Source organism: Phaenicophaeus curvirostris, unplaced genomic scaffold, assembly GCF_032191515.1.
Source record: "Phaenicophaeus curvirostris isolate KB17595 unplaced genomic scaffold, BPBGC_Pcur_1.0 scaffold_48, whole genome shotgun sequence".
Classification (NCBI taxonomy): domain Eukaryota; kingdom Metazoa; phylum Chordata; class Aves; order Cuculiformes; family Cuculidae; genus Phaenicophaeus; species Phaenicophaeus curvirostris.
Genome location: NW_027206671.1, coordinates 1,353,035 through 1,424,755, shown reverse-complemented (window position 1 = coordinate 1,424,755; position 71,721 = coordinate 1,353,035). Strand labels below are relative to the sequence as shown.

General features: G+C 47.2%; 1 protein-coding gene across 1 annotated transcript; it reads right to left on the bottom strand.

Moving 5' to 3' along the window:
• Nucleotides 1–36,190: 36,190 nt before the first annotated feature.
• On the bottom strand, nt 36,191–47,938 carry LOC138733937 (perilipin-4-like). The gene is made up of 10 exons (XM_069881457.1): nt 47,443–47,938; nt 45,172–45,537; nt 43,968–44,027; nt 43,264–43,731; nt 42,183–42,350; nt 40,791–40,994; nt 39,109–39,396; nt 37,584–37,700; nt 37,244–37,471; nt 36,191–36,285 (listed from the first exon to the last, which is right to left on the bottom strand). The coding sequence occupies exons 1-10, from the start codon at nt 47,936–47,938 to the stop codon at nt 36,191–36,193; spliced, it is 2,490 nt and encodes an 829-aa protein (XP_069737558.1).
• Nucleotides 47,939–71,721: the final 23,783 nt, after the last annotated feature.

Here is a 71,721-nt window from a genome sequence, read left to right as displayed (position 1 = left end):
ATGATGTCTGTCTTTTGTGACATCATTTTCATTTAAAATGTCTGTGTCCTCTGTGTCGTCTGTGTCTATTGTGACGTCATTGTAATTTATAATGTCTGTAGTCTTTGTCATCTCTCTCTATTGTGGCATCATTATCATTTTTAATATGTCATCTGTGTCATCTGTGTAACCTGTGTTTTTTATGGTATCATTGTCATTTATAATATCTGTCGTCTGCGTCTATTGTGACATCACTGTAATTTATAATGTCTGTGTTTTCTGTGGCTTCTCTGACATCATTTTCATGTCTATGTTGTCTGTATCTACTGTGACATCATTGTCATTTATAATGCCTGTTGCCTGTGTTGTCTGTTTCGTCTGTGTCGTCAGAGTCTATTATGATACTGTCATTTATAAAATCTGAGTCATCTGTGTCGTCTGATTCTATTGTGATATCATTGTCATTTATAATGTTTGTGTCTTCTGTGTTGTCTCTATCGTCTCTTGTCTGTGTCTATTGTGACATCATTTTCAATTATAATATCAATTTCGTCTGTATCCTCTGTGTCGTCTGTGTCATCTTCATCTATTGTGACATCATTGTAATTTATAAGGTCTGTGTCATCTGTGTCTAAAGTGACATCACTGTCACTTATATTGTCTGTCTTTTGTGTCGTCTTTGTCTGTTGTGACATCATTGTAATTGATAATGTCTGTGTCGTCTGTCACCTGTGTATATTGTGACTTCATTGTCATTTATAACGTCTGTGTTTTCTGTCTTCTGTCTCTGTTGTGACATCATTGTCATTTATATTGTCTGTGTTGTATATTTTGTCTGTTTCTATTGCAACGTCATTGTCATTTATAATGTCTGTGTCGTTTGGTCTATTGTTACATCATTGACTTTATAATGTCTGTTTCGTCTGTGTCTATTTTGACATCATTATCATTAATAATGTCTTTGTCAACTGTGTCTATTGTTACATCATTGTCTTTTATAATGTCTTTATCGTCTGTGTCATCTATGTCTATTTTGACATCATTGTCATTTATGTCTGTGTCGTCTGTTAATATTGTGACATCATTTTCATTTATATTTTCTTTGTCGTCTGTGTCGTCTCTGTCTATTTTGACATCATATTGATTTATATTATTTGCGTCATCTGTTTCATCTGTGTCTATTGTGACATCATTGTCATTTATAATGTCTTTGTCATCCCTGTTGTCTATGTCTATTTTGACATCATTTTCATTTATAATGACTGTGTCATCTCTGTCGTCTGTGTCTATTCTGATATCAAAGTCATTAATAATGTCTTGTCGTATCTGTCTTCTTTGTCTATTGACGTCATTGTCATTAATAATGTCTGTGTCTTCTGTGTCTATTGTGACGTCATTGTCATTTATAACGTCTGTGTCATCTTTGTCTGTTGTCATGTCATTGTAATTTATGTCAGTGTCATCTGTGTCTATTGTGACATCATTGTAATTGATAATGTCTGTGTCATCTGTCACCTGTGTATATTGTGGCTTCATTGTCATTTATAACGTCTGTGTTTTCTGTCTTTTGTCTCTATTGTGACATCATTGTCATTTAAAATGTCTGCGTCGTTTGGTCTATTGTTACATCATTGAATTTATGATGTCTGTTTCGTCTGTGTCATCTTTTTTGTCTGTGTCTATGGTGACATCATAGTCATTTATAATGTCTGTGTCGACTGTGTCATCTGTGTCTCCTGTGTCATCTGTGTCTCTTGTGACATCATTGTAATTTATAATGTCTGTGTCGTCTGAGTCTATTTTAACATCATTATCATTAATAATGTCTTTGTCAACTGTGTCTATTGTTACATCATTTTCATTGTGGGCTCGTGGAGGCTTTAGATGGATTTGGGGTCATTCAAAATGGTCCAGAGGGCTTCTAGAAGTGTCTGGGGGCCTTTAGAAGCGTCCTGAGGGCTCTAGAATGGTCGAGGGGCTTTTGAAGAGCCGTAAGGTTCTCTAGAATGGTCTGGGTGCTTTCAGAAGGGACATGAAAGGCTCTAGAATGGTCTAGATGCATTTAGAGGGGACATGAGGGGCTCTAGAAGGGTCTGGGGGCCTAAAGAAGATTAAGTAGGCATTCTAGAAAGTCTGGGGGCCTTTAGAAGGGTTCAGGAAGGATCTAGAAGAGTCTGGAGGCCTTTAGAATGATCCTGGGGGTCTCTAGAAGGGTCTGGGGTCCTTTAGATGGGTTCAGAGGAGCTCTAGAATGGTCTGGGGGCCTTTTGAAGGGCCTTGGGGGGCTCTAGAGGCCCTCTGGATGCTTCTAAAAGCCGCCAGACCATTCTAGATGAACTCTGGATCTTTTGAAGGACCCCAAATCCACCTAGAGCCCCCACGAGCCCTTCTCAAATTTCCCAGACCATTCTAGAGCCCCACTGGACAGTTCTAAAGGTCCTCAGACCCTTCTAGAGCCTCCCAGGGCTCTTCTAAAGGCCCCCAGACCCTTCTAGAGCCCCCCAGGGCCCATATAAAAGTGCCAAGACCCTTCTAGAGCCCATGTGGACCAGTTTAAAGGCCCCCAAACCCCTCTAGGGCCCCCCAGACCCCTCTAGAGCCTCCATGGCCCCTTCTAAAGGCCCCCAGGCACTTCTAGAATGCCTACTTAATCTTCTTTATGCTCCCCAGACCCTTCTAGAGCCCCTCATGTCCCTTCTGAAAGCCCCCAGACCCTTCTAGAGACCCCTATGGCTCTTAAAAAGACCCCAGACCCTTCTAGAGACCCTCTGGACAGTTCTAAAGGCCACCAGACCCTTCTAGAGGCCCTCTGGACAGTTCTAAAGGCCCCCTGACCCTTCTAGGGCACCTCTGAAAACTTCTTAATGCCCCAGACCCTGCTAGAGGTCCTCAGAGACCTTCTAAAAGCCCCCAAACCATTCTAGAGCCCCCCAGGGCCCTTCTAAAAGTCCCCAAACCATTCGAGAGCCCATAAGATCTCTTCTAAATGCCCTCGGACCCTTTTAGAGCGCCTCTGGACCCTTTTTAAAATTCCCAGACCCTTCTAGAGCCACTCATGTTTCTTCTAAGGGCTCTCAGACCGTTCTAGAGCCATTCATGTCCTTTCTAAAGGCCTCCAGACCCTTCTAGAGCCCCCCAGGGCCATTCTAAATTCCCCCAGACTCTCCTAGAGACCCCCAGGGCCATTTTAAAGGACTCCAGACCCTTCTAGAACGTCTACTTAACCTTCTTTAAGACCCCACACCCTTCTAGAGCCCCTCATGTCTCTTCTAAATGCATCTACACCATTCTAGAGCCCCTCATGTCCCTTCTGAAAGCCCCCAGACTATTCTGGGGCCCCTCGGGATGCTTCTAAAGGCCCCCAGACCCGTCTAGAAGCCCTCTGGACAGTTCTAAAGGCACCCAGACCCTTATAGAGTTCCCCAGGGCCCTTCTAAAGGCCCTCCAGACCCTTCTAGAACCATTCAAGACCCTTCTAAAGGCTCCCAGACCCTTCTAGAACCCCCCCTGAGCCCTTCTAAAGTCCTCCAGACCCTTCTAGGGAGCCTCTCAACAATTCTTAATGCCCCCAGTCCCTCCTAGAGCCCCCAGGGCCTTTTTAAAGGACTCCAGACCATTCTAGAGCCTCCCAATGCCCTTCTAAAGATCCCCAGACCCTTCTAGAGCCCCCACGGGCTCTTCTACAGGCCTCCGGATTAATCTAGAGCCCTTTAGAGCCCTTCTAAAGGCCCCCAGGCCCTTCTAGTTGCCCTCTGGACCTCTTTTAAGGCATCCAGACCGTTTTAGAGCCCCCCTGAGCCACTCAAAAGGCCCCCAGACCCTTCTAGAGCCCCCCAGGGCCCTTCAAAAGGCCCCCAGACCATTCTAGAGCCCCTCTGGACACATCTAAAGGACCCCAGACCCTTCTAGATAACCCCAGGATCATTCTAAAGGCCCCCAGAACCTTCTAGAGCCCCCAGGGGCCCTTCTAAAAGTGCCAAGCCCCTTCTAGAGCCCATCTGAACCATTCTAAAGGCCCCCAGACCCTTCTAGATCCTCCCTGATCCCTTCTAAAGGTCCCCAGACCCTTCTAGAGCCTGCAAGGCCCCTTCTAAAGGCCCCCAGACCCTTCTAGAATGCCTACTTAACATTCTTTAGGCCCCCAGACACTTCTAGAGCCCCTCATGTCCCTCTAAATGCATCTAGACCATTCTAGAGCCCCTCATGTCCCTTCTGAAAGCCCCCAGACCCTTCTAGAGCACCTCAGGACGCTTCTAAAGGCCCCCAGACCCCTCTAGAGGCCCTCTGGACGCTTCTAAAAGCCCCCAGACCATTCTAGAGGCCCTCTGGACCCTTTTGAAGGACCCCAAATCCATCTAGAGCCCCAACGAGCCCTTCTAAAAGTTCCCAGAGCCTTCTAGAGACCCTCCGGACAGTTCTAAAGGCCTCCAGACCATTCTAGATCCTCCCAGGGCCCTTCTAAAGGCCCTCAGACCCTTCTAGAGCCTCCCAGGGCCCTTCTAAATGCCCCCAGACCCTTCTAGAATCCCTCAAGACTCTTCTAAAAGCCCCCAGACAATTCTGGAGCCCCTCAGGGCCCTTCTAAAAGCGCCAAGACTCTTTTAGAACCCCCCAGAGCCCTTCTAAAATCTCCCAGACCCTTCTAGAGCTTCTCACGTCCCTTCTAAAAACCCCCAGACCCTTCTAGAGACACCCAGGGCCCTTCTAAAAGCGCCAAGACCCTTCTAGAGCCCATCTGGACCATTCTAAAGGCACCCAGATCCCTCTAGAGCCCCGCAGAGCCCTTCTAAAGGCACCCAGACCCTTCTAGAGCTTCTCACATCCCTTCCAAATGCCCCCAGACCCTTCTAGAGCCCCCCAGAGCCCTTCTAAAAGTGCCAAGACCCATCTAGAGCCCATCTGGACCATTCTACATGTCCCCAGACCCCTCTAGAGCCCCCCAGAGACCTTCTAAAGGCACCCAGACCCTTCTAGAGCTTCTCACGTCCCTTCCAAATGCCCCCAGACCCTTCTAGAGCCCCCCAGGGCCCTTCTGAAAGTCCCCAAACCATTCTAGAACCCATAAGGTCCCTTCTAAATGCCCTCAGACCCTTTTAGAGCACCTCTGGACCCTTTTTAAAACCCCCAGACCCTTCTAGAGCCCCTCATGTTTCTTCTGAGGGCCCTCAGACGGTTCTAGATCCCCTCATGTCCTTTCTAAAAGCCCCCAGGCACTTCTAGAGCCCCCGAGGGCCACTGTAAATTCCCCAGTCATTCCTAGAGCCCCCAGGGCCATTTAAAGGCCTCCAGACCATTCTAGATCCTCCCAGGGCCCTTCTAAAGGCCCTCAGACCCTTCTAGAGCCTCCCAGGGCCCTTCTAAATGCCCCCAGACCTTTCTAGAATCCCTCAAGACCCTTCTAAAGGCCCCCAGACCCTTCTAGGGCACCTCTGAAAACTTCTTAATGCCCCAGACCCTGCTAGAGGCCCTCAGTGACCTTCTAAAAGCCCCCAAACCATTCTAGAGCCCCCCAGGGCCTTTCTAAAAGTCCCCAAACCATTCTAGAGCCCATAAGGTCCCTTCTAAATGCCCTCAGACCCTTTTAGAGCGCCTCTGGACCCGTTTTAAAATCCCCAGACCCTTCTAGAGCCCCTCATGTTTCTTCTAAGGGCCCTCAGATGGTTCTAGATCCCCTCATGTCCTTTCTAAAAGCCCCCAGGCCCTTCTAGAGCCCCCCCAGGGCCACTGTAAATTCACCAGTCCCTCCTAGAGCCCCCAGGGCCTTTTTAAAGGACTCCAGACCATTCTAGAGCCTCCCAATGCCCTTATAAAGGTCCCCAGACCCTTCTAGAGCCCCCACGGGCCCTTTTAAAGGCCTCCAGATTCATCTAGAGCCCTTTAGAGCCCTTCTAAAGGCCCCCAGGCCCTTCTAGTTGCCCTCTGGACCCCTTTTAAGGCCTCCAGACCATTTTAGAGCCCCCCCGAGCCACTCAAAAGGCCCCCAGACCCTTCTAGAGCCCCCCAGGGCCCTTCAAAAGGCCCCCAGACCATTCTAGAGCCACTCTGGACCCATCTAAAGGACCCCAGACCCTTCTAGATAACCCCAGGATCATTCTAAAGGCCCCCAGACCTTTCTAGATCCTTTCTGTGCCCTTCTAAAAGCCCCCAGACCCTTCTATAGCCCCCAAGGCCCCTTCTAAAGGCCCCCAGACCCTTCTAGAATGCCTACTTAACCTTCTTTAGGCTTCCCAGACCCTTCTAGAACCCCTCATGTCCCTCTAAATGCATCTACACCATTCTTGAGCCCCTCATGTCCCTTCTGAAAGCCCCCAGACCCTTCTAGAGACCCCTACGGCTCTTCAAAAGCCCCCAGACCCTTCTAGAGACCCTCTGGACAGTTCTAAAAGCCCACAGACCCTTCTAGAGGCCTTCTGGACCCTTTTGAAGGACCCCAAATCCATCTAGAGCCCCCACGAGCCCTTCTAAAAGCTCCCAGAGCCTTCTAGATGCACTCTGGACAGTTCTAAAGGCTTGCAGACCCTTCTAGAGACCCTCTGGACAGTTCTCAAGGCCTCCAGACCCTTCTAGAGCCCCCCAGGGACCTTCTAAAGGCTCCCAGACCCGTTTAGAGTGCCACTGGACCCTTTTTAAATCACCCAGACCCTTCTAGAATCCCTCAAGATCCTTCTAAAGGCCTCCAGATCCTTCGAGGGTGCCTCTGAACAATTCTTAATGCCCCTAGACCCTACTAGAGGCCCTCAGAACCCTTCTAAAAGCCTCCAGACAATTCTAGAGCCCCCTAGAGACATTCTAAAGGCACCTAGACCCCTCTAGAGCCCCAGAAAGCCCTTCTAAAGGCACCCAGACTCTTCCAGAGCTTCTCACGTCTCTTCTAAAAGCCCCCAGACCCTTCTAGAGCCCCCCAGGGCCCTTCTAAAAGCGCCAAGACTCTTTTAGAACCCCCTAGAGCCATTCTAGAGGCCCCCAGACCCATCTAGAGCTCCCACAGAGCCCTTCTAAAAGCTCCCAGACCCTTCTAGATCTTCTCACGTCCCTTCTAAAAACCCCCAGACCCTTCTAGAGACACTCAGGGCCCTTCTAAAAGCGCCAAGACCCTTCTAGAGCCCATCTGGACCATTCTAAAGGCACCCAGATCCCTCTAGAGCCCCGCAGAGCCCTTCTAAAGGCCCCTGGACCATTCTAGAGCTTCTCACATCCCTTCTAAAAGCACCCAGACCCTTCTAGAGCCCCCCAGAGCCCTTCTAAAAGTGCCAAGACCCATCTAGAGCCCATCTGGACCATTCTACATGTCCCCAGACCCCTCTAGAGCCCCCCAGAGACCTTCTAAAGGCACCCAGACCCTTCTAGAGCTTCTCACGTCCCTTCCAAATGCCCCCAGACCCTTCTAGAGCCCCCCAGGGCCCTTCTAAAAGTCCCCAAACCATTCTAGAACCCATAAGGTCCCTTCTAAATGCCCTCAGACCCTTTTAGAGCACCTCTGGACCCGTTTTAAAACCCCCAGACCCTTCTAGAGCCCCTCATGTTTCTTCTAAGGGCCCTCAGATGGTTCTAGATCCCCTCATGTCCTTTCTAAAAGCCCCCAGGCCCTTCTAGAGCCCCCCCAGGGCCACTGTAAATTCACCAGTCCCTCCTAGAGCCCCCAGGGCCTTTTTAAAGGCCTCCAGACCATTCTAGAGCCTCCCAATGCCCTTCTAAAGGTCCCCAGACCCTTCTAGAGCCCCCACGGGCCCTTTTAAAGGCCTCCAGATTCATCTAGAGCCCTTTAGAGCCCTTCTAAAGGCCCCCAGGCCCTTCTAGTTGCCCTCTGGACCCCTTTTAAGGCCTCCAGACCGTTTTAGAGCCCCCCCGAGCCACTCAAAAGGCCCCCAGACCCTTCTAGAGCCCCCCAGGGCCCTTCAAAAGGCCCCCAGACCATTCTAGAGCCACTCTGGACCCATCTAAAGGACCCCAGACCCTTCTAGATAACCCCAGGATCATTCTAAAGGCCCCCAGACCTTTCTAGATCCTTTCTGTGCCCTTCTAAAAGCCCCCAGACCCTTCTATAGCCCCCAAGGCCCCTTCTAAAGGCCCCCAGACCCTTCTAGAATGCCTACTTAACCTTCTTTAGGCTCCCCAGACCCTTCTAGAACCCCTCATGTCCCTCTAAATGCATCTACACCATTCTTGAGCCCCTCATGTCCCTTCTGAAAGCCCCCAGACCCTTCTAGAGACCCCTACGGCTCTTCAAAAGCCCCCAGACCCTTCTAGAGACCCTCTGGACAGTTCTAAAAGCCCACAGACCCTTCTAGAGGCCTTCTGGACCCTTTTGAAGGACCCCAAATCCATCTAGAGCCCCCACGAGCCCTTCTAAAAGCTCCCAGAGCCTTCTAGATGCACTCTGGACAGTTCTAAAGGCTTGCAGACCCTTCTAGAGACCCTCTGGACAGTTCTCAAGGCCTCCAGACCCTTCTAGAGCCCCCCAGGGACCTTCTAAAGGCTCCCAGACCCGTTTAGAGTGCCACTGGACCCTTTTTAAATCACCCAGACCCTTCTAGAATCCCTCAAGATCCTTCTAAAGGCCTCCAGATCCTTCGAGGGTGCCTCTGAACAATTCTTAATGCCCCTAGACCCTACTAGAGGCCCTCAGAACCCTTCTAATAGCCTCCAGACAATTCTAGAGCCCCCTAGAGCCATTCTAAAGGCACCAAGACCCCCCTAGAGCACCCCAGAGCCCTTCAAAAGGCCCCCAGACCCTTCTAGAGCTTCTCACGTCCCTTCTAAAGGCCTCCAGACCCTTCTAGAGCCCCGCCAGGGCCCTTCTAAAGGCACCCAGACACTTCTAGAGCCCTTTAGAGCCCTTCTAAAGGGCCCCAGGCCCCTCTAGTGGCCCTCTGGACCCTTTTTAAGGCCCCAAGAGTGTTTCAGAGACCCCCCCCGAGCCACTCAAAAGGCCCCCAGACCCTTCTAGAGACCCCCAGGGTCCTTCAAATGGCCCCCAGACCCATCTAGAGACACCCAGGATCATTCTAAAGGCCTCCAGACCCTTCTAGACCCTCCCTGAGCCCTTCTAAAGGCCCCCAGACCCTTCTAGAATGCCTACTTAACCTTTTTTAGGCCTCCAGACCATTCCAGAATGCCTACTTAACCTTCTTTAGGCCCCCACACCCTTCTAGAGCCACTCATGTCCCTTCTAAATGCATCTACACCATTCTAGAGCCCCTCATGTCCCTTCTGAAAGCCCCCAGACTATTCTAGGGCCCCTCGGGATGCTTCTAAAGGCCCTCAGACCCTTCTAGAGGACCTCTGGACAGTTCTAAAAACCCCCAGACCCTTCTAGAGATGCTCTGGACAGTTCTAAAGGGCCCCAGACCCTTCTGGAGACCCTCTGGACAGTTCTAAAGGCCCTCAGACCCTTCTAGAGCCTCCCAGGGCCCTTCTAAAGGCCCCCAGAGCAATCTAGAACCCCTCAAGACCCTTCGAAAGGCCTCCAGACCCTTCTAGAGCCCCCCTGAGCCCTTTAAAAGTCCCCCAGACCCTTCTAGGGTGCCTCTGAACACTTCTCAATGCCCCCAGACCTTACTAGAGGCCCTCACATCCCTTCTAAAAGCGCCAAGACCCTTCTAGAGCCCCCTAGAGCCATTCTAAAGTCACCCAGACCCTTCTAGAGACCCCCAAGGCCCTTCTAAAAGTCCCTAAACCATTCTAGAGCCTTCAAGGTCCCTTCTAAATGCCCTCAGACCATTTTAGAGCGCCTCTGGACCCTTTTTAAAAACCCCGGACCATTCTAGATCCCCTCTCGTTCCTGCTAAGGGCCCCCAGACCCTTCTAGAGCCCTTCATGTCCCTTCTGGGGGACTCAGAATGGCCTGGGGTTCTTTAGAAGGGCTCTGGAGTGCTCTAGAAGAGTCTGGAGACTTTAAGAAGGGACATAAGGAGCTCTAGAAGGGTCTGGGGGCCCTTAGCAGGAACGAGAGGGGATCTAGAATGGTCTGAGGTCATTAAGAAGGGTCTAGAGGCGATTTAGATGGGTCTGAGGGCCTTTAGAAGGGCCCCGGGGGGCTCTAGAAGTGTCTGGGGGCCTTTAGAAGGGCTCGTGTGGGCTCTACATGGGTCTGGGGGCATATAGAAAGGCCCTGAGGTGCTCTAGAAGTGTCTGGGGGCCTTTAGAAGGGCTCGTGGGGGCTCTCGAAGGGTCTGGGGGCCTTTAGAAGCACCCTGGGTGACTCTAGATGGGTCTGGGGGCTTTTAGAAGGGATGTGAGAGGCTCTAGAAGGGTCTGGGGGCCCTTAGAGGGTCCCTGGGGGGTTCTAGAAGTGTCTGGGGGCCTTTGAAGGGACCTGGTGGATTCTGGAAAGGTCTGGGGGCCTTTAGAAGGACACTGTGGGCCTCTGGAAGTGTCTGGGGGCCTTTAGAAAGGCCCTGGGGGGCTCTAGAAGTGCCTGGGGGCCTTTAGAATGGTTCAAATGGGCTCTAGAAGGGTCTTGGTGCTTTTAGAAGGGCTGTGAGGGCCTCTAGTAGGGTCTGGGGGCATTGAGAAGTGTTCAGAGGCACCCTAGAAGGGTCTGGGGGACTTTTGAAGGGCTCAGGGGGGCTCTAGAAGGGTCTGGGGGCCTTTCGAAGGGACTTGAGGGGTTCTAGATTGCTCTGGGGGCCTTTAGAAGGGCCCTGGGAGGCTCTAGAAGGGTCTGAGGGCCTTTAGAACTGTCCAGAGGGTCTCCAGAAGGGTCTGGGGCCCTTTAGAACTGTCCAGAGCATCTCTAGAAGGGTCTGGGGGTTTTTAGAACTGTCCAGAGGTCCTCTAGAAGGGTCTGGGGGCCTTTAGAAGCATCCCGAGGGGCCCTAGAATAGTCTGGGGGCTTTCAGAAGGGACATGAGGGGCTCTAGAATGGTGTAGATGCATTTAGAAGGGACATGAGTGGCTCTAGAAGGGTGTGGGGGCCTAAAGAAGGTTAAGTAGGCATTCTGGAATGGTTTGGGGGCCTAAAAAAGGTTAAGTAGGCATTCTAGAAGGGCCCTGGGGGGCTCTAGAAGGGACATGAGAAGCTCTAGAAGGGTCTGGCGTCCTTTAGAAGGGCTCTGGGGGGCTCTAGAGGGATCTGGGGGCCGTTAGAATGGCTCTAGGGGGCTCTAGAATTGTCTGGGGGCTTTTAGAAGGGCTCTGAGGGCCTCTAGTAGGGTCTGCGGGCATTAAGAAGTGTTCAGAGGCACCCTAGAAGGGTTGGGGGGATTTTAGAAGGGCTCTGTGGGGCTCTAGAAGGGTCTGGGGGCCTTTAGAAGTGTCTTGAAGGGTTCTAGAAGCGTCCGGGGGCCTTTAGAAAAGTCCTGGGAGGCTCTAGAAGAGTCTGAGGGCCTTTAGAACTGTCCTGAGGATCTCTAGAAGGGTCTGGCGGCCTTTAGAACTGTCCAGAGGGTCTCTAGAAGGGTCTGGGGGCCTTTAGGATAGTCCCCAAAGGGCCCTGGAATAGTCTGGGGTCTTTCAGAAGGGACATGAGGGGCTCTAGAATGGTCTAGATGCTTTTAGAAGGGACATGAGGTGCTCTAGAAGGGTGTGGGGGCCTAAAGAAGGTTTAGTAGGCATTCTAGAAGGGTCTGGGGGCCTTTAGAAGGGCTCAGGGAGGATCTAGAAGGGTCTGGAGGCCTCTAGAACGATCCTGGGGGTCTCTAGAATGGTCTGGGGGCCCCTTGAAGGGCCCTGGAGAGCTCTGGAAGGGTCTGGGGGCCTTTTGAGTGGCTCGGGGGGCTCTAAAACAGTCTGGGGGCCTTAAAATGGGTCCGGAGGGCCACTAGAAGGGCCTGAGGGCCTTTAGAAGGGCTCAAAGGGGCTCTAGAAGGGTCTGGAGGCCTTTAGAAGGGCCCTGGAGGCTCTAGAAAGGTCTGGAGTCCTTTGAAAAGGCCCTGGGGGCTCTAGGAGGGTCTGGGGGAATTTAGAATGGCCTGAGAGGGGCTCTAGAAATGTCTGGGGGTTTTTAGAAAGGACATGAGGGGCTCTAGAACGGTCTGAGGGCCCTTAGAAGAAACATGAGGGACTCTAGGAGGGTCTGGGGTTTTTAAAAAGGGTCCAGAGGCGCTCTAAAAGGGTCTGAGGGCATTTAGAAGGGACCTTATGGGTTCTAGAATGGTTTGGGGTCTTTTAGAAGGGCCCTGGGGGGCTCTAGAAGGGTCTGGGGGCTTTTAGAAGGGACGTGAGAAGCTCTAGAAGGGTCTGGGTGCCTTTAGAAGGTCTCTGGGGGGTTCTAGAAGGGTCTGGGGGCCTTTAGAATGGTCCAGATGGGCTCTAGATGGGTCTTGGTGCTTTTAGAAGGGCTCTGGGGGCTCTAGAAGGTTCTGGGGGTTTTTAGAAGTGACGTGAGAAGCTCTAGAAGTGTCTGGGGTCCTTTAGAATGGCTCTAGAGGGCTCCAGAATTGTCTGGGGGCTTTTAGAAGGGCTCTGAGGGCCTCTAGCAGGGTCTGGGGGCATTAAGAATTGTTCAGAGGTGCCCTAGAAGGGTCGGGGGGCCTTTAGAAGGGTCTTGAGAGGTTCTAGAAGGGTCTGGGGGCCTTTAGAATGGCTCTGGGGGGCTCTAGAATTGTCTGGAGGCCTTGAGAACTGTCCAGAGGGTCTCTAGAAGGGTCTGCAGGCCTTTAGAACTGTCCAGAGTGCATCTAGAAGGGTCTGGGAGCTTTTAGAAGGGCTCGTGGGTGCTCTAGATGGATTTGGGGTCCTTCAAAAGGGTCCAGAGGGCCTCTAGAAGGGTCTGGTGGCCTTTAGAACTGTCCAGAGGGCCTCTAGAAGGGTCTGGTGGCCTTTAGAACTGTCCAGAGGGTCTCTAGAAGGGTCTGGGGGCTTTTGAAGAGCCGTAGGGGTCTCTAGAAGGGTCTGGGGGCTTTCAGAAGGGACATGAGGGGCTCTAGAATTGTCTAGATGCATTTAGAGGGACATGAGGGGTTCTAGAAGGGTCTGGGGAGCCTAAAGAAGATTAAGTAGGCATTCTAGAAGGGTCTGGGGGCCTTTAGAAGGGGCCATGGAGGCTCTAGAAGGGTCTGGGGGCTTTAGAAGGGCTCTGGGGGGCCCTAGAGGGGTTTGGGGACCTTTAGACTGGTCCACATGGGCTCTAGAAGGGTCTTGGCACTTTTATAAGGGCCCTGGGGGGCTCTAGAATGGTCTGGGGGCTTTTAGATGGGACATGAGAAGCTCTAGAAGGGTCTGGACGCCTTTAGAAGGGCTCTAGGGGGCTCTAGAATTGTCTGGGGGCTTTTAGAAGGGCTCTGAGGGCCTCTAGTAGGGTCTGGGGGCATTAAGAATTGTTCAGAGGCGCCCTAGAAAGGTCTGGAGGACTTTAGAAGGGCTCAGGGGGGGTTCTAGAAGGGTCTGGGGGCCTTTAGAAGGGTCTTGAAGGGTTCTAGAAGGGTCTGGAGGGCCTTTAGAAGGGCCCTGGGGAACTCTATAAGGGTCTGGGTGCCTTTAGAACTGTCCAGAGGGCTTCTAGAAGGGTCTGGGGGCCTTTAGAAGCATCCCGAGGGGCCCCAGAATAGTCTGGGGTCTTTCAGAAGGGACATGAGGGGCTCTAGAATGGTGTAGATGCATTTAGAAGAGACATGAGGGGCTCTAGAAGGGTGTGGGGTCCTAAAGAAGGTTAAGTAGGCGTTCTAGAAGGGTCTGGAGTCCTTTAAAATGGCCCTGGGGGTCTCTAGGAGAGTCTGGGGGAATTTAGAATGTCCCTGGGGGGCTCTAGAAGCGTCTGGGGGCTTTTAGAAAGGACATGAGGGGCTCTAAAACGGTCTGAGGGCCCTTAGAAGAAACATGAGGGGCTCTAGAAGGGTCTGGGGATTTTAAAAAGGGTCCAGAGGCGCTCTAAAAGGGTCTGAGGGCATTTAGAAGGGACCTAATGGGTTCTAGAATGGTTTGGGGAGTTTTAGAGGAAACATGAGTGGGTCTGGAAAGGTCTGGGGGCTTTTAGAAGGGACGTGAGAAGCTCTAGAAGGGTCTGGGAGTCTTTAGAAGGTCTCTGGGAGGCTCTAGAGGGGTCTGGGGGCCTTTAGAATGGTCCAGATGTGCTCTAGAAGAGTCTTGGCACTTTTAGAAGGGCCCTGGGGGGCTCTAGAAGGGACATGAGAAGCTCTAGAAGGGTCTGGCGTCCTTTAGAAGGGCTCTGGGGGGCTCTAGAGGGATCTGGGGGCCTTTAGAATGGCTCTAGGGGGCTCTAGAATTGTCTGGAGGCTTTTAGAAGGGCTCTGAGGGCCTCTAGTAGGGTCTGCGGGCATTAAGAAGTGTTCAGAGGCACCCTAGAAGGGTTGGGGGGATTTTAGAAGGGCTCTGTGGGGCTCTAGAAGGGTCTGGGGGCCTTTAGAAGTGTCTTGAAGGGTTCTAGAAGCGTCCGGGGGCCTTTAGAAAAGTCCTGGGAGGCTCTAGAAGAGTCTGAGGGCCTTTAGAACTGTCCTGAGGATCTCTAGAAGGGTCTGGCGGCCTTTAGAACTGTCCAGAGGGTCTCTAGAAGGGTCTGGGAGCCTTTAGGATAGTCCCAAAGGGCCCTGGAATAGTCTGGGGTCTTTCAGAAGGGACATGAGGGGCTCTAGAATGGTCTAGATGCTTTTAGAAGGGACATGAGGTGCTCTAGAAGGGTGTGGGGGCCTAAAGAAGGTTTAGTAGGCATTCTAGAAGGGTCTGGGGGCCTTTAGAAGGGCTCAGGGAGGATCTAGAAGGGTCTGGAGGCCTCTAGAACGATCCTGGGGGTCTCTAGAATGGTCTGGGGGCCCCTTGAAGGGCCCTGGAGGGCTCTGGAAGGGTCTGGGGGCCTTTTGAGTGGCTCGGGGGGCTCTAAAACAGTCTGGGGGCCTTAAAATGGGTCCGGAGGGCCACTAGAAGGGCCTGAGGGCCTTTAGAAGGGCTCAAAGGGGCTCTAGAAGGGTCTGGAGGCCTTTAGAAGGGCCCTGGGAGGCTCTAGAAAGGTCTGGAGTCCTTTGAAAAGGCCCTGGGGGCTCTAGAAGGGTCTGGGGGAATTTAGAATGGCCTGAGAGGGGCTCTAGAAATGTCTGGGGGTTTTTAGAAAGGACATGAGGGGCTCTAGAACGGTCTGAGGGCCCTTAGAAGAAACATGAGGGACTCTAGGAGGGTCTGGGGTTTTTAAAAAGGGTCCAGAGGCGCTCTAAAAGGGTCTGAGGGCATTTAGAAGGGACCTTATGGGTTCTAGAATGGTTTGTGGTCTTTTAGAAGGGCCCTGGGGGGCTCTAGAAGGGTCTGGGGGCTTTTAGAAGGGACGTGAGAAGCTCTAGAAGGGTCTGGGTGCCTTTAGAAGGTCTCTGGGGGGTTCTAGAAGGGTCTGGGGGCCTTTAGAATGGTCCAGATGGGCTCTAGATGGGTCTTGGTGCTTTTAGAAGGGCTCTGGGGGCTCTAGAAGGTTCTGGGGGTTTTTAGAAGTGACGTGAGAAGCTCTAGAAGTGTCTGGGGTCCTTTAGAATGGCTCTAGAGGGCTCCAGAATTGTCTGGGGGCTTTTAGAAGGGCTCTGAGGGCCTCTAGCAGGGTCTGGGGGCATTAAGAATTGTTCAGAGGTGCCCTAGAAGGGTCGGGGGGCCTTTAGAAGGGTCTTGAGAGGTTCTAGAAGGGTCTGGGGGCCTTTAGAATGGCTCTGGGGGGCTCTAGAATTGTCTGGAGGCCTTGAGAACTGTCCAGAGGGTCTCTAGAAGGGTCTGCAGGCCTTTAGAACTGTCCAGAGTGCGTCTAGAAGGGTCTGGGAGCTTTTAGAAGGGCTCGTGGGTGCTCTAGATGGATTTGGGGTCCTTCAAAAGGGTCCAGAGGGCCTCTAGAAGGGTCTGGTGGCCTTTAGAACTGTCCAGAGGGCCTCTAGAAGGGTCTGGTGGCCTTTAGAACTGTCCAGAGGGTCTCTAGAAGGGTCTGGGGGCTTTTGAAGAGCCGTAGGGGTCTCTAGAAGGGTCTGGGGGCTTTCAGAAGGGACATGAGGGGCTCTAGAATTGTCTAGATGCATTTAGAGGGACATGAGGGGTTCTAGAAGGGTCTGGGGAGCCTAAAGAAGATTAAGTAGGCATTCTAGAAGGGTCTGGGGGCCTTTAGAAGGGGCCATGGAGGCTCTAGAAGGGTCTGGGGGCTTTAGAAGGGCTCTGGGGGGCCCTAGAGGGGTTTGGGGACCTTTAGACTGGTCCACATGGGCTCTAGAAGGGTCTTGGCACTTTTATAAGGGCCCTGGGGGGCTCTAGAATGGTCTGGGGGCTTTTAGATGGGACATGAGAAGCTCTAGAAGGGTCTGGACGCCTTTAGAAGGGCTCTAGGGGGCTCTAGAATTGTCTGGGGGCTTTTAGAAGGGCTCTGAGGGCCTCTAGTAGGGTCTGGGGGCATTAAGAATTGTTCAGAGGCGCCCTAGAAAGGTCTGGAGGACTTTAGAAGGGCTCAGGGGGGGTTCTAGAAGGGTCTGGGGGCCTTTAGAAGGGTCTTGAAGGGTTCTAGAAGGGTCTGGAGGGCCTTTAGAAGGGCCCTGGGGAACTCTATAAGGGTCTGGGTGCCTTTAGAACTGTCCAGAGGGCTTCTAGAAGGGTCTGGGGGCCTTTAGAAGCATCCCGAGGGGCCCCAGAATAGTCTGGGGTCTTTCAGAAGGGACATGAGGGGCTCTAGAATGGTGTAGATGCATTTAGAAGAGACATGAGGGGCTCTAGAAGGGTGTGGGGTCCTAAAGAAGGTTAAGTAGGCGTTCTAGAAGGGTCTGGAGTCCTTTAAAATGGCCCTGGGGGTCTCTAGGAGAGTCTGGGGGAATTTAGAATGTCCCTGGGGGGCTCTAGAAGCGTCTGGGGGCTTTTAGAAAGGACATGAGGGGCTCTAAAACGGTCTGAGGGCCCTTAGAAGAAACATGAGGGGCTCTAGAAGGGTCTGGGGATTTTAAAAAGGGTCCAGAGGCGCTCTAAAAGGGTCTGAGGGCATTTAGAAGGGACCTAATGGGTTCTAGAATGGTTTGGGGAGTTTTAGAGGAAACATGAGTGGGTCTGGAAAGGTCTGGGGGCTTTTAGAAGGGACGTGAGAAGCTCTAGAAGGGTCTGGGAGTCTTTAGAAGGTCTCTGGGAGGCTCTAGAGGGGTCTGGGGGCCTTTAGAATGGTCCAGATGTGCTCTAGAAGAGTCTTGGCACTTTTAGAAGGGCCCTGGGGGGCTCTAGAAGGGACATGAGAAGCTCTAGAAGGGTCTGGCGTCCTTTAGAAGGGCTCTGGGGGGCTCTAGAGGGATCTGGGGGCCTTTAGAATGGCTCTAGGGGGCTCTAGAATTGTCTGGAGGCTTTTAGAAGGGCTCTGAGGGCCTCTAGTAGGGTCTGCGGGCATTAAGAAGTGTTCAGAGGCACCCTAGAAGGGTTGGGGGGATTTTAGAAGGGCTCTGTGGGGCTCTAGAAGGGTCTGGGGGCCTTTAGAAGTGTCTTGAAGGGTTCTAGAAGCGTCCGGGGGCCTTTAGAAAAGTCCTGGGAGGCTCTAGAAGAGTCTGAGGGCCTTTAGAACTGTCCTGAGGATCTCTAGAAGGGTCTGGCGGCCTTTAGAACTGTCCAGAGGGTCTCTAGAAGGGTCTGGGAGCCTTTAGGATAGTCCCAAAGGGCCCTGGAATAGTCTGGGGTCTTTCAGAAGGGACATGAGGGGCTCTAGAATGGTCTAGATGCTTTTAGAAGGGACATGAGGTGCTCTAGAAGGGTGTGGGGGCCTAAAGAAGGTTTAGTAGGCATTCTAGAAGGGTCTGGGGGCCTTTAGAAGGGCTCAGGGAGGATCTAGAAGGGTCTGGAGGCCTCTAGAACGATCCTGGGGGTCTCTAGAATGGTCTGGGGGCCCCTTGAAGGGCCCTGGAGGGCTCTGGAAGGGTCTGGGGGCCTTTTGAGTGGCTCGGGGGGCTCTAAAACAGTCTGGGGGCCTTAAAATGGGTCCGGAGGGCCACTAGAAGGGCCTGAGGGCCTTTAGAAGGGCTCAAAGGGGCTCTAGAAGGGTCTGGAGGCCTTTAGAAGGGCCCTGGGAGGCTCTAGAAAGGTCTGGAGTCCTTTGAAAAGGCCCTGGGGGCTCTAGAAGGGTCTGGGGGAATTTAGAATGGCCTGAGAGGGGCTCTAGAAATGTCTGGGGGTTTTTAGAAAGGACATGAGGGGCTCTAGAACGGTCTGAGGGCCCTTAGAAGAAACATGAGGGACTCTAGGAGGGTCTGGGGTTTTTAAAAAGGGTCCAGAGGCGCTCTAAAAGGGTCTGAGGGCATTTAGAAGGGACCTTATGGGTTCTAGAATGGTTTGTGGTCTTTTAGAAGGGCCCTGGGGGGCTCTAGAAGGGTCTGGGGGCTTTTAGAAGGGACGTGAGAAGCTCTAGAAGGGTCTGGGTGCCTTTAGAAGGTCTCTGGGGGGTTCTAGAAGGGTCTGGGGGCCTTTAGAATGGTCCAGATGGGCTCTAGATGGGTCTTGGTGCTTTTAGAAGGGCTCTGGGGGCTCTAGAAGGTTCTGGGGGTTTTTAGAAGTGACGTGAGAAGCTCTAGAAGTGTCTGGGGTCCTTTAGAATGGCTCTAGAGGGCTCCAGAATTGTCTGGGGGCTTTTAGAAGGGCTCTGAGGGCCTCTAGCAGGGTCTGGGGGCATTAAGAATTGTTCAGAGGTGCCCTAGAAGGGTCGGGGGGCCTTTAGAAGGGTCTTGAGAGGTTCTAGAAGGGTCTGGGGGCCTTTAGAATGGCTCTGGGGGGCTCTAGAATTGTCTGGAGGCCTTGAGAACTGTCCAGAGGGTCTCTAGAAGGGTCTGCAGGCCTTTAGAACTGTCCAGAGTGCGTCTAGAAGGGTCTGGGAGCTTTTAGAAGGGCTCGTGGGTGCTCTAGATGGATTTGGGGTCCTTCAAAAGGGTCCAGAGGGCCTCTAGAAGGGTCTGGTGGCCTTTAGAACTGTCCAGAGGGCCTCTAGAAGGGTCTGGTGGCCTTTAGAACTGTCCAGAGGGTCTCTAGAAGGGTCTGGGGGCTTTTGAAGAGCCGTAGGGGTCTCTAGAAGGGTCTGGGGGCTTTCAGAAGGGACATGAGGGGCTCTAGAATTGTCTAGATGCATTTAGAGGGACATGAGGGGTTCTAGAAGGGTCTGGGGAGCCTAAAGAAGATTAAGTAGGCATTCTAGAAGGGTCTGGGGGCCTTTAGAAGGGGCCATGGAGGCTCTAGAAGGGTCTGGGGGCTTTAGAAGGGCTCTGGGGGGCCCTAGAGGGGTTTGGGGACCTTTAGACTGGTCCACATGGGCTCTAGAAGGGTCTTGGCACTTTTATAAGGGCCCTGGGGGGCTCTAGAATGGTCTGGGGGCTTTTAGATGGGACATGAGAAGCTCTAGAAGGGTCTGGACGCCTTTAGAAGGGCTCTAGGGGGCTCTAGAATTGTCTGGGGGCTTTTAGAAGGGCTCTGAGGGCCTCTAGTAGGGTCTGGGGGCATTAAGAATTGTTCAGAGGCGCCCTAGAAAGGTCTGGAGGACTTTAGAAGGGCTCAGGGGGGGTTCTAGAAGGGTCTGGGGGCCTTTAGAAGGGTCTTGAAGGGTTCTAGAAGGGTCTGGAGGGCCTTTAGAAGGGCCCTGGGGAACTCTATAAGGGTCTGGGTGCCTTTAGAACTGTCCAGAGGGCTTCTAGAAGGGTCTGGGGGCCTTTAGAAGCATCCCGAGGGGCCCCAGAATAGTCTGGGGTCTTTCAGAAGGGACATGAGGGGCTCTAGAATGGTGTAGATGCATTTAGAAGAGACATGAGGGGCTCTAGAAGGGTGTGGGGTCCTAAAGAAGGTTAAGTAGGCGTTCTAGAAGGGTCTGGAGTCCTTTAAAATGGCCCTGGGGGTCTCTAGGAGAGTCTGGGGGAATTTAGAATGTCCCTGGGGGGCTCTAGAAGCGTCTGGGGGCTTTTAGAAAGGACATGAGGGGCTCTAAAACGGTCTGAGGGCCCTTAGAAGAAACATGAGGGGCTCTAGAAGGGTCTGGGGATTTTAAAAAGGGTCCAGAGGCGCTCTAAAAGGGTCTGAGGGCATTTAGAAGGGACCTAATGGGTTCTAGAATGGTTTGGGGAGTTTTAGAGGAAACATGAGTGGGTCTGGAAAGGTCTGGGGGCTTTTAGAAGGGACGTGAGAAGCTCTAGAAGGGTCTGGGAGTCTTTAGAAGGTCTCTGGGAGGCTCTAGAGGGGTCTGGGGGCCTTTAGAATGGTCCAGATGTGCTCTAGAAGAGTCTTGGCACTTTTAGAAGGGCCCTGGGGGGCTCTAGAAGGGACATGAGAAGCTCTAGAAGGGTCTGGCGTCCTTTAGAAGGGCTCTGGGGGGCTCTAGAGGGATCTGGGGGCCTTTAGAATGGCTCTAGGGGGCTCTAGAATTGTCTGGAGGCTTTTAGAAGGGCTCTGAGGGCCTCTAGTAGGGTCTGCGGGCATTAAGAAGTGTTCAGAGGCACCCTAGAAGGGTTGGGGGGATTTTAGAAGGGCTCTGTGGGGCTCTAGAAGGGTCTGGGGGCCTTTAGAAGTGTCTTGAAGGGTTCTAGAAGCGTCCGGGGGCCTTTAGAAAAGTCCTGGGAGGCTCTAGAAGAGTCTGAGGGCCTTTAGAACTGTCCTGAGGATCTCTAGAAGGGTCTGGCGGCCTTTAGAACTGTCCAGAGGGTCTCTAGAAGGGTCTGGGAGCCTTTAGGATAGTCCCAAAGGGCCCTGGAATAGTCTGGGGTCTTTCAGAAGGGACATGAGGGGCTCTAGAATGGTCTAGATGCTTTTAGAAGGGACATGAGGTGCTCTAGAAGGGTGTGGGGGCCTAAAGAAGGTTTAGTAGGCATTCTAGAAGGGTCTGGGGGCCTTTAGAAGGGCTCAGGGAGGATCTAGAAGGGTCTGGAGGCCTCTAGAACGATCCTGGGGGTCTCTAGAATGGTCTGGGGGCCCCTTGAAGGGCCCTGGAGGGCTCTGGAAGGGTCTGGGGGCCTTTTGAGTGGCTCGGGGGGCTCTAAAACAGTCTGGGGGCCTTAAAATGGGTCCGGAGGGCCACTAGAAGGGCCTGAGGGCCTTTAGAAGGGCTCAAAGGGGCTCTAGAAGGGTCTGGAGGCCTTTAGAAGGGCCCTGGGAGGCTCTAGAAAGGTCTGGAGTCCTTTGAAAAGGCCCTGGGGGCTCTAGAAGGGTCTGGGGGAATTTAGAATGGCCTGAGAGGGGCTCTAGAAATGTCTGGGGGTTTTTAGAAAGGACATGAGGGGCTCTAGAACGGTCTGAGGGCCCTTAGAAGAAACATGAGGGACTCTAGGAGGGTCTGGGGTTTTTAAAAAGGGTCCAGAGGCGCTCTAAAAGGGTCTGAGGGCATTTAGAAGGGACCTTATGGGTTCTAGAATGGTTTGGGGTCTTTTAGAAGGGCCCTGGGGGGCTCTAGAAGGGTCTGGGGGCTTTTAGAAGGGACGTGAGAATCTCTAGAAGGGTCTGGGTGCCTTTAGAAGGTCTCTGGGGGGTTCTAGAAGGGTCTGGGGGCCTTTAGAATGGTCCAGATGGGCTCTAGATGGGTCTTGGTGCTTTTAGAAGGGCTCTGGGGGCTCTAGAAGGTTCTGGGGGTTTTTAGAAGTGACGTGAGAAGCTCTAGAAGTGTCTGGGGTCCTTTAGAATGGCTCTAGAGGGCTCCAGAATTGTCTGGGGGCTTTTAGAAGGGCTCTGAGGGCCTCTAGCAGGGTCTGGGGGCATTAAGAATTGTTCAGAGGTGCCCTAGAAGGGTCGGGGGGCCTTTAGAAGGGTCTTGAGAGGTTCTAGAAGGGTCTGGGGGCCTTTAGAATGGCTCTGGGGGGCTCTAGAATTGTCTGGAGGCCTTGAGAACTGTCCAGAGGGTCTCTAGAAGGGTCTGCAGGCCTTTAGAACTGTCCAGAGTGTGTCTAGAAGGGTCTGGGAGCTTTTAGAAGGGCTCGTGGGTGCTCTAGATGGATTTGGGGTCCTTCAAAGGGGTCCAGAGGGCCTCTAGAAGGGTCTGGTGGCCTTTAGAACTGTCCAGAGGGCCTCTAGAAGGGTCTGGTGGCCTTTAGAACTGTCCAGAGGGTCTCTAGAAGGGTCTGGGGGTTTTTGAAGAGCCGTAGGGGTCTCTAGAAGGGTCTGGGGGCTTTCAGAAGGGACATGAGGGGCTCTAGAATTGTCTAGATGCATTTAGAGGGACATGAGGGGTTCTAGAAGGGTCTGGGGAGCCTAAAGAAGATTAAGTAGGCATTCTAGAAGGGTCTGGGGGCCTTTAGAAGGGGCCATGGAGGCTCTAGAAGGGTCTGGGGGCTTTAGAAGGGCTCTGGGGGGCCCTAGAGGGGTTTGGGGACCTTTAGACTGGTCCACATGGGCTCTAGAAGGGTCTTGGCACTTTTATAAGGGCCCTGGGGGGCTCTAGAATGGTCTGGGGGCTTTTAGAAAGGACATGAGGGGCTCTAAAACGGTCTGAGGGCCCTTAGAAGAAACATGAGGGGCTCTAGAAGGGTCTGGGGATTTTAAAAAGGGTCCAGAGGCGCTCTAAAAGGGTCTGAGGGCATTTAGAAGGGACCTAATGGGTTCTAGAATGGTTTGGGGAGTTTTAGAGGAAACATGAGTGGGTCTGGAAAGGTCTGGGGGCTTTTAGAAGGGACGTGAGAAGCTCTAGAAGGGTCTGGGAGTCTTTAGAAGGTCTCTGGGAGGCTCTAGAGGGGTCTGGGGGCCTTTAGAATGGTCCAGATGTGCTCTAGAAGAGTCTTGGCACTTTTAGAAGGGCCCTGGGGGGCTCTAGAAGGGACATGAGAAGCTCTAGAAGGGTCTGGCGTCCTTTAGAAGGGCTCTGGGGGGCTCTAGAGGGATCTGGGGGCCGTTAGAATGGCTCTAGGGGGCTCTAGAATTGTCTGGGGGCTTTTAGAAGGGCTCTGAGGGCCTCTAGTAGGGTCTGCGGGCATTAAGAAGTGTTCAGAGGCACCCTAGAAGGGTTGGGAGGATTTTAGAAGGGCTCTGTGGGGCTCTAGAAGGGTCTGGGGGCCTTTAGAAGTGTCTTGAAGGGTTCTAGAAGCGTCCGGGGGCCTTTAGAAAAGTCCTGGGAGGCTCTAGAAGAGTCTGAGGGCCTTTAGAACTGTCCTGAGGATCTCTAGAAGGGTCTGGCGGCCTTTAGAACTGTCCAGAGGGTCTCTAGAAGGGTCTGGGGGCCTTTAGGATAGTCCCAAAGGGCCCTGGAATAGTCTGGGGTCTTTCAGAAGGGACATGAGGGGCTCTAGAATGGTCTAGATGCTTTTAGAAGGGACATGAGGTGCTCTAGAAGGGTGTGGGGTCCTAAAGAAGGTTTAGTAGGCATTCTAGAAGGGTCTGGGGGCCTTTAGAAGGACTCAGGGAGGATCTAGAAGGGTCTGGAGGCCTCTAGAACGATCCTGGGGGTCTCTAGAATGGTCTGGGGGCCCCTTGAAGGGCCCTGGAGGGCTCTGGAAGGGTCTGGGGGCCTTTTGAGTGGCTCGGGGGGCTCTAAAACAGTCTGGGGGCCTTAAAATGGGTCCGGAGGGCCACTAGAAGGGCCTGAGGGCCTTTAGAAGGGCTCAAAGGGGCTCTAGAAGGGTCTGGAGGCCTTTAGAAGGGCCCTGGGAGGCTCTAGAAAGGTCTGGAGTCCTTTGAAAAGGCCCTGGGGGCTCTAGGAGGGTCTGGGGGAATTTAGAATGGCCTGAGAGGGGCTCTAGAAATGTCTGGGGGTTTTTAGAAAGGACATGAGGGGCTCTAGAACGGTCTGAGGGCCCTTAGAAGAAACATGAGGGACTCTAGGAGGGTCTGGGGTTTTTAAAAAGGGTCCAGAGGCGCTCTAAAAGGGTCTGAGGGCATTTAGAAGGGACCTAATGGGTTCTAAAATGGTTTGGGGTCTTTTAGAAGGGCCCTAGGGGGCTCTAGAAGGGTCTGGGGGCTTTTAGAAGGGACGTGAGAATCTCTAGAAGGATCTGGGGGCCTTTAGAAGGGGCCTTGGGGGCACTAGAAGGGTCTGGGGGCTTTTAGAAGGACATAGAAAGGATCTAGAAGGGTCTGGAGGCCTTTAGAATGATCCTGGGGTTATCTTGAAGGGTCTGGGGTCCTTTAGATGGGTCCAGAGGGGCTCTAGAATGGTCTGGGGGCCTTTTGAAGGGCCCTGGGGGGCTCTAGAAGGGTCTGGGGGCCTTTTGAGTGGCTCGGGGGGGCTCTAAAATGGTCTGGAGGCCTTAAAAGGGGTCCAGAGGGCCACTTGAAGGGCCTGAGGGCCTTTAGAAGGGCTCTAAGGGGCTCTAGAGGGGTCTGGAGGCCTTTAGAAGGGCTCTGGGGGGCTCTTGAAGGGTCTGGGGGCCTTTGGAAGGGCCCTGGGAGGCTCTAGAAGGGTCTGGAGTCCTTTAAAAAGGCCCTGGCAGCTCTAGAATGGTCTGGTGGAATTTAGAATGTCCCTGGGGGGGCTCTTGAATGGTCTGGGGGCTTTTAGAAAGGACGTGAGGGGCTCTAAAATGGTCTGAGGGCCCTTAGAAGAAACATGAGGGGCTCTAGAAGGGTCTGGGGATTTTAAAAAGGGACCAGAGGCGCTCTAAATTGGTCTGAGGGCATTTAGAAGGGTCTGGGGTCTTTTATAACTGTCCAGAAGGTCCCTAGAAGGGTCTGGGGGCTTTTGAAGAGCTGTAGGGGTCTCTAGAATTATCTGGAGGCTTTCAGAACGGACATGAGGTGCTCTAGAATTGTCTAGATGTATTTAGAGGGACATGAGGGCCTCTAGAAGGGTCTGTGAGCTTTTTGAAGGGGTTGTGGGGGCTCTAGATGGATTTGGGGTCCTTCAAAAGGGTCCAGAGGGCCTCTAGAATGGTCTGGGGCCTTTTAGAACTGTCCAGAGGGCCTCTAGATGGGTCTGGGGGCCTTTAGAAGAGCCATAGGGGTCTGTAGAACGGTCTGGGGGCTTTCAGAAGGGACATGAGGGGCTCTAGAATTGTCTAGATGCATTTAGAGGGACATGAGGGGCTCTAGAAGAGTCTGGGGGCCTAAAGAATGTTATGTAGGCATTCTAGAAGGGTCTGGGGGCCTTTAGAAGGGCTCAGGGAGGATCTAGAAGGATCTGGAGGCCTTTAGAAAGGACATGAGGGGCTCTAGAACGGTCTGAGTGCCCTTAGAAGAAACATGAGTGGTTCTAGAAGGGTCTGGGTGTTTTAAAAAGGGTCCAGAGGCGCTCTAAAAGGGTCTGAGGGCATTTAGAAAGGACCTTATGGGCTCTAGAGTGGTTTGGGGACTTTTAGAAAGGCCCTGCGGGGCTCCAGATGGCTCTTGGCGCTTTTAGAAGGGCTCTAGAGGGCTCTAGAAGGTTCTAGGGGCTTTTAGAAGGGACGTGGGAAGCTCTAGAAGGGTCTGGAGGCTTCTAGAATGGCTCTGGGGGGTTCTAGAAGGGTCTGGGGGCCTTTAGAATGGTCCAGATTCGCTCTAGAAGGGTCTTGGCACTTTTATAAGGGCCCTGGGGGGCTCTAGAAGGTTCTGGGGGTTTTTAGAAGTGACGTGAGAAGATCTAGAAGGGTCTGGACGCCTTTAGAAGGGCTCTAGGGGGCTCTAGAATTGTCTGGGGGCTTTTAGAATGTCTCTGAGGGCCTCTAGTAGGGTCTGGGGGCATTAAGATGTTTTCAGAGGTGCCCTAGAAGGGCGCCCATCTAGAAGACCTCAGGGCCCTTCTACATGCCCCCACACACTTCTAGAGCCCCTCACGATCTTTCTAAAGACCCCCAGACCCATCTAGAGCCCCTCACGTTCCTTCTAAAAAACCCCAGACATTTCTGAGTCCTGCAGAGCCTTTCTAAAAGCACCCAGACCCTTCTAGATCCTCCCAGAGCCCATCTAAAGGCACCCAGACCCATCTAGAGCCCCCCAGGGGCATTCTAAAGGAACCCAGACCCTTCTAGAGGCCCACAGATTCCTTCTAAAGGCCCCCAGGCACTTCTATAGCCCCCCAGGCCGCTTCTAAAGCCCCCCAGACACTTCTAGAGCCCCTCACAGCCCTTCTATATGCCCCCAGACCCTTCTAGAGCCCCCCAGAACCCTTCTTAATGCCCCCAGACCCTTCTAGAGCCCCCACGAGCCCTTCTAAAGGCCCCCAGACTGTTCTTGAGCCCCTCATGTCCCTTCTTAAAGCCCCCAGACTCTTCTAGATGCACACAGGGCCCTTCTAAAGCCTCCCAGATCCTTCTAGAGGTCCTCAATGACTTTCTAAAGGCCCCCAAACCATTCTAGAGCCCTGCAGAGCCTTTGTAAAAGCACCCAGACCCTTCTAGAGCCGCCCAGAGTTCTTCTAAAGGCCTCCAGACCCTTCTAGAGCCCCTCTGGACCATTGTAAAGGCCCCTAGACCCTTCTAGAGCTCCTCAGGCCCATTCTCAAGGCCCCCAGACCTTCCTAGAGCCTCCACAAGCCCTTCTAAAGGCCCCCAGACATTTCTAGAACCGTGCAGAGCCCTTCTAAAGGCCTCCAGACATTTCTAGAACCGTGCAGAGCCCTTCTAAAGGCCTCCAGACACTTCTAGAGCATCTGACGTCCCTTCTAAGGGCCCCCAGACCCTTCTAGAGTCCCCCAGGGTGCTTCTAGAAGCCCCCAGACTCTTCTAGAGCATTCTAAAGGCCCCCTGACCCTTCTAGAGACCCCAGAGCCCTTCTAAAGCCCCCCTGACCATTCTAGAGCCCCCCAGAGCCCTTCTAAAAGCCCCAAGATCCATCTAGATCACCTCTTGACCCTTCTTAATGCCACCAGACAATTCTAGAGCCCCTCACGTTCCTTCTAAGGGCTCTCAGACCCTTCCAGATCCCACAGAGCCCTTCTAATGGCCTCCAGACCCTTCTAGAGCTCCTCAGGCCCATTCAAAAGGCCAACAGAGCCTTCTAGAGGCCCCCAGAGTCCTTCTAAAAGTCCCCCAGACCTTTCTAGAGACTGCCAGGTCCCTTCTATAGGCCTCCAGACCCTTCTAGAGCCCTCCAGGGACCCTCTAAAGGCCCCCAGACCCTCCTAGAGCACCTGATGTCCCTTCTAAGGGCCCCCAGACGCTTCTAGAGCACCTGACTTCCCTTCTAAAGGCCTCCAGACCCATCTAGAGGCACCCAGAGTCCTTCTAAAGGACCCCAGACATTTCTAGAGCCCCTCAGAGCCCTTCTGTATGTCCCCAGACCCTTCTACAGCTCCTCACGTTCCTTCTAAAAGCCCCCAGACACTTCTAGAGCCCCTCACAGCCCTTCTATATGCCCCCAGACCCTTGTAGAGCCCCCCAGAGCCCTTTTAAAGGCCTTCAGACACTTCTAGAGGCCCCCGGGGCCCTTCTAAAGCCCCCAAACCAATCTAGATCGCCTCTTGACCCTTCTTAATGCCCCCAGACCATTCTAGAGCCCCTCACGTTCCTTCTAAGGGCGCCCAGACCCTTCTAGAGCCCTGCAGAGCCTTTCTAAAAGCACCCAGACCCTTCTAGATCCCCCAGAGCCATTCTAAAGGCCTCCAGACCCTTCTAGAGCCCCCAAGGCACATTCTAAAGGCCCCCAGAGCCTTCTAGAGGCCCACAGAGTCCTTCTAAAGGCCCACAGACACATCTAGAGCCAGCCAGGTCCCTTCTAAAGGCCCCCAGACACTTTTAGAGCCCCCCAGGGACACTCTAAAGGCTCCCAGGCACTTCTAGAGCCCCCCCAGGCCCATTCTAAAGGCCCCCAGACCCTTCTACAGCCCCCCAGAGCCCTTCTAAAGGCCCCCAGACTGTTCTTGAGCCCCTCATGTCCCTCCTTAAAGCCCCCAGACCCTTCTAGATCCACACAGATCCCTTCTAAAGCCTCCCAGATCCTTCTAGAGCTCCTCAATGCCTTTCTAAAGGCCCTCAAACCATTCTAGAGCCCAAGAAGGCCCATCTGAAGGCCCCTAGACCCTTCTAGAGCCCCCCAGGCCCATTCTAAAGGCTCCCAGACCCTTCTAGAAGCTCCCGGAGTCCTTCTAAAGGCCATCAGACCTCTCTAGAGCCCGCCAGGGCCCTTCTAAAGGCCCCCAGACTCTTCTAGAGCCTCTCACATCCCTTCTAAGGGCCCCCAGACATTTCTAGACCCCCCCAGGGTGCTTCTAAAAGCACCCAGACCCTTCTAGAGACCCCGAGGTTGTTTCTAGAGGCCCCCAGACTCTTCTAGAGCCCTTCTAAAAGAAACCCTGACCCTTCTAGAGCCCCCCAGGGCCCTTCAAAGGCCCTCTGAGTCCTTCTAAAAGCCCCAAGACCCATCTAGATCGCCTCTTGACACTTCTTAATGCCCCCAGACCATTCTAGAGCCCCTCACGTTCCTTCTAAGGGCGCCCAGACCCTTCTAGAGCCCTGCAGAGCCTTTCTAAAAGCACCCAGACCCTTCTAGATCCCCCCAGAGCCCTTCTAAAGACCTCCAGACCCTTCTAGAGCCCCCCAGGCCCATTCTACAGGCCCCCAGACCTTTCTAGAGCCTGCCAGGTCCCTTCTAAAGGCCCCCAGAAACTTCTAGAGGCCCCCAGGGACCCTCTAAAGACTCCAAGAGCCTCCTAGAGCACCTGACGTCCCTTCTAAGGGCCCCCAGACCCTTCTAGAGCCTCTCACGTCCCTTCTAAAAGCCCCCAGACCCATCTAGAGTCACCCAGGGTGCTTCTAAAGGCCCCCAGACCCTTCGAGAGCCCCCACGAGCCCTTCTAAAGGCCCCCAGACACTTCTAGAGCACCTCAGGGCCTTTCTATATGCCCCCAGACCCATGTAGAGCCCACACGAGCCCTTCTAAGGGCCCCCAGACACTTCTAGAGCCCCCTGGGGCCCTTCTAAAGGCCCCCAAACCCATCTAGATCGACTCTTGACCCTTCTTATTGCCCCCAGACCATTCTAGAGGCCCTCACGTTTCTTATAAGGGCCCCCAGACCCTTCCAGAGCCCTGCAGAGCATTTCTAAAAGCACCCAGACCCTTCTAGAGCTCCCCAGGGACCCTCTAAAGGACTCCAGGCACTTCTACAGCCCCCCAGGGCCATTCTAAATACCCCAGACGATTCTAGAACTCCTTATGTCCCTTCTAAAACTCTCCAGACTCTTCTAGAGCACTCCAGAGCCCTTCTAAAGGCCCCAGGCCATCCTGGGTCCCCCAGAAGGGACATGAGGGGCTCTGGAATGGTCTGAGGGCCCTTAGAAGAAACATGAGGGGCTCTAGAAGGGTCTGGGGTTTTTAAAAACGGTCCAGAGGTGCTCTAAAAAGGTCTGAGGGCATTTAGAAGGGACCTTATGGGCTCTCGAATGGTTTAGGTACTTTTAGAAGGGCTCTGGGGGGCTCTAGAAGGGTCTGGGGTCTTTTAGAAGGGACGTGAGAAGCTCCAGAAGGGTCTGGGTGCCTTTAGAAGGTCTCTGGGGGCCTCTAGAATGGTCCAGATGGGCTCTAGAAGGGTCTAGGGGTTTTTAGAATGGCTCTGAGGGCCTCTAGTAGGGTCTGGGGGCATTAAGAAGTGCTCAGTGTTGCCATAGAAGGGTCTGGGGGCCTTTAGAAGGGTCTTGAGGGGTTCTAGAAGGGTCTGGAGGCCTTTAGAACTGTCCAGTGGGTCTCTAGAAGGGTCTGAGTGCCTTTAGAAGGGCCCTGGGGGGCTGTAGAAGGTTCTGGAGGCCTTTAGAATTGTCCAGAGGGCCTCTAGAAGGGTCTGGGGGTCTTTAGAAAGGCGCAGAGGAGATCTATAAGGGTCTGGAGGCCTTTAGAACAATCCTGGGGGTCTCTAGAAGGGTCTGGGTGCATTAAGAAGTTTTCAGAGGCACCCAAGAAGGGTCTGGGGGACTTTAGAAGGGATCATGGGGGCTCTAGAGGGGTCTGGGGGCTATTAGAAGGGTCTTGAAGCGTTCTAGAAGGGTCCGGGGGCCTTTAGAAGGGCCCTGGGAGGCTCTAGAGGGTCTGGGTGCCTTTAGAACTGTCCAGAGGGTCTCTAGAAAGGCGGTGGGGCCCTTTAGAAGGCCCCTGGGAGGCTCTAGAAGGGTCTGAGTGCCTTTAGAAGGGCCCTGGGGGGCTGTAGAAGGGTCTGGGAGCCTTTAGAAGGGGCCTTGGGGGCTCTTAAATGGTCCGGGAACCTTTAGAACTGTCCAGAGGGCCACTAGAAGGGCCTGAGGGCCTTTAGAAGGGCTCTAAAGGCCTCTAGAGGGGTCTGGGAGCCTTTAGAAAGGCCCTGAGAGGTTCTAGAAGGGTCTGGAGTCCTTTAAAAAGGCCCTGGAGGCTCTAGGAGGGTCTGGGGGAATTTAGAATGGCCTTGGGTGGGCTCTAGAAATGTCTGGGGGCTTTTAGAAAGGACACGAGGGGCTCTAGAAGGGTCTGGGGGTTTTAAAAAGGGTCCAGAGGTGCTCTAAAAGGGTCTGAGGGCATTTAGAAGGGACATTATGTGCTCTAGAATGGTTTGGGGACTTTTAGAAGGGCCCTGGGGGCTCTAGAAGGGTCTGGGGGCTTTTAGAAGGGACGTGAGAAGCTCTAGAAGGGTCTGGGTTCCTTAGAAGGTCTCTGGGGGGCTCTAGAAGGGTCTGGGGGCCTTTAGAATGGTCCAGATGGGCTCTAGAAGGGTCTGGGGGCTTTTAGAAGGGACGTGAGAAGCTCTAGGTTGGTCTAGGGGTTTTTAGAAGGGCTCTGAGGGGCTCTAGAAAGGTCTGGGCGCCTTTAGAATGGCTCTAGGGGGCTCTAGAATTGCCTGGGGTCTTTTAGAAGGGCTCTGAGGGCCTCTAGCAGGGTCTGGGGGCACTAAGAAGTGTTCAGAGGTGCCCTAGAAGGGTCTAGGGGACTTTAGAACTGTCCAGAGGGCCTCTAGAAGGGTCTGGGGGCCTTTAGAAGCGTCCTGAGGGGCCCTAGAATAGTCTGGGATCTTTCAGAAGGGACATGAGTGGCTCTAGAATGGTGTAGATGCATTTAGAAGGGACATGAGGTGCTCTAGAAGGGTGTGGGGGCCTAAAGAAGGTTAAGTAGGCGTTCTAGAAGGGTCTGGGGGCCTTTAGAAGGGGCCTTGGGGTCTCTAGAAGGGTCTGGGGGCCTTTAGAAGGGGTCAGAGAGGATGTAGAAGGGTCTGGGGGCCTTTTGAAGGACCCTGGCGATCTCTAGGAGGGTCTGGGGGCCTTTTGAGTGGCTCAGGGGGGCTCTAAAATGGTCTGGGGGCCTTAAAAGGGGTCCAGAATGCCACTAGAAGGGCCTGAGGGCCTTTAGAAGGGCTCTAAAGTACTCTAGAGGGGTCTGGGGGCCTTTGGAAGGGCCCGTGGGGGCTCTAGAAGGGTCTGGATTCCTTTAGAATGGCACAAGGAGGGCTCTAGAATGGTCTGAGGGCTTTTAGAAAGAACATGAGTGGCTCTAGAATGGTTTGGGTTAGGGTTACAGTTAGCATTAGGGTTAGGGTTAGCGTTAAAGTTAGGGTAAGGGTTAGGGGGTTGGGTTATGGTATTAGGGTTATAGGGTTAGGGTTACGGTTACGGTTAGGGTTTGGGTTTAGATCTATAAGGATCTGGGGTCCTTTAGAATTGTCCAGAGGGCCTATAGAAGGGACCTTGAAGGCTCTAGAATGGTTTGGGGATTTTAGAAGGCCCTGGGGGGCTCTAGAAGGGTCTGGGGGCCTTTAGAACTGTCCAGAGCATCTCTAGAAGGGTCTGGGGGCATTTAGAAGTGTCCTGAGGTGCTCTAGAGTAGTCTGGGAGGTTTCAGAAGGGACATGAGGGGCTCTAGAATGGTGTAGATGCATTTAGAAGGGATATGAGGGGCTCTAGAAGGGTGTGGGGGCCTAAAGAAGGTTAAGTAGGCATTCTAGAAGGGTCTGGGGGCCTTTAGAATGGGCCTTGGGATCTCTAGAAGGGTCTGGGGGCCTTTTGAATGGCTCGGGGGGGCTCTAAAACGGTCTGGAGGCCTTAAAAGGGGTCCAGAGGGCCACTAGAAGGGCCTGAGGGCCTTTAGAAGGGCTCTAAAGGGCTCTAGAGGGGTCTGGGGGCCTTTAGAAGGGTGCGTGGGGGCTCTAGAAGAGTCTGGGGGCCTCTAGAAGGGCCCTGGGAGGCTCTAGAAGGGTCTGGAGTCCTTTAAAAAGACCCTGGAGGCTCTAGGAGGGTCTGGGGGAATTTAGAATGGCTCCGGGGGGGCTCTAGAAGGGTCTGGGGGCGTTTAGAAAGGACATGAGGAGCTGTAGAACAGTCTGAGGGCCCTTAGAAGAAACATGAGGGGCTCTAGAAGGGTCTGGGGTTTTTAAAAAGGGTCCAAAGGCTCTGAGAGCATTTAGAAGAGACCTTAGGTGCTCTAGAATGGTTTGGGTACTTTTAGAAGGGCCCTGGAGGGGCTCTAGAAGGGTCTGGGGGCTTTTAGGAGGGACGTGAGAAGCTCTAGAAGGGTCCAGGGGCCTTTAGAAGGCCTCTGGGGGGCTCTAGAAGGGTCTGGGGGCCTTTAGAATGGTCCAGATGGGCTCTAGAAGGATCTTGGCGCTTTTAGAAGGGCTCTGGGGGGCTTTAGAAGGTTCTGGGGGCTTTTAGAAGGGACGTGAGAAGCTCTAGAAGGGTCTGGGGGCCTTTAGAAGGGCTCTGGGGGGCTCTAGAGGGGTCTGAGCACCTTTAGAATGGCTCCAGGGGGCTCCAGAATTGTCTGGGGGCTTTTAGAAGTTCTCTGAGGGCCTCTAGCAGGGTATAGGGGCATTAAGAAGTGATCAGAGGTGCCCTAGAAGGGTCTGGGGGATTTTAGAAGGGCTCAGGGGGGTTCTAGAAGGGTCTGGGGGCCTTTAGAAGGGTCTTGAGGGGTTCTAGAAGGGTCCGGGGGCCTTTAGGGTCGTCCCGAAGGGCGCTAGAATAGTCTGGGGGCTTTCAGAAGAGACATTAGGGGCTCTAGAATGGTCTAGATGCATTTAGAAGGGACATGAGGGGCTCTAGGAGGTTGTGGGGGCCTAAAGAAGGTTAAGTAGGCATTCTAGAAGGGTCTGGGGGCCTTTAGAAGGTCTCTGGGAGGATCTAGAAGGGTCTGTAGGCCTTTAGAATGATCCTGGGTGTCTCTAGAAGGGTCTGGGGGCCTTTTGAAGGGCTCTAAAGGGCTCTAGAAGGGTCTGGGGGCCTTTAGAAGGGCCCGTGGGGGCTCTAGAAGGGTGTGGGGGCCTTTAGAAGGGCCCTGGGAGGCTCTAGAAGGGTCTGGAGTCCTTTAAAAAGGCCCTAGGGGCTCTAGGAGGGTCTGGGGGAATTTAGAACTGCCCAGGGGCAGTTCTAGAAGGGTCTGGGGGCTTTTAGAAAGGACATGAGGGGATCTAGAACGGTCTGAGGGCCCTTAGAAGAAACATGAGGGGCTCTAGAAGGGTCTGGGGGTTTTAAAAAGGGTCCAGAGGTGCTCTTAAAGGGTCTGAGGGCATTTAGAAGGGACCTTATGTGCTCTAGAATGGTTTGGGGACTTTTAGAAGGGTCCTGGGGGGATCTAGAAGGGTCTTGTCGATTTTAGAAGGGCCCTGGGGGGCTCTAGAAAGGTCTGGGATCTTTTAGAAGGGATGTGAGAAGCTCTAGAAGGGTCTGGGGGCCTTTAGAAGGGCTCTGGGGGGCGCTAGAGGGGTCTGGGGGCTTTTATAAGGGTCTTGAGGGGTTCTAGAAGGGATTGGGGGCCTTTAGAAGGGCCCTGGGGGGCTCTAGAAGGGTCTGGAGGCCTTTAAAACTGTCCAGAGGGTCTCTAGAAGAGTCTGGGGGCCTTTAGAACTGTCCAGAGGGCCTCTAGAAGGGTCTGGGGGCCTTTAGAACTGTCCAGAGGGGCTCTAGAAGTATCTGGGAGCTTTTAGAAGGGCTCGTGGGGGCTCTAGATGGATTTGGGGTTCTTCAAAAGGGCCCAGAGGGCCTCTAGAAGGGTCTGGGGGCCTTTAGAAGCGTCCTGAGGGTCTCTAGAATGGTCGGGGGTCTCTGAAGTGCCATAGGGGTCTCTAGAATTGTCTGGGGGCTTTTGGAAGGGACATGAGGGGCTCTAGAGGGGTCTGGAGGCCTAAAGAAGGTTTAGTAGGTGTTCTAGAAGGGTCTGGGGGACTTTAGAAGGGGCCTTGGCGGCTCTAGAAGGGTCTGGGAGCCTTTAGAAGGGCTCAGAAAGGATCTAGAAGGGTCTGGAGGCCTTTAGAACGATTCTGGGGGTCTCTAGAAGGGTCTGGGGGCCATCTGAAAGGGCCCTGGGGGCTCTGGAAGGTTCTGGGGGCCTTTTGGAAGGCACATGAGAAGCTCTAGCAGGGTCTGGAGTCCTTTAAAAAGGCCCTGGGGGTTCTAGAAGGGTCTGGGGGCCTTTAGAATTGTCCAGATGGGCTCTAGAAGGGTCTGGGAGCTTTTAGAAGGGCTCTGGGGGCCTCTAGAAGGGTCTGGGGGCTTTTAGAAGGGAAATGAGAAACTCTAGTAGGGTCTAGGGGCTTTTAGAAGGGGCCTGGGGGGCTCTAGAGGGGTCCTGGGGCCTTTAGAATGGTCCATATGTGCTCGAGAAGGGTCTTGGTGCTTTTAGAAGGGCTTTGAGGGGCTCTAGAAGGGTCTGGGTTCTTTTAGGAGGGACATGAGAAGCTCTAGAGGGGTCTGGGGGCCTTAAGAACGGATCTGGGGTGCTCTAGAATTGTCTGGGGGCTTTTAGAAGGGCTCTGAGGGCCCCTAGTAGGGTCTGTGGGCATTAAGAAGTGATCAGAAGCACCCTAGAAGGGTCTTGGGGACTTTAGAAGGGCTCAGAAGGGGCTCTAGAAGGGTCTGGGGGCCTTTAGAATGGTCTTGAGGGGTTCTAGAAGGGGCCTTGTGTGCTCTAGAAGGGTCTGGGGGCCGTTAGGAGGGCTCAGGGAGGATCTAGAAGGGTCTGGAGGCCTTTAGAATGATCCTGGGGGTCTGTAGAAGGGTCTGGCAGCCTTTTGAAGGGCCCTTGGAGGCTCTAGAATGGTCTGGGGGCCTTTAGAACTTTTCAGAGGGTGTCTAGAATGGTCTGGGGGCCTTTAGAACTGTCCAGAGGGGCTCTAGAAGGGTCTAGGAGCTTTTAGAAGGGCTTGCGGGGGCTCTAGATGGATTTGGGGTCCTTCAAAAAGGTCCAGCGGGCCTCTAGAAGGGTCTGGGGCCTTTAAAAGCATCCCGAGGGGCTCTAGAATGGTCGGGGGGCATTTGAAGAGCCATAGGGGTCTCTAGAATGGTCTGGGGGCTTTCAGAAGGGACATGAGGGGCTCTCGAATTGTCTAGATGCATTTAGAAGGGACATGAGGGGCTGTAGAATGGTCTGGGGGCCTAAAGATGGTTAAGTACGCGTAATAGAAGGGTCTGGGGGCCTTTAGGAGGGGCCTTGGGGGCTCTAGAAGGGTCTGGGGGCATTTAGAATGGTTCAGGGGGGATGTAGAAGAGTCTGGAGGCCTTTAGAACACTCCTGGGGGTCTCTAGAAGGGTCTGGGGTCCTTTAGATAGGTCTAGAGAGTCTCTAGAATGGTCTGGGGGCCTTTTGAAGGGCCCTGGGGGGTCTAGAAGGGTCTGGGGGCCTTTTGAGTAGCTCGGGTGGGCTCTAGAACGGTCTGGGGGCCTTAAAAAGGGTCAAGAGGGCAACTAGAAGGGCCTGAGGGCCCTTTGCAGGGCTCTAAAGGGCTCTAGAGGATTCTGGCTGCCTTTAGAAGAGCCCTGGGGGGCTCTAGAATGTTCGGGGGGCTTTTAGAAAGAACATGGGGGCTCTAGAGTGGTTTGGGTTAGGGTTAATATTAGCGTTAGGGTTAGGGTTAGGGTTAGCGTTAAGGTTAGGGTTAGGGTGTTAGGGTTATGGGGTTAGGGTTATGGGGTTATGGTTACGGTTAGTGTTAGGGCGTTAGGGTTAGGGTTAGTGTTGGGGTAAGTGTTACAGTTAGGGTTAGGGTTAGGGGGTTAGGGTTATGGGGTTAGGGTTAGGGGTTAGGGCTAGGGTGTTAGGGTTAGGGTTAGGGTTAGAGTTAGGGTTAGGGTTAGTGTTAGGGGTTAGGGCTAGTGTGTTAGGGTTAGGGTTATGGGGTTAGGGTTAGGGGGTTAAGGTTATTGGGTTAGGGTTAGGGTTAGGGTTAGGGGTTAGGGCTAGGGGGTTAGGTTTAGGGATTAGGGTTATGGGGTTAGGGTTAGGGTTATGGGGTTAGGGTTAGGGTTATGGAGTTAGGGTTAGGGGGTTAAGGTTATTGGGTTAGGGTTAGGGTTAGGGTTAGGGTTAGGGTTAGGGTTAGGGGTTAGGGCTAGGGGGTTAGGTTTAGGGATTAGGGTTAGGGTTATGGGGTTAGGGTTAGGGTTATGGGGTTAGGGTTATGGGTAGGGGTAGTGGGTTAGTGTTATGGGGTTATGGTTAGGGGGTTAGGGTTAGAGTTAGGGTTAGGGTTATGGTTAGGGGTTAGGGTTAGGGTTAGGTTTAGGTTTAGGGTTAGGGGTTAGGGTTAGGTTTAGGGGTTAGGGTTACGGATAGGGTTACGGTTAGGGTTAGGGTTCGGGTTCGGATCTATAAGGATCTGGGGTCCTTTAGAATTGTCCAGAGGGCCTATAGAAAGGTCTGGGGGCCTTAAAAAGGACTCTGGGGAGATCTAGAAGTCCCTTAGACCCTTCTTGAGCCCCTCATGTCCCTTCTTAAAGCCCCCAGACCCTTCTAGATCCACACAGGGCCCTTCTAAAGCCTCCCAGATCCTTCTAGAGCTCCTCAATGCCTTTCTAAAGGCCCCCAAACCATTCGAGAGCCCAGGAAGGCCCATCTGAAGGCTCCCAGACCCTTCTAGAGCTCTCCAGAGCCTTTCTGAAGGCCCCCAGACACTTCTAGAGCCCCCCAGAGTTCTTCTAAAGGCCCCTAGACCTTTCTAGAGCCCCTCTGGACCATTCTAAAGGCCCCTAGACCTTTCTAGAGCCCCCCAGGCCCATTCTAAAGGCCTCCAGACCCATCTAGAGGCCCCCAGAGTCCTTCTAAAGGCCCCTAGACCCTTCTACATGTCCTCTGGACCCTTTCTAAGCCCCCGCCGACCCTTCTAGAGCCCCCACAAGCCCTTCTAAAGGGCCCCAGACCATTCTAGAGCCCCTCAGGGCCCTTCTATATGCCCCCAGACCTTTCTAGAGCACCTCACGTTCCTTCTAATAGCCCCCCAGACACTTCTAGAGCCCTGCAGAGCTTTTTTAGAAGCACCCAGACCATTCTAGGTACCCTCAGAGCCCTTCTAAAGGCCTCCAGACCCTTCTAGAACCTCTCTGGACTACTCTAAAAGCTCCTAGAACCTTCTAGAGCCCCCCAGGCCCATTCTAAAGGACAATGCCTGAGTCGTCTATGCCTATTGTGACAGCATCGTCATTTACAATGCCTGTGTCACCTGTCCCTATTATGACATCATTGTTATTTACAATGCCAGAGTCATCTTCGCCTATTGTGACATCATCGTAATTTATAGTGCCTGTGTCTTCTGTGCCTATTTCGACACCATCGTCATGTACAATGCCTGTGCCTATTGTGACATCACCATCATTTACAATGCCGGTGTCGCCTGTGCCTATTTTTACATCATCGTCATTTACAATGCCTGTGGCTCTAGTTATACCATCGTCATATACAATGCCTGTGCCTATTCTGACATCATCGTCATTTACATTACTTGTGTCGTCTGTGTCTATTTTGACATCATCGTCATTTACAATGCCTGCGTCTCCTGTTCCTCTTGTGACATCATCGTCATTTACAATACTTGTGGCTATTGTGGCATCAGCGTCAATTACAATGCCTGTGCCTATTGTTACATCATCATCATTTACATTACTTGTGTCATCTGTGCCTACTTTTACATCATCTTTTTTTTACAATACCTGTGACTCCTGTTCCATTTGTGACGTCGTCGTCATTTACAATGCTTGTGTCTATTGTGGCATCACCGTCTTTTACAATGCCTGTTCCTAATGTGACACCATCGCCATTTACAATGCCTGATAATATTGTGACATCATCATCATTTACAATGCCTGTGTCGTCTGTGCCTACTGTGACATCATCATCATTTACAATGCTTGTGTCGTCTTTGCCTATTGTGACATCATCTTCATTTCCCCAGGGCTCAGTGCTCGGTCCAGCCCTGTTCAATGTCTTAGCAAGTTTGTGGATGACACTAAGCTGGGTGGAAGTGTCGATCTGCTGGAGAGTAGGGAGGCTCTGCAAAGGGATCTGAACAGGCTGGACCGCTGGGCAGAGTCCAATGGCATGAGGTTTAACAAGGCCAAATGCCGGGTCCTGCACTTGGGGCACAACAACCTTATGCAGTGCTACAGACTAGGAGAAGTCTGTCTAGAAAGCTGCCTGGAGGAGAGGGACCTGGGTGTGTTGGTTGACAGCGACTGAACATGAGCCAGCAGTGTGCCCAGGTGGCCAAGAAGGCCAATGGCATCTTGGCTTGTATCAGAAACAGCGTGACCAGCAGGTCCAGAGAGGTTCTTCTCCCTCTGTACTCGGCATTGGTGAGACCACTCCTTGAGTACTGTGTTCCGTTCTGGGCCCCTCACCACAAGAAGGATGTTGAGGCTCTGGAACGAGTCCAGAGAAGAGCAACAAAGCTGGTGAGGGGGCTGGAGAGCAGGTCTTACGAGGAGCGGCTGAGAGAGCTGGGGTTGTTTAGCCTGGAGAAGAGGAGGCTGAGGGGAGACCTCATTGTTCTCTATAACTACCTGAAAGGAGGTTGTGGAGAGGAGGGTGCTGGCCTCTTCTCTCAAGTGACAGGGGACAGGACGAGAGGGAATGGCCTCAAGCTCCGCCAGGGGAGATTTAGGCTGTACATTAGGAAAAAATTCTTCACAGAAAGGGTCATTGGGCAGTGGAACAGGCTGCACAGGGAGGTGGTTGATTCACCTTCCCTGGAGGTGTTTAAGGCACGGGTGGACGAGGTGCTAAGGGGCATGGGTTAGTGTTTGCTAGGAATGGTTGGACTCGATTATCCGGTGGGTCTCTTCCAAACTGGTGATTCTATGATTCTATGATTCTATGATTATATTTGCAATGCCTGTGTCTGCGCCTAGTTGACATCATTGTCATTTACAATGACTTTTCCTTTTGTGAAATCATTCTCATTAACAATGCCTGTGCCTATTGAGACATCATCGTTATTTCCAATGCCTGAGCCGTCTGTGGCTTTAGTGAAATAATCGTCATTTCCAATGCCTGTGTCGCCTATCCCTATTTTGAAATCATCGTCTTTTACAATGCCTGTGCCTATTGTGACATCACCGTCATTTACAATGCCTGTGCCGTCTGTGCCTATTGTGACATCATCGTCATTTACAATACCTGTGCCTCCTGTGCCTATTGTGACATCATCGTTATTTACAATGCCTGTGTCGCCTGTACCTATTGTGACACCATCATCATTTACAATGCCTGTGTTGTCTATGGCTGTTGTGACATCATCATATATTACCATGCCTGTGTCGTCTCTGCGTATTGTGACATAATCGTCATTTACAGTGCCTGTTCCTAATGTGACATCATTTTCATTTACAATGTTTGTGCCTATTGTGACACAATCGTTGTTTACAATCCGTGTGCCGTCTGTGCATATTGTAACATCATCGTCATATAGAATGCCTTTGTCGCCTGTCCCTTTTGTGACATAATCATCATTTACAATGCTTGTGCCTACAGTGGCATCAACGTCATTTACAGTGCTTGTGGCTATTGTGACATCATTGTCATTTACAATGCCTGTTCCTATTCTGACATTATTGTCATTTACAATGCCTGTGCATATTGTGGCATCATCATCATTTACAATGACTGTGCCGTCTGTTCCTATTGCGACATCATCGTTTTTTACAATCCCTGTGTCGTCTGTGCCTATTGGGACATCATCGTCATTTACATTACTTGTGTCATCTGTGTCTATTTTGACATCATCGTCATTTACAATGCCTGCGTCTCCTGTTCCTCTTGTGAAATCATCGTCATTTACAATGCTTGTGCCTATTGTGGCATCACCGTCATTTACAATGCCTGTGCCTATTTTGTCATCATCGTCATTTAGAATGCCTATGCCTATTGTTACATTACCATAATTTAGATTACTTGTGTCGTCTGTGCCTTTATTTACATCATCGTTTTTTACAATGCCTGTGTCTCCTGACGCATTTGTGACGTCATTGTATCTTACAATGCTTGTGCCTATTGTGGCATCACCGTCATTTACAATGCCTGTGCCTATTTTGACAACATCATCACTTACAATGCATGTGCCTATTGCGACATTATCGTCTTTTACAATGCCTGTGCCTATTGTGACATCGTCGTCATTTACAATGCCTGTTTCTCCTGTTCCTCTTGTGACATCATCGTCATTTACAATGCCTGTGCCTATGGTGACATCATCGTCATTTACAATACCTTTGTCACCTGTGCCCATTGTGACATCATCATTATGTACGATGCCTGTGTCCTCTGTTCCTATTGTTTCATCATCGTCATATACAATGACTCTGTCAATTGTGACATCATCGTCATTTACAATGCCTGTTCCTCTTGTGACGTCATCGTCATTTATAATGCCTGTGCATATTCTCACATCATCGTCATTTTCAATACCTGTGCCTATTCTGACATCACCGTCATTAACAATGCCTGTGCCTATCGTGACGTCATCGTTTTTTACAATGCCTGTGTCGTCTGCTCCTATTGTGACAGCATCGTCATTTACAATGCCTGTGCCTATTGTGACATCATCGTCGTTTACAATGCCTGTGCCATCTGTGCCTATTGTGACATCATCCCTGTGCCGCCTGTGCCTATTGTGACATCATCATCATTTACAATGACTGTGCCTTTTGTGAAATCACTGTCATTAACAATGCCTGTCCCTATTGTGACATCATCGTCATTTACAATACCTGTGTTGTCTGTGCCTATTAGGACATCATCGTCATTTACAATGCAAGTGACTATTGTGACATCATCGTCATTTTCAATGCCTGTGGCTATAGTTATAACATCGTCATATACAATGCCTGTGCCTATTGTGACATCATCGTCACTTATAATACCTTTGTCAGCTGTGGCTATTTTGACATCATCGTCATTTACAATGCTTTTGGCTATAGTTATACCATTGTCATTTACAATGTCTTTGCCTGATGTGACATCATCGTCATTTACAATGCCTGTGACTCTTGTGACATCACCGTCATTTACAATACACGTGTCACCTGTGGCTATTGTGACATCTTCATCATTTACAATGCCTGTGCCTATTGTGAAATCATTGTAATTTACATTACTTTTGTCGTCTGGGTCTGTTTTGACATCACCGTCATTTACAATGCCTGTGCCTATTGCGAAATCATTGTAATTTACATTACTTTTGTCGTCTGGGTCTGTTTTGACATCACCGTCATTTACAATGCCAGTGCCTCTTGTGACATCATCGTCATTTACAATACATGTGTTTCTTCCTGGACTTCAGCAAAGCCTTTGACACAGTTTCTCACAGCGTTCTGCTTGAGAAACTGTCGGCCTCTGGCCTGGACAGGCGCACACTCTCCTGGGTGGAAAACTGGTTGGATGGCCGGGCCCAGAGTGTGGTGGTAAATGGTGTGAAATCCAGCTGGAGGCCAGTGACAAGTGGGGTTCCCCAGGGCTCAGTGCTGGGACCAGCCCTGTTCAATGTCTTTATCAATGACCTGGATGAAGGCATCGAGTGCACCCTGAGCAAGTTTGCGGACGACACTAAGCTGGGTGGAAGTGTCGATCTGCTGGAGAGTAGGGAGGCTCTGCAAAGGGATCTGAACAGGCTGGACCGCTGGGCTGAGTCCAATGGCATGAGATTTAACAAGGCCAAATGCCGGGTCCTGCACTTGGGGCACAACAACCCTATGCAGTGCTACAGACTAGGAGAAGTCTGTCTAGAAAGCTGCCTGGAGGAGAGGGACCTGGGTGTGTTGGTTGACAACCGACTGAATATGAGCCAGCAGTGTGCCCATAGTTATACCATCGTCATTTACAATGCCTGTGCCTGTTGTGACATCATCGTCATTTACAATGCCTGTGCCTATTGTTACATCATCATCATTTACATTACTTGTGTCGTCTGTGCCTATATTTACATCATCATTTTTTACACTACCTGTGTCATCTGTTCGATTTGTGACGTCATGGTAACTTACAATGCTTTTGCCTATTGTAACATCACCGTCGCTTAAAATGCCTGTGCATATTGTGACATCATCGTCTTTTAAAATGCCTCTGCCTATTGTGACATCATCGTGTTTTACAATGTCTGTGCCTATTGTAACATCATCGTCATTTACAATGACTGTCTGCTGCGCATATTGTGACATCATTGTCATTAACAATGCCTGTGCCTATTTTGACATCATCGTTATTTACATTCCCTTTCTCGCCTGTGCCTAGTGTGACATAATCTTCATTTACAGTACCTGTGCCTATTGTCACATCATCGTCATTTGTATTACTTGTGTCATTTGTGCCTATTTTGACATCATCATCTTTTACAACGTCTGTAACTCCTGTTCCTTTTGTGACATCACCGTCATTTACAGTGCTTCTGCATATTGTGGCATCATCGTCATTTACAATGCCTGTGCCTATTGTGACATTATCATCATTTTCACTGCCTGTGCCTATTCTGACATGATTGCATTTACAATGCCTAAGCCTATTCTGTCATCACTGTCATTTACAATGACTGTGTCTCCTCTGCCTATAGTGACATCATCGTCATTTACAATGCATGTGCCGTTTGTGACATCTTAGCCATTTACAATGCCTGTGCCTATTGTGACATCACCATCATTTACAATGCCTGTGCCTATTGTGACATTATAGTCATTTACAATGCCTCTAGCTAGTGTGATATCATCGTCATTTATAATGCCTGTTCCTATTGTGACATCATTGTCATTTACAATGGCAGTGTTTCCTGTGGCTATTGGATATCATAGTCACTTACAATGCCTGTGTCTCCTGTCCCTATTGTGACATCGTCGTCTTTTATAATTCCTAAGCCTATTGTGACATCATTAACATTTACAGTGACTGGGCCTATTGTAGTATCATCGTCATATACGATGCCTGAGCCTATTTTGACATCATCATCATTTACAATGCCTGTGCCGTCTGTGACTATAGTGCCACCATCGTCTTTCAAATTCTGTAAGTTACCTGTGCATATTGTGACAACATCGTCATTTACAGTGCCTGTCCCTATTATGACATCATCGTCATTTACAATGCCTGTGTCGTCTGTGCCCATTGTGACATCATAGTCATTTACAATGCCTGTGTCATCTGTTCCCATTGTGACATCATTGTCATGTAAAATGCCTGTGTCCTCTCTTCCTATTGTGACATCATTGTCATTTACAATGCCTCTGCTTTTTGTAACATCAACGTCATTTAAAATGCCTGTGCATATTGTGACGTAATTGTCATTTCAAATAGCTCTGCCTATTGTGACATCATCGTCATTTACAATGCCTGTGCCTACTGTGACATCACTGTTATTTACAATGCCTGTTCCTGTTGTGACATCATCGTCATTTATAATGCCTGTGCATATTCTCACATTATCGTCAATTTCAATATCTGTGCCTATTCTGTCATCATTATCATTGACAATGCCTGTGCCTATTGTAACATTATCGTCATCTACAATGCCTGCCTCCTCTGTTCCTATTGTGACATCATCGTCATCTCCAATACCTTTGTTGTCTGTCCCTATTGTGAAATCATCTTCTTTTACGATGCCTTTGCCTATTCTGACATCATCGTCATTTACAATGACCCTGTCACCTGTGACGATTGGGAAATTGTCATTTACAAAATCTGTGCCTATTGTGACATCATCATCATTTACTATGACAGTATAGTCTGTGCCTATTTTGACATCATCGTCATTGTCAATGCCTGTGCCGTCTGTTCCTATTGTGACATCATCGTCATTTACAATGCCTGTGTCATCTGTGCCTGATTTGAGATCATCATAATTTACAATAACTTTTTCGCCACTCCTTATTGTGACGTCATTGTCATTTACAAAGTCTTTGTAACCTCTGCCGATTGTGACATCATCGGTATATACATTCCTGTGTTGCCTGTCCCTATTGTGACATCATCGTCATTTACAATGCCTGTGTCTATTGTGAAATCCTCATCATTTAAAATGCCTGGGACTATTGTGACATCATCGTCATTGACAATACCTGTGTCATCTGTGCCAATTTTGACATCATCGTCATTTACAATGCCCGTGGCTCCTATTCCTATTGAGACATATTTGTCATTTACAAAGCTTTTGCCTGTTGTGTCATTACAGTCATTTAAAATACTTTTGCCTGTTGTGACATCATCATTTATAATTCCTGTTCCAGTTGTGACCACATCATCATTTACATATGCCTGTGCATATTGTGACTTACTCGTCATTTACAATGCCTATGCATATTCTGACATCATCGTCATTTATAATTCCTGTGCCTATTGGGAAATTATAGTAATTGACTATGCCTGTGTCTCCTGTGCCTATTGTGATATCATCATCATTTACAATGTCTGTGTCATCTGTGCCTATTTTGACATCATCTTCATTTACATTGCCTGTTCCTATTGTGTCATCATCGTCATTTACAATCCTGTGCCCTCTGTGCCTCTTTAGATTTCATCATCATTTACAGTGCCTGTGCCTTTTATGACATCAACATCATTTCCTATGCCTGTGCCTATTGTGACATCATCGTCATTTATGACAGTGCCCATTGTGATGTCATCGTCATTTACTATGCCTGTGCTTATTGTGACATCATTGTCTTTTACAATGCCTGTGACTCTTGTTACATCATCATCATTTATAATGCCTGTGCCTATTGTGACATCATTGACATTTACAATGCCTCTCGTCTGTGCATATTGTGAAATCATCGTGATTTACAATGCCTGTGTCTATTGTGATATCATCGTCATTTACAATGCTATGTCTTCTGTGCCTATTGTCACATCATCATAATTTAAAATGCCTGTGCCTTTTGTGACATCATCATCATTTACAATGCCTGTGCCTATTGTGACATCATCGTCATTTATAATGCCTGTGCCTATTGTGACATCATCATCATTTACAATGCCTGTGTCGTCTGTGCGTATTTTGACATCATTGTCATTTCCATTGCCTGTGCTTATTGTGACATCATCGTCATTTCCAATGCCTGAGTCGCCTGTGACTTTTGTGACATCATCATAATTTAAAATGCCTGTGCCTTTTGTGACATCATCATCATTTACAATGCCTGTGCCTATTATGAAATCATCGTCAACTACAATGCCTGTGCCTATTGTGACATCATCGTCATTTACAATGCATCTGTTGTCTTGCATATTGTGACATCATCATAATTACAATGCGAGTGTCACCTGTGCCTAATGTGACATCTTCGTCATTTACAATTCCTGTGCCTGTTGTGACATCATCGTCATTTACAATGCCTGTACCTATTGTGGCATCATCATAATTTACAGTGCCTGTGCCTATTGTTACATCATGGTCATAAACAATGAGTGTTCCATGTGGTCTTATTGTGACATTATCGTCAATCACAATGCCTGTGTCGCCTGTCACTATTGTGACCTCATCATCATGTACAAAGCCAGTGCCTATTCTGACATCATCGTCTTTTTCAATGCCTGTGTTGTCTGTGCCTATTTTGAAATCATCGTCAAGTACAATGCTTGTCTCGTCTGTGCATATTGTAACATCGTCGTGATTTGTAAAGCCTGTTCCTATTGTGATATCATCATAATTTACAATGCCTGTGCCTATTGTGATATCATCATCATTTAAAGTCTGTGTCGTCTTTGCCTATTGTAACATCATCGTAATCTAAAATGCCTATGACTATTGTGACATAATCGTCATTTATAATGCCTGTGCCTATTGTGACATCGTCATCATTTACAATGACTGTGTCGTCTCTGCCTATTGTGACATCATCGTCATTTACATTGCCTGTGCCAATTGTGATATCATTGTATTTACAATACCTCTTTTGCCTGTCCCTATTGAGACATCATCGTCATATACAGTGCCTGTGCCATCTGTGCCTACTATGACACCATCGTCATTTACAAAGCCTTTGTCATCTGTGCCTATTCTTATATCGTTGTCATTTACAATGCCTGTGCCTATTGTGACATCATAGTAATTTAAAATGCGTGTGTCGTTGTCCCTATTGTGACATCATCATCATTTACAATGCCTGTATCATCTGTGCTTATTGTGACATCATCTTCTCTTACAATGCCTGTGTCGTCTGTGCCTAATGTGACATCACCATCATTTACTATGCCTGTATCATCTATGCCTATTGTGACATTATCGTCATTTACAATGCCAGTGTCGTCTGTGCCTATTATTACATCATCGTCTTTTACCATGCCTGTCCCTATTTTGACATCGTCGTCATTTACAATGCCTGTGTCTACTCTAGCATCATCGTCATTTATAATGCCTGTGCCTATTGTGACATCATCGTCATTAACAATGTCTGTGCCTATTGTGACATCATCATCATTTACAATCCTGTGTCGTCTGTGCCTATTGTGACATCATCGTAATTTAAAATGCCTGTGCCTATTGTTACATCATTGTCGTTTACAATGCCTGTGCCTATTGTGACATCATCGTCATTTATAATGCCTGTGCCTATTGTGACATCATCATCATTTACAATGCCTGTGTCGTCTGTGCGTATTTTGACATCATTGTCATTTCCATTGCCTGTGCTTATTGTGACATCATCGTCATTTCCAATGCCTGAGTCGCCTGTGACTTTTGTGACATCATTGTCATTTACAATGCCTGTGCCTATTGTGACATCAGCTTCATTTATAATGCCTGTGCCTATTGTGTAAGCATCGTCATTAACAAAGCCTGTTCCTATTGTGACATCATCGTAATTTCAAAATGCCTGTGACTAATGTTACATCACCGTCGTTTACAGTGCCTGTGGCTATTGTGATATCATCGTCATTTACAATGCCTGTGTCCTCTGTGCGTATTTTGACATAATCTTCATTTACAAAGTTTGTGTTGCCTGTGCCTATTATGACATCATCCTCATTTACAATGCCTGTGTCTTCTGTGCCTATTTTGACATCATCGTAATTTGCAATGCCTGTGCCTACTGTGAAATCATCGTTATTTAAAATGCCTTTGTCATCTCCGCCTATTGTGACATCTTCATCATTTACAATGCCTGTGACTATTGTGACATAAACATCATTTAAGAAGCCTGTGTTAATTTAAAATTCCTGTGACTATTGTGAAATCATTGTCATTTACTATCCACGTGCTTATTGCGAGATCAACATCATTTACAATGCCTCTTCCTATTGTGACATCATCATCATTTACAATGCCTGATACTATTGTGAAATAATCGTCATTTGCAATGCCCATGTCGTCTGTGCCTGTTGTGACATCATCATCATTTACAATGCCTGTGCCTATTGTAACATCATAGTCAGTTACAATGCCTGTGCCTATTGTGACAACATCGTCATTTCCAATGCCTGCACCTATTGTGACATGATCGTCATTTACAATGACTGTGCCTGCTGTGACATCATTGTCATTTACAAACTCTGTGCCTATTGGGACATCAGAGTCATTTATAATTCCCGTACCGATTGTGACATTATCATCACCTACAATGCCTGTGTTCTCTGTGTTTATTGTGAGATCATCGTAATTTACAATGCCGGTGTCGTCTGTTCCTATAGTGACATCATCGTCACTTAAAATGCCTGTGATTATTGTAGCATCATCATCATTTACAATGCCTGTGCCTAATGTGACATCATCGTCTTCTACAATTCCTGTGCTGATAGTGACATTATCATCATTTACAATGCCTGTGTCTTCTGTGCCTATTGTGGCATCATCGTAATTTACAATGCCTGTGTCATCTGTTCCTATTGTGATGTCATCGTCACTTAAAATGCCTGTGGTTATTTTGATGTCATCGTCATTTACACTGCCTGTGCCTGTTGTGATATCATCGCCATTTTTAATGCCTTCACCTATTGTGACATCATCGTCATTTAGAATATCTGTGCCTATTGTTATTACATCGTCATGTACGTTTCCTGTGCTTATTGTGACATCATCGTCATTTACCATGCCTGTGCCTATTGTGACATCATCGTCATTTTAAATGCCTTAGACTATTGTGACATCATCGTCATATACATTTCCTGTGCCTATTGTGACATCATCGTAATTTACAATGCCTGTTTTCTGTGCCTATTTTGACATCATTGTAATTTAAATGCCTGTGTCGTCTGTTAATATTGTGACGTCAATGTCACTTAAAATGCCTGTGATTATTTTGGCGTCATCGTCATTCACAATGCAGTGCCTGTTGTAACATTATCATCGTTTACAATGCCTTTGCCTATTGTGACATCATCATCACTTACAATGCCTGTGCCTCTTGTAACATCATTGTCATTTACAATGCCTGTGGTTATTGTGACATCATTGTCATTTACAACGCCTGTGTCTTCTGTGCCTATTTTGACATCATCGTCATTTAAAATGCCTGTGTCCACTGTCCCTTTTGTGACATCATTGTCATTTACAATGCCTGTGTTCTCTGTGCCTATTGTAAAATAGTCATTGTTTAAAATGCCTGTCGTCTGTGCCTATTGTGACATCCTCGTCATTTACAGTGCCTGTGCCTCTTGTGACATCATCGTCATTTACAATACCTGTGCCTATTGTGACATCATCATCATGTACAATGCCAGTGCTGTCTGTACATATTATGACATTATCGGCATTTACAATGCCTGTGTCGTCTGTGCCTATTGTGACATCATCGTCATTTAAAATGCCTGTGTCGTCTGAGCCTATTGTAGCATCATCTTCATTTATATTGCCTGTGTCTAATATGACATCATAGTTATTTACAATGCTTGTGGATATTGTGACATCATCATCTTTTACAATGCCTGTGCCCATTGTGACATCATCATCATTTACAATGCCTGTGTCTTCTTTGCCTATTGTGACATATTCTTCATTTACAATGCCTGTGTCTTCAGTGCCTATTGTGACACCATCATCATTTACAATGCCTGTACCTATTGTGACATCATCGTCATTTACAATGCCTGTGCCTAGTGTGACATCATCGTCGTTTACAATGCCTGTGTCTTCTGTGCCTATTGTGACAACATCGTCATTTACAATGCCTTTGCGTAATGTGACATCATCTTCATTTGCAATGCCTGTGCCTAATGTGACATCAACATCATTTACAATGCCTGTGTCTTCTGTGCCTGTTGTGACATCCTCGTCATTTACGATGCCTGTGTCGTCTGTGCCTATTGTGACATCATCGTAATTTAAAATGCCTGTGCCTATTGTGATGTCATCGTCATTTACAATGCCTGCGCCTATTGTGACATAAACATCTTTTACAATGCCTGTGCCTATTGTGACATCATCATCAATTATAATGCCTGTGCCTATTGTGAAATCATCATAATTTACAATGCCTGTGTCTCTTACGTCATCATCTTCATTTATAATGCCTGTTGTCTGTGCCTCTTGTGTCATCATCGTCATTTACAATGCCTTTGTCGTCTCTTCATATTTTCACATCATCGTCATTTACAATGCCTGTGCCTATTGTTATATCGTCGTCATTTACAATTCCTGAGCCTATTGTGATGCCTGTCAGCTTTGCCGACTGTGACATCATCGTCAATTACAATAACTCTGTCGCCTGTCCCTGTTCTAACATCATCATAATTTACAATGCCTGTGTCACCTATGCCTATTTTGACATCATTGTCATTAAAAATACCTGTGTCATCTGTGCCTATTTTGACATCATCCTTGTTTACAGTGCCTATGCCTATTGTGACATCATCATCATTCACAATGCCTTTGTCACCTGTCCCTATTTTCACATCATCATCATTTACAATGCCTGTGACTATTGTGAAATCGTCATCATTTAAAATGCCTGTGTCGCCTCTCCCTATTGTGACATCATTGTCATTTACAATGCCAGTGTACCCTGTCCCTTTGGTGACATCATTGTAATTTACAATGCCATTACCTATCGTAACATCATCGTCATTTACAATGCCACTGTCGCCTATGCCTATTATGACATCACAGTCATTTAATATATCTATCTCGTCTGTGCCTATTTTGACATCATCGTCATTTACAATGCCTGTGTCCTCTGTGTCTATTTTGAAATCATCGTCATTTACATTGCCTGTGTCGTCCTAGTACTATTGTAAAATCATCATCATTTACAATGCCAGTGTCATCTGTTCCTTTTATATCATCGTCATTTACAGTAACTATGTTGCCTATCCCTATTTTGACATCATAGTCATTTATAATTCCTATGCCCTCTTTGCATTTTGTGACAACATCGTCATTAACAATGCCTTAGCCTCTTGTGTCATCATCGTCATTTACAATGCCTGTGTCGTCTGCGCGTATTTTGAAATCATCGTCATTTATAATGCCTGTGCCTATTGCGACATCATTGTCATTTACATTTCCTGTGTCGTCTATGTCTATTTTACCATTATCGTCATTTGCAATGCTTTTGTCATCTGTTCCTTTTGTAACATCATCGTTATTTACAATAACTGTCGCCTGTCCCTATGTTGACATCATAGTCATTTACAATGCTTATGTCCTCTTTGCATTTTTTGACATGATCATAATTTACAATGCCTTTGCCTATTGTGACATAATCGTCATTTACAATGCCTGTGCCTATTGAAATATCATCTTCATTTACAATACCTGTGCCTATTGTGATATCATCTTCGTTTACAATGCCTTTGTCTTCTGTGCCTATTGTGACAACATCGTACTTTACAATGACTGTGTTGTCTTTGCCTATAGTGACATCATCGTAATTTACAATGCCTGTGCTTATACTGATGACGTCATAGACGTTTACAATGCCTGTGCCTATTCTGATATCATCTTAATTTACAATGCCTGTGATACTGCGACCCCATCTTCATTTACAATGCCTGTGACTATTGTGACATTATCGTCATTTAAAAAGCCTGGGTCTCCTCTGCCTATTGTAATATCATCGTCATTCCTATTACCTCTCTCTTCTGTGTCTATTGTGATATCATAATATTTTCAATGCCTGTGCGTATTCTGACATCATCGTACTTTACAATGCCTGTGCCTATTGTGACATCATCGTCATTTACAAAGCCTGTGCCTATTGTGACATCATCGTCATTTACAATGCCTTTGTTGTTTTTGCCTTTTACGACATCATCGACATTTACAATGCCTGTGTTGTTGTGCCTATTGTGATATCATTGCCACTTACAAAGTCTGTCGTCTGCGCCTATTTTGACATAAATATCATTTAAAATGCCTGTGCCTATTTAGACATCAGACTTATTTACAAATCCTGTACCTACACTGACATCATCATCATTTAACATGCCAATTCCTATTATGATATCATCATCATTTACAATGCCTGTGCCTATAGTGACATCATCGTCATTAACAGTGCCTTTACCTATTTTGACATCATAGTCATTTACAAAGGTTGTGCCTATTGTGTCATCATCGTCATTTACAATGCCTTGGTCGTCTGTGCGTATTGTGACATCATCGTCATTTGCAATGCCTTTGTCCTCTGTGCCTATTTTCACATCATCGTCATTTACAATGCCTGTCGTCTGTGCCTGTTGTGGTATCATTGCCATTTACAATGCCTGTGCCTATTGTGACATCAACAGCATTTACAAAGCCTGTGCCTATTGTGAAATAATAGTTATTTTCAAATCATGTACCTACTGTGACATCATCGTCATATAACGTTCCATAACCTTTCATGACATCATCGTCATTTAAAATGCCTGTGCCTTTTGTGACATTATTGTATTTTACAGTGCCTGTGCCTATTGTGACATCACAGTCATTTACAAAGGCTGTGCCTATAGTGACATCATCGTCCTTTACAATGCCTGTGTCGTCTGTGCCTCATGTGACATCATTGTCATTTATGATGCCTGTGACTATTGAGACAACATTGTCAATAACAATGCTTTTGCCGTCTGTGCAAATTGTGATATCATCATCATTTAAAATGCTTGTTCCTAATGTGATATCATCTTCATTTACATTGCCTGTGTTACCAGTGCCTATTGGGACATCATCGTCATTTACAATGTCTGTGCCTAGTGTGACATCATGGTCATTTACAATGCCTGTGTTGTTTTTGCCTATTGTGACATCATCATCATTTACAATGCCTGTGCCTATTGTAACATCATCGTCATTTACAATGCCTGTGCCTACTGTGACATCATTGTCTTTTACAATGCCTGTTGACAATGTGACTTCATCGTCATTTACAATGCCTGTGCCTCTTGTGTCATCATCATCATTTACAATGCGTGTGTCGTCTGTGCCTATTTTAACATCATCGTCATTTACAATGCCTGTGTCCGCTGTGACTATTGTGACATCATAGTCATTTACAATGGCTTTGCCTATTGTGATATCATCATTGTTTACAATGCCTGAGCCTCTTGTGACATCATCATCATTTACAATGTCTATGCCTACTCTGACATCATCTTCATTTACAATGCCTGTGGCTATTGAGACATCATCGTCATTTATAATGACTATGCCTATTGCGACGTCATCCTCATTTTCAAAGCCTGTGCTTATTATGACATCATCATTTTTTAAAATGCCTTTGCCTATTGTGACATCATCGTCATTTACAATGCCTGTGCCTATTGTGACATTATTGTCATTTACAATGCCTGTGTCATCTGTGCCTATCTTGACATAATCGTCATTTACAGGCCTGCGTTGTCTTTGCCTATTGTGATATAATTGTCATTTACAATGCCTGTGTATTCTTTGCCTTTTATGACATCATCGTCAGTTACAACGCCTGTGTTTCTGTGCCTATTGTGATATCATTGCCATTTACAATGTCATGTGTCCTCTTTGCCTATTGTGACATCATCATCATTTATTATGCCTGTGCCTATTGTGATATCATCGTCATTTACATTGCCTGTGTCTTCTGTGACTATTGTGAAGTCATCTTCATTTACAATAACTGTCACCTGTCTATACTGTGACATCAGCGTCATTTACAATACATGTGCCGTCTGTGCCTATTGCGACATCATCGTCATTTACAATGGCTGTGCTTAGTATGACATCATGCCTGTGTCTTCTGTGACTATTGTGACACCATCCTCATTTACAATGCCTGTACCTATTGTGATATCATCGTCATTTACAATTCCTGTGTCTATTGTGACATCATCATCCTTTACAATTCCTTTGCCTACTCTGACATCATCGTCATTTAAAATACCTTTGGCTATTGTGACATCATCGTAATTTCTAGTACCTGTGTCATCTGTGCATATTTTTACATCATCGTCATTTACAATGCCTGTGTATTCTGCGAATATTGTGACATCATCTTCATTTACAATACCTGTGCATATTTTCGCATCATCGTCATTTACAAAGACTGTGCCTATTGTGTCATCATCATCATTTAGAATGCGTGCCGTATGTGCCTATTGTGACATTATCGTCACTTACAATGCCTTTGTCCTCTGTGCATAATTTGATATCATCGTCTTTTACAATGCCTTTGTCATCTGAGCCTATTTTGAAATCATCACCATGTCCAAAGCGTGTGTCGTCTGTGCCTATTTTGATGTCATCGTCAATTACAATGCCTGTGTCATCTGTGCCTATTCTGATATCATCGTCATTTAAAATGCCTGTGCCTATTGTGACATCATTGTCATACACAATGCCTGTGCTTATGGTGATATCATCATTATTTTCAAAGCCTGTGCAGTTTGTGCCTATTGTGACATCATCGTCATGCACAATGCCTGTGCATAATGTGATAACGTCATATACAATGCCTAAGCCGTCTGTGCCTGGTGTTACATCATCGTCATTTACAATGCCTGTGTCACCTGTACAAACTGTGACATCATCGTCAATTACAATGACGGTATTGCCTGTCCCTACTGTGACATTATCGTCGTGCCCAATGCCTGTGTCACCTGTGCCTATTTTGACATCACCGTCATTTACAATGCCTGTGATTATTGTGACATCATCGTCATTTACAATGCCTCTCCCTATTGTGACACAATCGTCATTTACAATGCCTGTGCCTATTGTGACATCATCATCAGTTACTATGCCGGTGCCTATTTTGACATCATCGTCATTTACAATGTCTTTGCCTATTGTGACATCATCGCCATTTACAATGCCTGTGCCTGTTGTGACATCGTCATTTACCATGACTGAGCATAATGTGATATCATCGTCATTTACAATGCCTGAGCCGTCTGTGCCTAGTGTGCCATCATTGTCATTTACAATGCCTGTGTCGCCTATACATATTGTCACATAATCGTCAATTACAATGACTGTGTCGCTTGTCCGTATTGTGACATCATTGTCGTGTACAATGCCTGTGTCTTCTGTGCGTATTGTGACATCCTCGTCATTTACAATGCCTGTGCCCATTGTGACATCATCATCAGTTACAATGCCTGTGCCAATTGTGACATCATCTTTATTTACAGTGCCTGTGTAGTCTGTGCCTATTTTGACATCATCGTCATTTACAATGTGAGGGGCTGTTGTGACATCATCGTCATTTACAATGCTTGTGGCTTTTGTGGCGTCATCTTCATTTACAATGCCTATGCCTATCGTGACATCATAGTCCATTACTATGCTTGTGCCTATTATGACAGGATCATCAGTTACAATTCCTCTGCCTGTTGTGAAATCGTCGTCATTTACAATGCCTGTGTCTTTTGTGACAAATTTGTCATTTACAATGCCTGTGTAGTCTGCGCCTATTTTGACATCATCGTCATTTAAAATGTCTTTGCCTATTGTGACATCATCATCAGTTACAATAGCTGTGCCTATTGTGACATCATCGTCATTTACAATGCGTGTGTTTTCTGTGCCTATTTTGACATTATCTTCACTTACAATGCCTGTGTTGCCTGTGCCTATTGTGACATCAGCATCATTTAAATTGCCTGTGCTTTTGTGATATCATCGTAATTTACAATGCCTGTGCCTATTGTGACATCATCGACATTTAAAATACCTTTGCATATTTTGACGCCATCGTCGTTTACGGTGCCTCTGCTTATTGTCACATCATCGTCATTTACAATGCCTCTGCCGTCTGTGCCTATTTTGACATCATCATTATTTACAATTCCTTTGTCTATTGTGACATTATCCTCATTTACAAAGACTGTGCCTATTATGACATGATCATCAGTTAGAATGCCTCTGTCAATTGTGACATCATCTTCATTTAAAATGCCTGTGCCTATTGTGAAATCACCTTCATTTACAATGCCTGTTCCTTAGTGACATCATAGTCATTTAAAATGCCTGTGCCTATCTTGACAACATCGTCATTTACAAAATATGTGCCTAATGTGACATCATCTTAAATTACAATGACTGTGCCTATTGTGACATCATCGTCATTTACAATGCCTTTGACTGTTGTGACACCACCTTCATTTACAATACCTGTCCGTATTCTGACATCATCCCCATTTACAATACCTGTGCATGTTGTGACATCATCGTCATTTACAGTGCCTCTGCTTATAGTCACATCATCGTCATTTACAATGCCTGTGCCTGTTGTGACATCATCGTCATATACAATGACTGTGTCTTCTCTCCCTGTTTTCACAGTATCGTCATTTACAATGCATGTATCGATTGGACATCACCGTCATTTACTATGCCTGTGCCTATTGTGACATCGTCATCATTTAAAATGCCTGTGCCTTTTGTGACATCATCGTTATTTATAATGCCTGTGTCTTTTGTGACATCATCCTCATTTACAATGTGAGTTGCTGTTGTGACATTATCGTCATTTACAATGCTTTTGGCTGTTGTGACATCATCGTCACTTACAAAAACTGTTCCTATTGAGGCATAATCATCACTTAGAATGTGTGTTGTCTGTGCCTTTTTTGACATCATCCTAACTTACAATGCTTTTGTCGTCTATTCCTATTGTGACATCATCATATTTTAAAATGACTGTCGTCTGTCCCTATTGTGACATCATCATCGTTTACAATTCCTGTGTCATCTGTGCCTACTGTGACATCATCGTCACTTACAATACCTGTGTTTTCTGAGGCTATTTTGAATTCGTCATTTACAATACCTGTGTCTATTTTGACATCATCTTTATTTACAATACCTGTGTCTTCGGAGCCTATTGTGACATCATTGTCTTTTATAATGCCTGTGATTATTGTGACATCATCGTCAATTAACATGCCTGTGCCTAATGTGACACCATCATCATTTACAATGCCTTTGTATTCTGTGCTTGTTTTGACGTCATCGTAATTTACAAAGTCTGTGCCTATTGTTACATCATCGTCATTTACAAAGCCTGCGTCACCTGTGCCTATTGTTACGTCATCGTCATTTAAATTGCCTGTGCCTATTGTGATATCATCGTAATTTATAATGCCTGTGCCTATTGTTACGTCATCGTCATTTAAATTGCCTGTGCCTATTGTGATATCATCGTAATTTATAATGCCTGTGCCTATTGTGACATCATCATAATTTACAATGCCTGTGCCTATTGTGACATCATCGCCATTTACAATGCCTATGCCGTCTGGGCGTATTTTGACATCATCGTCCTTTACAATGCCTGTGTCGCCTGTTCGTATTATGACATCATCGTCTTTTACAGAGCCTGTGGCTATTGTGACATTATCGTTATTTACAATTCCTGTGCTATTGTGACATCATCGACTTTTATTATGCCTGTGTCGTCTGTGCCTATTGTGGCATCATCGTCATTTACAATGCCTGTGTCGTCTGTGACTATTGTGACATCATACTCATTTGCAATGCTTGTGCCTATTGTGACATCAGCGTCATTTACAATTACGATCTCGTCTGTGCCTAATGTGACATCACCGTCTTTTACAATGTCTGTGCCTATTTTGACATAATCTTCAATTACAATGCTTATGCATATTGTGACATCATCATCATTTACAATGCCTGTGTGGTCTGTGCATATTGTGACATCATCTTGATTTACAATGACTGTGCCTACTGTGACATCATCATCTGTTACAATGCCTGTGTCTTCTGTGCCTATTGTTACATCATCGTATATACTATGCCTGTGTCGCCTGTGCCTATTCTGATACCATCATCATTTACAATGCCTGTGTATCTGTGCCTATTGTGACATCACAATCATTTACTATGCCGGTGTCTTCTGTGCCTATTGTGACATCTTCTTCACTTAAAATGCCTTCGCCTATTGTGACATCATCTTCATTTACAATGCCTGTCTTGTCTGCGCCTAATATGACATCATTGTCTTTTACAATACCTGTGACTATTGTGACACAATCTTCATTCACAATGACTGTGCATATTGTGACATCATAGTAATTTATACTATCTGTGTCGATTATGCCCATTGTGACATAATCATCATTTACAATGCCTGTGTTCCCTGCGCCTATGTTGACATCATAATCATTCACAATACCTATGTCGCCTGTCCTTCTTATGACATCATTGCCGTTTACAATGCCTGTGCCTATTTTGACATCACCGTCATTTAAAATGCCTGTGCCTATTTTGAGATCATCGTAATTTACAATGCCTCTGCCGTTTGTGCCTAATGTGATATCATCGTCATTTCCAATGCCTGTCGCCTGTCCCTATTGTTACATCATCGTCATTTAAAATGCCTGTGCCTATCGTGACATCATTGTCATTTAAAATGCCTGTGCCTATTGTGATATCGTTGTAATTTACAATTCCTGTGCCTATTGAGACATCATCGTCATTTACAATGCCAGTGCTTATTGTCACATCATCGTCAGATACAAATCCTGTTCCTGTTGTGACATCCTCATCATGATCATCAAGAGACCCACCGGATCATCGAGTCCAACCATTCCTATCAAACACTAAACCATGCCCCTTAGCGCCTTGTCCACCCATGTCTTATAGACCTCCAGGGAAGGTGAATTGGGCAGCCTCTGCCAGTGCCCAATGACCCTTTCTGTGAAAAATTTTTTCCTAATGTACAGCCTAAACCTCCCCTGGCGGAGCTTGAGGCCATTCCCTCTTGTCCTTTCCCCTGTCACTTGGGAGAAGAGACCAGCACCCTCCTCTCTACAACCTCCTTTCAGGTAGTTGTAGAGAGCAATGAGGTCTCCCCTCAGCCTCCTCTTCTCCAGGCTAAAGAACCCCAGCTCTCTCAGCCGGTCCTCATAAACCTGCTCTCCAGCCCTTTCACCAGCTTTGTTGCTCTTGTCTGGACTTGCTCCAGAGCCTCAACATCCTTCTTGTGGTGAGGGGCCCAGAACGGAACACAGTACTCAAGGAGCGGTCTCACCAGTGCCGAGTATAGAGGGAGAACAACCTGCCTGGACCTGCTGGTCACTCCGCTTCTGATCCAAGCCAAGATGCCATTGGCCTTCTTGGCCACCTGGGCACACTGCTGGCTCATGTTCAGTCGGCTGTCAACCAACACCCCCAGGTCCCTCTCCTCCAGGCCGCTTTCTAGACAGACTTCTCCTAGTCTGTAGCACTGCATAGGGTTGTTGTGCCCCAAGTGCAGGACCCGGCATTTGGCCTTGTTAAACCTCATGCCATTGGACTCAGCCCAGCGGTCCAGTCTGTTCAGATCCCTTTGCAGAGCCTCCCTACCCTCCAGCAGATCCACACTTCCACCCAGCTTAGTGTCGTCCGCAAACTTGCTAAGGGTGCACTCAATGCCTTCATCCAGGTCACTGATAAAGACATTGAAAAGGGCTGGACCCAGCACTGAGCCCTGGGGAACCCCACTTGTCACTGGCCTCCAGCTGGATTTCACACCATTTACCACCACTCTCTGGGCCCGGCCATCCAATCAGCTTTCCACCCAGGAGAGTGAGTGCCTTTCCAGGCCAGAGGCTGGCAGTTTCTCAAGCAGAATGCTGTGAGAAACTGTGTCAAAGGCTTTACTGAAGTCCAGGAAGACCACATCCACAGCCTTCCCCTCATCCAGCAGCCGAGTCACTTTGTCATAGAAGGAGATCAGGTTAGTTTGGCAAGACCTGCGTTTTGTGAAGGCATGTTGACTGGGCCTGATCACCCGGTTCTCTTGCATGTGCTTCATGATCGCACTCAAGATCACCTGCTCCATGACTTTCCCTGGCCCTGAGATCAGAATAACAGGCCTGTAGTTCCCTGAATCCTCCCTGCGACCCTTCTTGTAGATGGGATGTAGATTCCTTTGCCTATTGTTACATCCTCGCCATTTACAATACCTGTGACTATTGTGACATCACCATCATTTACAATGCCTGTGTGTTCTGTGCCTATTGTGACATCACCATCATTTACAATGCCTGTGTCATCTGTGCATATTTTGACTTCATCTTCTTTTACAATGCCTCTGCCTATTCTGACATCATCTTGTCTGTGTCTAATGTGACATCTTCGTCTTTTACAATGCCTGTGGCTATTGTGACACAATCGTCATTCACAATGGCTGTGCCTATTGTGATATCATAGCCACTTACAATTCCAGAGCCTATTGTGACATCATCGTCATATAAAATGCCTGTGCCTATTTTGACACCGTCGTCATTTACAATGCCCATGCCTATTATGACATCATCGACTTTTACAATTCCTGTGCCTATTGTGACATCATCGCCATTTAAAATACCTGTGCCTATTGTGACATTACCGTCATTTAAAATGCCTGTGCCTATTGCGACATCTTCGTCAGTAAGAATGCCTCTGTCGCCTTTGCCTATTGTGACATCATCGTCATATACAATGCCTTTGCGTGTTGTGACATTATCTTCATTTGAAATTTCTGTCGTCTGTGCCTATAGTGACATCATCGTCATTATCAATGCCTGAGTCGTATGTGCCTAGAGTGACGTCATAGTCATATACAATGCCTTTGCCTCTTGTGACATCATTTTCAATTCCAGTGCCTGTGTCTTCTGTGCCTATTGTGACATCATCGTCACTTACAATGCCTGTGTCGTCTGTGCCTATTGTGACATCATCGTGATTTTCAATACGTATCTCGTCTTTTCGTATTGTGACATCATCGTCATTTGCAATGCCAGTGATTATTGTGACATCACCATCATTTATAATGCCTGTGTCGTCTGTGCCACTTGTGACATCATCTTCATTTAAATACCTGTGCCTATTGTGACATCATCGTCATTTACTATGCTTCTGCCTTTTGTGCCTGATGTGACATCATCGTCATTTACAATGCATGTACATATTGTGACATAATTGTCATTTACAGTGCCTGTCTTGTCTGTGCGTATTGTGACATCGTATTCATTTACAATGCCTGTGCCTATTGTGACATCATCACCATTTAAAATACCTGTGCCTTTTGTGACATCATCATCATTTACAATGCCTGTGCCTATTGCGACATCATCGTCACTTACAAAACATGTGTCGCCTCTCCTTATTGTGAAATCATCGTAATCTACAAAGCCTGTGTCGTCTCTGCCTGTTGTGACATCATCCTAAATTACAATGCCGGTGCCTATAGTGACATAATCATCATTTACAATTCCTGGGACTATTGTGACAACATCTTCATTTACAATGCCTGAGACTTTTGTGACATCATTGTCATTTAAAATGCCTGTGTCTTCTTTGCCTACTGTGACATCATCTACAGTTACAATGCCTATGTCTGTTGTGACATCTTCGTTATTTACAATTCCTGAAACTACTGTGACACCATGGTCATTTACAATGCCTGTGCCTATTGTGACATCATCGTCATTTACAATTCCTGGGCCTATTGTGACATCATCTTCATTTACAATTCCTGGGCCTATTTTGACATCATCTTCATTTACACAGCCTGTGGCTATTGTGACATTACCGTCATTTACAATGCCTGTGCCTTCTGTGCATATTGTGACATAATCTTCATTAACAATGCCTGTTCCTTCTGTGCCTATTGTGACATCATCATCATTTACAATGAATGCGTCGCCTGTGCCAATTGTGATATCATCGTCAGTTACAGTGCCTGAGCCTATTGTGACATCATCGTCATTTACAATGCCTCTGTCACCTGTCGCTATTGTTACATCATCGTCATTTATATTGCCTGTGGCTCTTTTGACATCATCGTAACTTTCAATTCCTGTGCCTACTGAGACATCATTGTCTGTTACAATGCCTGTGCCTTCTGTGCCTATTGTGACATCGTCGTCATTTACAATGCCTGTGTCGCCTGTGCATATTAAGACACCATCGTCATTTACAATGCCTATGTTTTCAATGCCTATTGTTACATCACCATCATTTACAATGCCGGTGTCTTCTGTGCCTATTGTGACATCACCGTCATTTACAATGCCTGTGCCTATTGTGACATCATCGTGATTTACAATGCCTGTCTTTTTTGCGCCTAATATGACGTCATCGTTTTTTTTAATCCCTGTGCTTTTAATGCCTATTGTGACATCATCGTCATTTACAATATCAGTGTCTCCTGTCCCTACTGTGACATCATCATCATTTACAATGCCTTTGCCGTCTGTGCCTTTTTATGACATCACCGTCATTTCCAATGCCTGTCTCCTCTGTGCCTATTTTGACATCATCGTCATTTACGATGCCTGTGTCTTTTGTGTCTTTTGTGTCTTTTGTGACATCATCATTCTTTACAATGCCTGCACCTATTATGACTCCATCGTAATTTACAGCGCCTGAGCCGTCTGTGCCTATTTTGACATCACCTTAATGTACAATTTCTGTGCCGTCAGTGCCTATTTTGACATCATCTTCATTTGCAATGCCTGTGCCTATTATGACATAATCGTCATTTACAATGCCTGCTTGTCTGTGCATATTATGACATCATAGTCTTTCACAATGCCTATGCCATCTGTGCCTAATGTGACATCATCGTAATTTACAATGCCTGTGTCTTCTGTGCTATTTTGACGTCATCGTATATACAATGCCTGTGTCGCCTGGGTCTATTGTGACACCATCATCATTTACAATGCCTGTGCCTATTTTAACATCATCATCATTTACAATGCTTGAGTTGTCTGTGCGTATTGTGACATCATCGTCATTTACAATGCCTTTGCTTATGGTGACATCGTCGTCATTTACAATGCCTGTGTTGTAGGCGCCTATAATGACATCATTGTATATTACAATGCCTGTGCCAATTGTGTTAACATCTACATTTACAATGTCTGTGCCTATGGTGACATCGTCATCATTTACAATACCTGTGCCTATTTTGACATCATTGACATCATTTACAGTGCCTGTGCCTATTGTGACATCATCGTCATATACAATGCATGCTCCTATTGTGACATCATCATCATTTACAATGTCTGTGCCTATTTTGACATCGTCATATACAATACCTGTGTCGCCTGTGCCTATTGTGACATTATCGTTATTTACAATGCCTGTGACGTCTTTGCCTATTGTGACATCATTGTCATTTGCACTGCCAGTGCCTATTGTGACATCATCGTCATTTAAAATGACTGCGCAAATTGTGTCAACATCTACATTTACAATTCCTTTGCCTACCGTGACATCATCGTCTTTTAGAACGACTGTGCCTATTTTGACCTCATCGTCATTTACAGCGCCTGTGCCTATAGTGACATCATCATCATTTACAATGCCTGTGTCAATTGTGTCAACAACTACAGTTACAATGCCTGTGCCTATTGTGACATCATCGTCATTTACAATGCATGCTCCTATTGTGACATCATCGTCATTTACAATGCCAGTACTTATTGTCACATCATCGTCTGATACAAATCCTGTTCCTAGTTTGGCATCATCGTCATTTACAAGTCCTGTTTCTATTGTGACACCATCGCCATTTACAATACCTGTGACTATTGTGACATCATCGTTATTTAAAATGCCTGTGTCTCCTGTGCATATTGTGACACCATCGTCATTTTCAATCCCTGTGTCGCCTGTCCCTATTGTGACATCATCGTCATATACAATGCCTGTGTTTTCTGTGCCTGTTTTGACATCACCATACTTTACAATGCCTGTGTCTTCTGTGCCTATCGTGATATCATCGTCATTTACAATGCCTTTCCATGTTGTGGAACTATCGTCATTTGCAATGCCTGTGTCCTCTCTGCCTATTTCAACATCATCGTCATTGAAAATGCCTCTGTCGTCCGTGCCAATTGTGACATCATCGTCATTTACAATACCTGTGTCGTCTCTGCCTATTGTGACATCATCATGATTTACAATGCCTGTGATTAATGTGATATCATCGTCATTTACAATGCCTGATCTTATTCTGACATCAACGTCATTTACAATGCCTGTGCCTATTGTTACATCATCGCCACTTACAATTCCTGTGCTTATTGTGACATCATCATCATTTACAATGACTCTGCCTTTTGTGCCTGATGCGACATCATTGTCATTTACAATGCCTGTGTTTTTGTTACATCTTAATCATTTACAATGCCTGTGGCTATTGTGACATCAACGTCATTTACAAATTCTATGTGACCTGTCCCTATTGTGACATCATCGTCATTTAAAATGCCTGTGTTTTCTGTGCCTATTGTGACATCATCGTCATTTACAATGCCTGTGTCTGTTCTTACATCATTGTCATTTAAAAGGTTTGTTTCTTCTGTGCCTATTGAGACATCATCTTCATTTACAATGCCTGAACCTATTTTTACATCATCCTTATTTACAATGCGTGTGCCTATTGTGACTTGATCATTCTTTACAATGCCTTCATTCTTCTGTGCCTATTGTGACATCATCCCCAGTTATAATGCCTGTCTCGTCAGTGCCTATTGTGACATCATTGTCATTTGCAATGCCAGTGCCTATTGTGACATCACCATCATTTATAATGCTTGTGTCCTATGTGCCTATTGTGACATCAGATTCACTTACAATACCTGTGCCTATTGTGACAACATCGTCATTTACAATGCCTCTGTCGTCTGCGCAAATTTGACATCATCGTCTTTAACAATGCCTGTCCCTATTGTGACATCATCGTCAATTACAATGCCTGTTCCTCCTGTGACATCATCGTCATTTACAATGCCTCTGCCCTTTGGGCCTGATGTGACATCATCGTCATTTTCAATGCCGGTGTCGCCTGTCCCTATTGTGACATCATCGTCCTTTACAGTGCCTGTGTGGTCTGTACCTATTGTGACATCATCTTCATTTAGAGTACCTGTGCATATTGTAACATCGTCGTGATTTACAATGCCTGTCTTGTCTGCGCCTAATTTGACTTCATCTTTTACAATGCCTTTGCCTATTGTGACATCGTCATTTACAATGCCTGTGCCTATTGTGACATCATCATCATTTACAAAGCCTTCGCCTTTTTTATTTTATGTGACACCATAGTCATTTACAATGCCTGTGTTGCCTGTCCCTATTGTTACATCGTCATTAACTATGCCTGTGTCGCCTGTGCCTATTGTGATATCACCGTAATTTACAATGCCTGTTCCTATTGTGACATCATCATCTTTATAATGCCTGTGCCTATTGTGACATCATCATCATTTACAATGCCTGTGGCTATTGTGACATTACCGTCATTTACAATGCCTGTGCCTTCTGTGCATATTGTGACATAATCTTCATTAACAATGCCTGTTCCTTCTGTGCCTATTGTGACATCATCATCATTTACAATGAATGCATCGCCTGTGCCAATTGTGATATCATCGTCAGTTACAGTGCCTGAGCCTTTTGTGACATCATTGTCTTTTACAATGCCTGTGCCTATTGTGACATCATCGTCATTTACAATGCCTGTGTCTGTCCTTACATCATTGTCATTTAAAAGGTTTGTTTCTTCTGTGCCTATTGAGACATCATCTTCATTTACAATGCCTGAGCCTATTTTTACATCATCGTCATTTACAATTCCTGTGTCATCTTTGCCTATTGTGACATCACCATCATTTATAATGCTTGTGTCCTATGTGCCTATTGTGACATCAGATTCACTTACAATACCTGTGCCTATTGTGACAACATCGTCATTTACAATGCCTCTGTCGTCTGCGCAAATTTGACATCATCGTCTTTAACAATGCCTGTCCCTATTGTGACATCATCGTCAATTACAATGCCTGTTCCTCCTGTGACATCATCGTCATTTACAATGCCTCTGCCCTTTGGGCCTGATGTGACATCATCGTCATTTTCAATGCCGGTGTCGCCTGTCCCTATTGTGACATCATCGTCCTTTACAGTGCCTGTGTGGTCTGTACCTATTGTGACATCATCTTCATTTAGAGTACCTGTGCATATTGTAACATCGTCGTGATTTACAATGCCTGTCTTGTCTGCGCCTAATTTGACTTCATCTTTTACAATGCCTTTGCCTATTGTGACATCGTCATTTACAATGCCTGTGCCTATTGTGACATCATCATCATTTACAAAGCCTTCGCCTTTTTTATTTTATGTGACACCATAGTCATTTACAATGCCTGTGTTGCCTGTCCCTATTGTTACATCGTCATTAACTATGCCTGTGTCGCCTGTGCCTATTGTGATATCACCGTAATTTACAATGCCTGTTCCTATTGTGACATCATCATCTTTATAATGCCTGTGCCTATTGTGACATCATCATCATTTACAATGCCTGTGGCTATTGTGACATTACCGTCATTTACAATGCCTGTGCCTTCTGTGCATATTGTGACATAATCTTCATTAACAATGCCTGTTCCTTCTGTGCCTATTGTGACATCATCATCATTTACAATGAATGCATCGCCTGTGCCAATTGTGATATCATCGTCAGTTACAGTGCCTGAGCCTTTTGTGACATCATTGTCTTTTACAATGCCTGTGCCTATTGTGACATCATCGTCATTTACAATGCCTGTGTCTGTCCTTACATCATTGTCATTTAAAAGGTTTGTTTCTTCTGTGCCTATTGAGACATCATCTTCATTTACAATGCCTGAGCCTATTTTTACATCATCGTCATTTACAATTCCTGTGTCATCTTTGCCTAATGTGACATCATCGTCATTTACAATACCTTTGTTGTCTGTGCCTATTGTGATATCGTAATTTTTAATTATGCCTGCACGCATTGTGATATCATCGTCATTTACAGTGTCTCTGTCATCCGTGCCTATAGCGACATATTCGTCATTTCCAATGATGCCTGTCCCCTTGTGATATCTTCATCATTTACAAAGCCAGTGCCTGTCGTGATATCATCGTGATTTACAGTGTCTGTGCCTGTTGTGACATCACCCTCATATACGATGCCATTTCCTATTGTGAGGTCATTGTAATTTACAATGCCTGTGTCTATAGTGACATCATCCTCATTTACAATGCCTTTACCTATTGTGACATCATCGTCATCTACAATGCCTGTCCCTATTTTGACAGCATCGTCACATACAATGCCTGTGTTGTAGGTGCCTATTGTGACATCATCGTCATTTTCAATGCCTGTGCTTATTGTGACATCATCGTCATTTACAATGCCTGTGCCTCTTGTGATATCTTTGTCATTTACAATGATCGTGCCTATTCTATCATCATTGTCATTTACAATGCCTGTGCCTATTGTGACATCACGGAAATAAAAAATGCCTGTGCTTATTGTGACATCATCGTAATTTACTATGATGCCTGTTCCCATTGTGACATAATCGTCATGTACAATGCCTGTGCATATTGTGACAGCATCTTCATTTAAAATGCCTTTGCCTATTGTGTCATCATCATCATTTACAATGCCTGTGCCTATTGTGACATCATCTTCATTTACAAAGCCTCTACCTATTGTGATATCATCGTCATCTACAATGCCTGTGCCGTATGTGCCTATTATGACATAGTCGTCATTTACAATGCCTGTGTCTATTGAGACATCACCCTCATTTAAAATATCTGTGCTTATTGTGACATCATCATAATTTAAAATGTCAGTTCCTATTGTGACATCACTGTCATTTACAATGCCTGTGTCATCTGTGCGTATTGTGGCTTCACCCTCATTTACAATGCCAGTTCCTCTTGTGACATCATCGTCATTTACAATGCCTGAGCCTATTGTGACATCATCGTCATTTACAATGCCTGTACATATTGTGACATCATCGTCATCTACAATGCCTGTGTCCTAGCTGCCTATTGTGACGTCATCGTCATTTACAATGCCTGTGCCAATTTTGACAGCAACGTCATTTAGAATACCTGTGCCTATTGTGACATCATCGTCATTTTCAATGCCTCTGCCTCTTGTGAGATAATTGTCATTCATTTTGCCGGTGTCATCTGCGCCCACTGAGATATCATCGTCATTTACAATGCCTGTATCGTCTGTGCCCATTGTGACATCATCGATATTTACAATACCTGTTTCTTCTGTGCCCATTATGACATTTTCGTCATGTACAATGTGTGTCTTCTGTGCCTATTGTGACAACATCGTCATTTCCAATGCCTGTGCCATCTGTGCGTATTGGACATGATCGCATTTACAATGCCTGTCTCTCCAGTGCCTATTGTGATATCATCGTCATTTACAATGCCTTTGCCATCAGTTCCTCTTCTGACATCATCTTCATTTACAGTGCTTGTGCCTATTGTGACATCATCGTCATTTACAATGCTGTGAATATTGTGACATCATCGTCATTTACACTGCCTGTGTCTTCTTTTCCTATTGTGACATCATCGTCATTTACAATTCATCTTCCTATTGTGTCATCATCTATATTTACAGTGCCGTTGGCTATAGTCACATCATCGTCATATACAATGCCTGTGCCTATTGTGACATCATCGTCATTTACAATGCTTGTGCCTATTGTGACATCATCGTCATGTAAAATGACTGTGCCTATTGAGACATCATCATAATTTACAGCATCTGTGCCTATTTTGACATCATCGTCATTTACAATGCCTGAGTCGTAGGTGCCTATTGTGTCTTCATTGTAATTTAAAATGCCGGTGCCTATTGTATCATCATCTACATTTACAATACCTTTGCCTATTGTGACATCATCTTCTTACACAATGCCTGTGCCTATTGTGTCATCATTGTCATTTGCAATGCCATTGCCTATTGTGACATCATCCTCATATACAATGTCTGTGCTTATTATGACATCATCGTCATATACAATACCTGTTCCTGTTGTGGCATTATCGTCATTTCCACTGACTTTGCCTACTGTGACATCATCATCATTTCCAGTACTGGTACCTATTTTTAGATCATCATCATTTACAAGGCCTGTACCTACTGTGACATTGTCATTTACAATGCCTCTACCTATTGTGTCAACATCTACATTTACAACGCCGGTGCCTATAATGACAACATCGTCATATACAATGCCTGTGTCTGTTGTGACATCATTGTCATTCACAATGCTTGTGCCTATTGTGACATCATCGTCATATACAATGCCAGTGCCTATTGTGACATCATCGTCATTTACAGTGCCTGTGCCTTCTGTGACATGAACATCATTTAAAATGCCTGTGCCTATTGTGACATCACCTTCCTTTAAAATGCCTGTGCCTATTATGACATCATCCTCATTTACTATGATGCCTATTCCCAATGTGACATCATCGCCATTTACAATTCCTGTTCTTATTGTAACCTAATTGTCGTTTACAATGCCTGTGCTTATTGTATCAACATAAACATTTACAATGCCTGTGCCTATTATGACTTTATCATCATTTACAATATCTGTGTCTATTGTGTCATCATCCACATTTACAATGCCTGTACCTATTGTGACATCATTGTCATTTACAATGCATGTGCCTATTGAGACATCATTGTCATTTACAATGCCTGTGCCTTTTGTGACATCATCACCATTTACAATGCCTGTGTCTACTGTGACATAATCGTCATTTGCAAAGCCTTTGCCTATTTCACTTCAACATCATTTACAATGCCTGTGACATCTGTGCCTATTGTGACATCATCGTCATTTGCAATGCCAGTTCCTATTGTGACATCATCATCATTCACAATTTCTGTGCCTATTGTACCATCATCGTCATTTACAATGCCTGTTCCTATTGTGACATCATTGCTATCTACAATGCCTGTATCTATTATGACACAATTGTCATTTGAAAGCCTTTGCCTATTTGACATCAACGTCATTTACAATTCCTGTGTCGTCTGTTGCTATTGTTTCATTACCTTCATTTACAATGCTTGTGTCTTGTGTGCCCATTACGACATAATCGTCATGTACAATGCCTGTGTCACTAGTGCCAATTTTGACATCATCGTCATGTACAATTCCTGTGTCCTCTGTGTCCATTGTTCCATCATCATCATGTACAATAACTGTATCTTCTGTGCCCATTGTTGCATCATCCTCATGTACAATGCCTGTGTCGTCTGTGCCCTTGGAGGCATCATCATCATTAAAAGTTATGCTTGTTCAAATTGTGACATCATGGTAATTTACCGTGCCTCTGTCGAACGTGCCTGTTGTGACATCATTTTCATTTACAATGCCTGTGCCTTCCATGCCTATTTTGACATCATCGTGATTTATAATGATGCCTGTGCCCTTTCTGACATCATTGTCATTTACAATGCCTTCGTCTATTGTGACATCATCGTAATTTACAATGCCTAAGTCTATTGTGACATCATCGTCATTTAAACTGCCTGTGCCTATTGTGACATCACCGTCATTTAAATTGCCTGTGCCTATTGTGACATCTCTGTCATTTAAAATGCCTTTGCCTATTGTGACATCATCGTTATCTACAATGCCTGTGTCGTAGGTGCCTAATGTGACATCATCGTCATTTACAATTCCTGTGCCTATTTAATCATCGTCATTTACAACGCCTGTGTCGTAGGTGCCTGTTTTGATATCATCGTCATTTACAATGCCTGTGCCTCTTGTGACATCATCGTCATTTACAATGCCTGTGTTGTCTGTGTCCATTGTGACATCATTGTCATTTTCAATGAGTCTCCCATTCCTTTTCTGAAACCATCATCATTTACAATGTCTGTGTCTTCTGTGCCCTTTATGACATTATCGTCATGTACAATGCCTGTGTAGTCTGTGCCCATTCTGATATCATTGCCATGTAAAATGCCTGTGTCATCTGTGACCTTGGAGACATCATCGTCATTTACAATTATGCCTGTGCTTATTGTGTCATCATCGTCATTTACTATGCCGGTGCCTATATGACATCATCGTCATTTAAAATGCTTGTGCCTATTTTTAACATCATCTTCATTTTAAATGCCTTTACCTTATGGGACATCATCGTCGTTCACAATGCCTGTGCCTATTGTGATATCATCGTAATTTACAATGCCTGTGTCTTCTGTGTCTATAGTGACATCATCATCACTTACAATGCCTTTGTCATCTGTGCCTATTGTGACATCACCGTCATTTCCAGTGCCTGTGGCTATTGTGACATCATCATCATTAACAATGCCTGTGTCATCTGCGCCTATTGTGACATCACCGTCATTTCCAGTGCCGGCGGCTATTGTGATATCATCATCATATACAAAGTCTGTGTCTATTGTGATATCATCATCATTTACAATGCCTGTGTCATCTGCGCCTATTGTGACATCACCGTCATTTACAATGCCTGTGCCTATGTGACATCATCACCTCTTACAATACTTGTGTCTATTGTGACATCATCTTCATTTACAATTCCTGTGCCCGTTGTTACATTTTCATCATTTACAACCCCTGCGCCTATTTTGACATCATCGTCTTTTACAATGCCTGTGCCTATTGTGCCATAATCTTCATTTACAATGCCTGTGCCTATTGTAACATTATCGTCATTTACAATGCTTATGCCTATTGTAACATCATCGTCATTTACAATGCTTATGCCTATTTTGACAACATCATCACTTACAATGCATATGCCTATTTTTTAATCATAGTTTTTTAGAATGTCTGTTTCATCATTCATTTCATGTCTGTGCCCATTCTGATATCATCGCCATGTAAAATGCCTGTGTCATCTGTGACCTTGGAGACATCATCGTCATTTACAATTATGCCTGTGCCAATTGTGACATCATCGTCATTTACAGTGCCTGTGTCGTCCATGCCTATTCTGACATCATCGTCATTTACAATGACTGTGCCTATTTTGACATCATCTTCTTAACCAATGCCTGTGCCTATATGACATCATCGTCATATAAAATGCCTGTTCCAATTGTGACATCATCGTCATTTACAATGCCTGTGCCTATTGTGACATCATCGTCATTTACAATGACCCTGTCACCTTTGACTATTGGGACATCGTCATTTACAATATTTGTGCCTATTTTGACATCATCGTCATACACAATGCCTGTGCCTATTGTGAGATCATCGCCGTTTAAATTTCCTGAGCCTGTTCTGACATCATCTTCATTTAAAATGCTTGGGTCATCTGTGCCTATTTTGACATCATCGTCATTTACAATGCCGGTCATATGTGCCTATTTTGACATCATCGTCATTTACAATGACTGTCTCGCCTATGCCTATTGTGACACCATCTTCATTTACAATGCCTCTACCTATTGTGATATCATTCGCAATTACAATACCTTTGTCGTTGTGCCTATTCTGACACCATTGTCATTAACAGTGCCTGTTCCTCTTGTGAAATCATCATCATTTACAATGCCTGTGCCATCTGTGCCTATTGTGACATCATCGTCATTTACAATGCCTGTGCCTGTTGTG

Bases quoted from the DNA above. Each gene is read 5' to 3' on its own strand.
- LOC138733937 (XM_069881457.1), bottom strand. From the start codon at position 47,938: ATGGTAAATGACGATGATGTCACAATAAGCACAGGAAACGTACATGAC. The intron at 43,732-43,967 runs GTATTGTCAATG...ATCTCAAATCAG, and splicing joins AATTGGCACAGATGACACAG to GCACAGATGACACAGGCATT. The intron at 39,397-40,790 runs GTATTATAAGTG...ATGCCACTGTAG, and splicing joins AATAGCCACAGCTGACAAAG to GCACAAGCATTGTAAATGAT.